Source organism: Lytechinus variegatus, chromosome 2 (assembly GCF_018143015.1).
Source record: "Lytechinus variegatus isolate NC3 chromosome 2, Lvar_3.0, whole genome shotgun sequence".
NCBI classification, from domain to species: domain Eukaryota; kingdom Metazoa; phylum Echinodermata; class Echinoidea; order Temnopleuroida; family Toxopneustidae; genus Lytechinus; species Lytechinus variegatus.
This window is the reverse complement of record NC_054741.1, coordinates 34,195,024-34,255,971: the sequence shown is the minus strand read 5'-3', so window position 1 is coordinate 34,255,971 and position 60,948 is coordinate 34,195,024. Positions and strand designations below refer to the sequence as shown.

The 60,948-nt window shown below is 36.4% G+C and overlaps 2 protein-coding genes across 5 annotated transcripts; one reads left to right on the top strand and one right to left on the bottom strand.

Annotated features, from left to right (window-relative positions):
- Nucleotides 1-3,276: 3,276 nt before the first annotated feature.
- Nucleotides 3,277-20,577, bottom strand: LOC121407926 (probable tRNA N6-adenosine threonylcarbamoyltransferase). Of its 3 annotated transcripts, none has more exons than XM_041599174.1 (14): nt 20,492-20,577; nt 17,004-17,137; nt 16,184-16,244; nt 15,757-15,815; nt 15,144-15,245; nt 13,991-14,064; nt 13,412-13,507; nt 12,243-12,292; nt 11,715-11,793; nt 10,678-10,743; nt 9,418-9,508; nt 6,624-6,699; nt 5,098-5,196; nt 3,277-4,005 (listed from the first exon to the last, which is right to left on the bottom strand). In XM_041599174.1, exons 2-14 carry the CDS (start codon nt 17,116-17,118, stop codon nt 3,966-3,968), a joined length of 1,008 nt encoding a protein of 335 aa, XP_041455108.1. In that variant the 5' UTR covers nt 17,119-17,137; nt 20,492-20,577; the 3' UTR covers nt 3,277-3,965. The 3 variants fall into 3 exon arrangements, with proteins under 3 accessions (XP_041455108.1, XP_041455106.1, XP_041455107.1); XM_041599172.1 differs by lacking the exon at nt 20,492-20,577 and adding an exon at nt 18,515-18,603; XM_041599173.1 differs by lacking the exon at nt 20,492-20,577 and adding an exon at nt 18,519-18,603.
- LOC121407925 (VPS9 domain-containing protein 1-like) lies at nt 20,516-47,806 on the top strand. 2 transcript variants are annotated; one of them, XM_041599170.1, is made up of 14 exons: nt 20,516-20,623; nt 26,892-26,964; nt 28,108-28,212; nt 29,044-29,323; nt 32,946-33,060; nt 36,805-36,867; nt 37,955-38,095; nt 39,531-39,762; nt 40,115-41,173; nt 42,224-42,353; nt 42,998-43,224; nt 43,788-43,872; nt 46,621-46,725; nt 47,632-47,806. In XM_041599170.1, the coding sequence occupies exons 1-14, from the start codon at nt 20,516-20,518 to the stop codon at nt 47,729-47,731; spliced, it is 2,823 nt and encodes a 940-aa protein (XP_041455104.1). In that variant the 3' UTR covers nt 47,732-47,806. The 2 variants fall into 2 exon arrangements, with proteins under 2 accessions (XP_041455104.1, XP_041455105.1); XM_041599171.1 differs by lacking the exons at nt 46,621-46,725; nt 47,632-47,806 and adding an exon at nt 46,148-46,271.
- Nucleotides 47,807-60,948: the final 13,142 nt, after the last annotated feature.

Below are 60,948 nucleotides of genomic sequence, written 5' to 3'. Positions count from 1 at the left end.
TGTCCCTACACCTGGTAACGAATTCATCGATCGTTTCATCTGGTTTCTGCCTGTACCGCATTAGCTCTAAGCGGTGTATGCGAAAATTGATATTGACCTTTAACTGTGCCTCTAATAGTCTCCATAGCTCTTGCGGTTTTTCTTTATCGGTCTCTGATAGCCCCGATGCATTGATTCGACGCAAGCCTTCATTGCCTACAGCTATCTTGATTTTTATAGCCACTTTTCTCTGATCAGTTATGTCTTGGTCTGCTAGAATCAGCTCCATTCTTTGTCTGAAAAGCTGGAACTCTTCTGGTAGGTCTGTTGCCTCCCAGTTCATTTCTGGATATTTTCCACTACTCATTGTGTATGTTCGCTGTACGTATTATTAGGTATTTAAATGAATGAGTGTAGATATTAATGTCTGATTATATCCACGTGTGAACGCTCCTTACAGTCACAGGTCGACTGGTGATGATACCTGTAACGCACTCACAGCCCTGTGTGAATGTCATTAGGTGTTTCATGCAGTGAAAATGCTGATCACTCCCACTCACTTCTCACACTCCAGATTTACAATTAATATTAGGAAAATATTAATTCATTGTTCACACTCTAGTCCAGAAAATTAAGTAATTTAGGTTTTATCAACTTTTAGTGTATGTTGATCTTATGATGCAGACCTCTGTGCCAGTGATTGAACACAGTTATAACTTATTTAGGCTAAATTTGATTGTTTACAGTTACCGTTAGCATCTCGCTCTTTCTCACAACACTGTGTGATTTGCTGTGACAGTGCATTGGGTATGCACAGTACGGTACGGTACAGTAGCGATGCGATAGCCGGGGCGAGCGGGCACCCGTTGGGTTAGTATTAGGGTTATGAAGCATGCGAATTTCGGTAAAAAAGACATGCAGTTTACTTCCCAACAATACAGTATCTGGTTACTTGATCCCTGTCATTTCAAAAGCGATCACTGGTTTCCGCTGCCACCATGATCCAATACAAAGGACTCTGGTGGAGACTTTGGTATGAACGTATACAGGTTTATTATACAGGCCAGCTAGGCAGGTCAATCAACAGGCATGGTATCCATGTTGCGGGAGGTGTATGGAGTGCTTAGATATCCATACTGATATCGTAACAAAAACCACAAGATAATCAAGTACACGGCCTATGGAAAAGTTGTCTCTACCGGTTCCACGACATTTGCTCAAGCAACAATTGCTCCGATGGAAAATCTGCGAAATATAAAACCTAACCTCTAAAACTAATATTATCCCGAATCCTTGTCTTCACATTCTGAACAAAAAAACTCTATTATAATCCTAGCTCTAATTAATTTTGAATTCAAATAGTCTTAGGGATGTTCATTATAAAACAGCCAAAACTTTCTCAATTTAGATTCTACAAATACATACCAGTATGTATACGTCTTTCTTTGTAGAGCGCATAGAGAGAGGTTACTAGTATGTCTATTTTGCACTAAATAACTTAATCATTATTATTATTATTGCTTGTGCGATTTCTGTAAAACTTTCACCATTCTGTTTGAGCTTATTTTCTCCTCTGTCACACATGACTTTATGACCATGAATGGATTTCCCTATAAAGATAAATACAGTCCGACCTCTCTTATCCGGCCTCCCCTTATCCGGATCTCTCTATTATCCGGACGCACACTTGCCGAGATTTTTTTTTTTTTTTTTTTTAATCTAGTACAGGTACGTGAGGAAATGAGATTTCAATCTAAAGTCAATCCTATACATAAACTCACTTTGATTACATATATTTCCCAACATAGTCACCCTACACCAAACATATTTTTCATGAAAATATCTCACCCAAATCACCAAAAGAACTTTAGGAATGATAATTTCCAGTAAATCAGGGTGCAGCGCAAACATTTCATCACGTTTCTCTTTTTGCTTCGCGGGAAAAACAACACATCTCTTGCTAGCTAACTTTAGGCCTCAATACGGACAGCGCCATCTATCATGTTTGAGCCTACAGTCAGTGGAACAATGGCTGACATTGCGAAGCTGCGATACCCGCCGCGATGATCTAATTTTAAAACTTAGTTTCATCGAGTCATTCACTTTCTTTCGAGGTATGCTCGATGTATACCTCAGTCATTTTAGCAGGTAAATTATCCAAGAGTTTTGGCCATCGATCGATTTCATTTCAATAAAAAACACTGCCTATAATTTGCACTGACTCTGCAGTGATTGTCTTTACCGTACGCCCACTACATTAGTGCAGTGTAGCTACTGCCGGTACTGGCCTGGGAGGCAGCCGGCAGCGCAGCTGCGTGTATTTAATATTGGGTCTCCCAGATCCGGATAAATCCCTTATCCGGATTGGTGCTGGTCCCAACGTGTCCGGATAAGAGAGGTCGGACTGTACAGGAAACCATTGGAACAAGATAGCTTGTGTGAAAACAGAAAAATCAAAGAAACAGATTAACGAAAGTTTGAGAAAAATCGGACAAATAATGAGAAAGTTATGAGCATTTGAATATTGCGATCACTAATGCTATGGAGATAGCAAATTGGCAATGCGACAAAGATGTGTGATGTCACTTGTGAACAACTATCCCCATTACTTTAGTATATATTTCACTGGAATTGCCTCTTTTATCACATCTGTCCATAAATCATGTGTTCTGTCTACATGAGGGCATGTAATACATATTTTTTAAGAATACATCATGGATAAAGAGTTTGTTTCATCATAAGAAAAAGCAAAAAAGAGACATTTTGAGGGTATTTTACAGTCCACCAAAGGGAAAGTAGTTCATCAGTGACATCACGCATCCTTGTCGCATTGCCAATGTGAGGATCTCCATAGCATTAGTGATTGCAATATTCAAATGCTCATAACTTTCTCACTATTTGTCCGATTTTTCTCAAACTTTCTTTATTCTTATTCTTTGATTTTTCTGTTTCTACACAAGCCTATTTGTTCCAAAGGTTTTATTCCCCTTTAACAATCTTAAAATGAGTTCGAACAGAATCCAATGAAATTAACGCCAATGTGTTTGTTTGTATAAATAAAAAAATATGTGCCTCTTAACTCTGGGAGAAAATGTGTAAATTCCTGAGAAATTAGCAAAATAATCACGGGATTCCATTATTAAAGATGTCAGGTATTTTTCCAAGCAATATTAATACACTGTCCCACATATGCTTTTCTGTGTTAGTGATTACCAGAATTTTCCATTTTGAACTAAGATTTCTTGATTTTACAAAGATAAGTTTACATTATTGTACCAGATGTAGATGTTAGATAATAATTTAATAATAAACCTTCATTGATTTAAAAGACTTTCTCATGAAATAATTATTTGCTTCAACTACCATCTTTTACCTTATTTTAACAGGTGCTTGAGGTCCCTGCTGATAGCTACCCTGTGAATATAGAATAGATAAACATATACCCTGAGGATACCTTCTGGGGATGAGCACTATTCTCTACTAAAGTTTGTAAACCCAGCATTACACTGAAGACTCTGAAAAAATATCCTTGTAACAAAATGATTTGAGCAAGGTACAAGTTTTCATGTTGATATCTGCACCATCAAGCTATGACATGCATGTGGTTTCCACTCACTGCACATGTGCTGCAGATGGACATTTTTTTCACTTCCGGAATCACCCATGTTGTCAACTGTATTCCCGCAAGCTAGATGGAACTTAGCCATAATATTTTACAGTCAAAATAAGCGATGGATGATTGACTCACAATGGCTTATGGCAGTGGGTCAGCCATGTGGTCTTCATCGATCAACCAATCATAAACTCCCTTCACGGCCAGAATAGGTCTCCATCATCAGCCAATCAATCAAAAGACTGGTACCATTTTGGTGATATCAACCAAACATCAGTTCAATGAGAAGACTGGTGCCATTTCTCTGCTTCATGTAAGATATTTAGCCAGGTCCTCCCATTGACGGTGAACTTATTCTCTGTGAGTTGGGTTATCAGTCTCTCCAAGCAACCTCTACCTCATCTGTTCGATACCTACCAATAAAAAAAAGACAATGATGATAATGATCAGAGATGCCAACCTTCCTGATTCCATCATTAATTTCTTTCTTAAAAAATGACCACCACCTTAATCCTAATTTTTTTTAACCATATGAAAATGCATAATTAAAATATTCATGTTATAACAGTGCAAACTATTGTTGCTCAAACATGCCATTTAATACAAAATAAGGCTCAGATTGCCATCTGGCAACTCAAAGCTTCCAGGGCCCCATGGCAGAACCTGGGCTGTGGCGACAATGGTTAAGATGTATGTAGTGAGCACATAATATAATGTCAACTCTAAATCCTCCGTAATTCTATTATCCAAATTTAGCAACTCTGAATGATAATATTAATTATTTAGGTCACTGGCATAAATCTGTGACATCAAACTATTCACAATAAGTGGGAGGGGGGGGGATGAAACAATATATCACCAATCCCCCCCTGAACAATAGGTTCACCGCTGGGATTTTAGTACAAAAGTGCTTTAAAAGTAATGATAAACTTGTCTACAAAATTTTGTGTTTTTGAATTTCAGAAATTCCATGTTCTTCCTGATTTTTTAAAATTTCCCATACAGCAAAAAAACTGAGAATGTATGTACTTATGTAAAAGATTTCATCATGCCCTATGCAATCTAAAAAAATAAATCAACTGAATTAATGGAATGGCTTATTCTATATTATGCTGCATATACTGTAGAGCGCTTAGAGACTTCTGACACAGTAAGTATTAAGCGCTATATAAGCAAGCAAGTATAATTATTATTATTCTAAAACTAAGACTTGGGTCCCGTAAAACAGAGGTTCGCGATAAATCATACACTTTATTTTCATGATTAATTATACATAGCAGTCAATGCAATCAATCATAAAACAGTGTTGTACGATAATTGCTAGTAAGCTTTGTGTTCTGAGGTCCGTTGCAGAGAGAGTTGCGTTTAAATGCAAGTCAAACAATCAACCGTAAGTCCCAAATGCGCGGTGTTGATTGGTTGAAAATCAAATTGTGCATAATTTATAGAGTTGCGATTAAGTGCAACTCTTTCTACAACAGGCCCCTTGGCCCTTAATATCTTACCTCTGGGTACACCATGTTTCTTCTAAAGGAGTGATTATACCAGAATTAAACATCTCTAAACCAGCCTGGGCTATCATGGCTCCATTGTCGATACAGTATCTAATAAACAAAAGTGAAATCATATTTATAAACTTCCTAAATTTTGTGTATGTGTATTCTGACTTTAATACACACTTGAACTCATGCTCGGTCTCGATCTCTACTCAATAACTAGGCATGAAATCAAGTTACATGTTTTTTTTTTAATCTTTACTTGCCTCTTTCCTCATATTTTAATGATGAACAGAACTATTTCAGTAATTATTCCCAATGAGGTATTACTGATTTAAGTGTAAAAAATGAGCAAACAAATCGAACATGTCCTGTTAGAGATACCTGTCAAAATTGGCTTTCCAAAGTTAAACAACTTTAGACCAAAGTTCAAATTAAACCTGAATTTGGAATACAGGCAGCGTTCTCGCCAGTGTATAATACGCATGGTTCAAACACCATGCGTGCGGAAATGGAGACCAAGTGGAACCATGCGTAAGATTTCAGCGACATGCGTGGAAAAGTTAAATGGAAATAATACACTCCATGAACTTATCTTAGTGATATCAACTTCATTGATCGGGTTGCGCCGAAGTCCCATCAACTTAAGACCACTTGCAAATGAAAATCAGTGCAGGGCCCTAGCTAGCGCCGACGCTCGTTGGATGCGCATTTTGTATACTGGATCAACTAGGTGCATGCACGATACGCGCGCGCTAGCTATATAGACGATCGACGGAGCGGCGGACATGTTTTGCAGATCCAGCCTAAATCTAGCTCTAGAAACACGACAAAGCCCTTTGACTTCACATGTCTGGTCCGACCAGGGCCCGACTCTTTTTTTTTCTCGAAAATATTTACAATTCATAAGCTGGAAAGCTGCACTTCTCTGTCTTTGGACTGAACGGCAAGTATCTGTGCATTTATGTGGGCTTAAAAATACGCCACAATGGGGCTTTCTTAGCGTCTCTATATGATGAAAAGGCCGTCGCTTCCGCGCTCCACCCCCCAGGAGTGGCAGCACAAGTCCCCGACATGGGTGAATTTTTTTCTGGCGAGAACGCTGAATACAGGTCTATATGTTTAATAAGACGGTGATGTGAATCCTTGTTATTTGATAAACCATGCTCCTCTCTCACCATTATGCTTACCCGCAGCCACATATCAACTGTCAATCCATTTGTTAGGCCAAATTAAAGACTGATGACGTGCGCACACAACCAGTGACATCAGTAGCACAACTAGCCATGTATTTTGAGGGGGCCTGACATGGCGCAGGGCAAACTTTGTAAAATGCTGCAAGCGAGAATTTGAACTGTATAATACAAAAAAAATCTACTTTTTTGACAAATTTTATATGATATTTGTAAAAATAACATATTTCCTTTTTTTCCTAGGTCATTTTTTTTTTTTGGGGGGGGGTTCCATGCCCCCCATCTGTATGCCAGTGAGACATCATTAGGATCCACATTGTTATATTTCATCAAATGATTTACCTATCATCGGTAGCACACAGTGTTGCCCCTCTCTCTTCAGCCATCAATCCCATCATCTCCTGTAGTCTCATATTACCTGACAAAGGAAAATAAAACCATAAAGGAGAGTCAAACCTTGATACAATGCACTTGATGAAACACAGTCTGACTATAGAGCCAATACTCATTCAGTCAGTCAGTAGTCTATGTTTTAAATTGCAGCCATTGACGGACCGTGATCCGGAGACAATGATTGAAGGGGCACTGAATTGTTCGTGAACAATGCTGTGCCCCTCCGAGTCACGGTACGCCACTGCTTGCAGCAAACAAATCTTTCAAGAGAAAGTCTTCAAAATAAAGGTTAAAGGCCACCACAATTGTCATAGATCTAGCTCTGGTACATTGAAATAAACTTTGTAAAATCATGAAACCTTAGCTGAAAACCAAAAAGGCATATGTGGGACAGTGTATTTATATTGTTGGAAAAATACCCAACATTTTATGGAATGCTTAGTTTGCTCATTTCTCAGCCATTACACATTCTTTTCTGAGCCATTTGGCACATATTCTTTATTTATACAAACAAACACTTGGGTGGTCACTTAATGGATTCTGTTCCAACTCATTTTGAGATGGTTACCACAACTGGGGGGGTGTTTCACAAAGATTTAAGTATGACTTAGAGTCGCACTTAAATGTCTGGTTGCGCGCAGTATAAAAGGCATGACAGCATTGGTCAGATCATGCCAAGAGGACGCGTACTACTGCGTATTGATCAATAAGATTGCGCGTTGCATATCATGTACGCGTCGACATTTAAGTGCGACCTAAGTCATACTTAAATCTTTGTGAAACACCCGGTTGTGCCACTGGTATTCATCTTTAAAGAGGAATCCAGCCTCGGCCATAGAATGTTGTGTTGGGAAGGAGAAAAATGAATTAAACAGAATGGTGAAAGTTTGAAAGAAATCGAACAAGCAATAAGAAAGTTATAGCTGCTTTAAAATTGAGATCGCAAATACCATGTAGATTTCAAATTGGCAACTGTGTAAGTAAATTATGACAAGGGGCAAGGACAACTTTCTCATAGGCCATGTACTTTATTATCAGGGATTTGTGGTTTTCTCCTATAGATACCCATTCCCCCGGTGCAGTAATATAATTATAATCCAGGTAGTAGTTGCTTAATGTCCTTATGAAAGAAAAAATATAATTTGAAATGAAACTTTTGGGGAAAATGATATTTTAGCCAGAATATGTATTGGAGTACATGGAAGAGTAGTCCTTGCCTTACATCACTATGACATCACATAAGTGGCCAATTTGAAGTCTCCATGGGTATAGTGATTACCAATATGTACAACTTTTAAAAATTCATAACTGTCTTGTTATTTGTCCAATATTGTTCACACTTTCACCTATCAACTTGTCTGATTTTAGCTTTTTCTTATAAAAACAAGTTTTTATTTGGGTTGGATTCCCCTTTAACCTCACACTCACAGCACAGCAATCACCCTTACCCACTCTCTCTCTACTTTGCATGATTCAGTGCAACCTCCATCCTTCACCCAGCTATCCTTCAAGTTTTCTAATCAATTTTTTTTCTTAGATGTCTTCTTTGGCCATCCTCTCCACCTTAAACTATCTCCCGGGGGGGGGGGGGGGGCCACTTACATTGACGAGTGGATACCATGCGCGACCAAAAAAACACGTAAAAAGGATGTCTTTTTCACGATAGGGCACGTTACGTACGTAACGTGATAAGGGTGTCAAAAACACAAAAATAATGAAAAAAGGGTATCTATTTCGCTAGGAAAATTACGTGTTTAGGGTCGAATTTGCGGGGATGATAAAACAAAATTAAAATGTTTTATAAAGGATGTCCTTTTTGCCCCAACACTTCGTGTTTAGAGTCCGATTTGTGCGAGGTGTAGAAGCTGGGGTCTTACTAAACCAAATAAGGTAAAGCCCGCGATCCGAAGGACCCGTAACAATAAAACATCCTGTACTTGTTTAGGGGTTCATTTCAGGAATATTTGCCAAGAGTATCGTTTTGTTTCCAATACTTGTTAAGGGTAGGGTTTCACACGCCAATACTTGTTAAGGGGTGCATTTTCAGAACATGAAAATTACGTGTTTAGGGTGCTTTTCGAGACCCCATGGTCGCGCATGGTATCCACTCGTGAATGGAAGTGGCCCCCCCGGGAACTATCTACCTCAAACTAAAAAACTTCACTAAATTCCACACACTAATCGAATGACAAACTTCCACACTAGATTTAATACTATACCCTCCCCCAAACCTAAGAAAAAACCCTATTGCAACCCTAACCCTAAATCTTAGACAAAATAAAGCCCAGAGCAACTGGTGCGAGAGCAAATGTCATATCATCTGCCAATATGCAAAAAGTGGTTTTCCACAAGGCCATGAATAATCACAAACACATTCCCACCTCCCCCTTTTCTTATACTTTCTATTCATACATGTACAATGTGCCCTAATGTAGTGGTTATAATTTGCATATTTAATATTCATAATGTTCAATACAATGTATGACTTTTATTTACAACAATTTATTTCCTTGTATTATGTAAAAAGTAATTGTATCCCATTTGTATGATTTCATGTTTGTACTTTGGGTATCATTTTGTTATTGTAAATTGCACACATGTTTTCATTCAGTCTTTGGCTGGGAGGCATGTTTTAATAAACCATTTTGGAATTTGAATTTGAAATACAGAGCTGGCTAGAACATAAAATTCTTTTTGCTCACTTTTCAGCAAATTACAAATGTTTTGACAACTTTCAACTTACATCCGACACCACCTACAATGAGTACTTCAGATGAGCCGCAGTGTGCCATAGCTCTCTCTGTGATTTCAACCAGCATAGCAAAGATGGTTTCCTATAAATGTAAAATCAATGAGAAGACGGGAATGTCAATGGTAAGGTTCCCAGCTTTTCAAGAATAAAAAATTCCCTGATTTTTCCCATAGCTCTCTCTGTGATTTCAACCAGCATAGCAAAGATGGTTTCCTATAAATGTAAAATCAATGAGAAGACGGAAATGTCAATGGTAAGGTTCCCAGCTTTTCAAGAATAAAAAATTCCCTGATTTTTCCCATAGCTCTCTCTGTGATTTCAACCAGCATAGCAAAGATGGTTTCCTATAAATGTAAAATCAATGAGAAGATGGAAATGTCAATGGTAGGTTTCCCAGCTTTTCAAGAAAAAAAAATTCCCTGATTTTTCCCATAGCTCTCTCTGTGATTTCAACCAGCATAGCAAAGATGGTTTCCTATAAATGTAAAATCAATGAGAAGACGGAAATGTCAATGGTAGGTTTCCCAGCTTTTCAAGAATAAAAAATTCCCTGATTTTTCCCTGATAAAGTATAAACATTTCATAATAATAAATCAAACCCATTCCCAGTTTTGTATGTTTTCTAAGTTGTTGCAGTGAATTACATGTATTTTCAGTATAAAAACAATAATGTAAAACTAATTAGTATCACCATAACCAGTCATTCAGTAGATGTTTTGATATGTAAAAAAATATAACAGATTCTTGACTTTTGGGCCAGTTAAAAATTCCCTGATTTTTCCCACATTTGAGGCATTTTCACTGATTTGAGTTTTTTTTTAAATCGAATTCCCTGATTATTTCCCGACTGGAAAAAAGTAAAATAATTTTCCCTGATGGGCTGGTAACCCTGACTTGGTACTGAAATGAACTTTGGCATGAAAACACTTTATATTGACTTAAAATTAAAGGTTTCTAACATTGGTGCCAATTTTTTTAGCAAGATTGGTTTTAAAACATGGCTAACATACCTAAGACATAAACAATGAGATTTATGCGTGCAAGTGTGTAGAACAAGCGAGCAGTATAATGCACACATTAACAAACTTTCGTAACACTTGCAATTCTTTTAACATACACATGAATATTTCTCCAATTTTTCTGCTTTTATTGAAACCAACTGAAAGTCATGGTGAACTACCCCTTTAGTAATTAAAAGATATTCAATAGAAATACCGAGAGCAAAGAAAATCATGTTAACATGTCACATACCTGTAATGAGAAACACAGATCTTCTGGGGTACATTCTTTTGTTTTTAATTTCTTATGAGCCACATCCTACAAATGGAAAATAATAACATAAAATTCATTTATCAATTGTTTTCTATTCATTCCAATTCTTTATTCATGGAAGACCATGGAGTACAAAAAAAACTGAGGTTAAATCAGATCAGATTAATCTAATAGCTTCTGAATAAGAGAAAATTGAATGACCGGAACAAAATAAAGATGGGATCTTGGTGAAAATATTGGGCCTGGGTAAAGTGCTGGTTAAAGTAAGCCTGACTGTAATTGATCCCATTGCCTTGATAGTCAATGGAGTTCATGCTTATCACTCATGGGTAGTGTTTCATAAAGCTATTTGTAAGTTATGACTGACTTTATGAATGACTAGTGATTCTTTTCTTGTGGTAAACGATACACACCAGATTTCGATTGCTGTTGATTCAGTACCCATTAAAAACTCCTATTGAATTCTACCAACAGATTTCATTGAAACAGATGCCAAGTGCAGTGGGCATTATTTTTATTCAAACAAGGCCAAACTGAACTCTAGTAAGGTCATCAAAATCTTTGCGAACAGAATTTCTCCTCGTACGCCATAGCATATTGTCATTCTTAATGCGAAAAGCAAGAGCTCGTATTCTGGGAATGTCTTTTTCCCACAATGCGTCACATAAATTATAACACCTTTGATCAATAGAGAGCATAGTAAGGCCACAGGGTGGACAGCATAATGGCCGGGCTGATAAACCTTTGTATCTAAAAGTTAAAAAATATTTGATGACAGCTCAGAATAAGCTAGATTTTAGAGTTATAACATTGTTAGCAACCTTCTTTTGCCTGGAAAGAGTTCTCACAAGTTTCAGGAGACTGTTTTCCAACAAGACAAGACTGCCACCATTGCTATATTTTTATAAATACAGCCTTTTCTAAGCTGCCCTCCTAATTTTTCAGTTTTGAGATACAAGGTTTTATCAGCCCAGCTATGATATTATATGCATTGTCTGGATTGTTGGTAAACTTACCTCAATGAATGAGAGTAAACCAGAGAAAGAAACATCCATGCCCTTCACTACATAAGGAAGCTCTATGTACTGCTTTCCCCTGGGATTAACAAACAACAAATAACAGAAAAATCAAATATATAATAAGAGTTACCATATTGATAAATTTTTACAAAATCACTTTTTCTACTAAATTTGCATCTTTCATAACACTCATCACAAAAGTAATTGAATAATTCAAGTAATCCCCAAATACTTATCAAAAAACAACAAACAGACTGAACAGAAAATAATAGCACTGAGATGAAAACTATGTAATCCTTAGAACAAGCTGTAGTAGCATTAACATTGGAAAATAAAAAAAAAGAAAATGAATATGAATTCTGAATAATGAATTAAATTAAATACTGAATCTTATCCCATGGTGATACTGGCTTCGGTTTGATGAAAATTTCTCATTAACAGCATTGAAATGCATTCCATGGAGATACATAATGAGCTTTTTTTTTTTTATAAATGTTCATAATGCATCTGGCAATAAACACTCACTTCTTGGCCATCTGTTCAATATTATACCCAGGGCTTGGATCATTAGAAAGCTGTCAAAAAAGAAGAAAAAAAAAAACACAAACATAATGTAGGTTTAAAAACTAGCACATCAATGATGTGGAGCTCATCTGGCATCTCGCAACAAAATTTAACACAATTTGAATTTCAGCCCAGTTGACACTGTAGTGAATTATATTGGTGACATAAATTGAGGATATAGAATTGAAATTGATGAGGAAATGACATAGAAGCATTTTTTGTGATCTATGAATAAATTTCAAATGAATTAAGTATTAATAATCATCTAGTCAAAGTTTCTTAACTCTGTGTAGAACCTAATGTAGCTCTCAGATGGAATAAAAATAACCAAAATCAATCAACAAATAAATAAGTAATTTTTGTGAGTTTTGAAAATATATGAATAAATTAGCATATTTATTGAGTTTCAAGATTCTATGTTGAAATTTTGTATCACCACCTCGAGCTATCATATAGAGCAAACAAAATTGAAATTGATCAACAAATGAAGAAGAAAAAACTTTTTTTGTGATTTATGAATAAAAATTTTGCATAAATTAGAATAAATAATTTTCCAGACAAAATTACAAAATTTTGTGTACAAGTTTGGTGAACCTCATGCAGCTCTACCAGATAAGCTCATCTTGCCCTTCGGGCCGGATGAGCTAATAAACTTTGTAACACTGGAGTGGAATAACAACAACAAATTGCTAACAAATTTAGAATTGCAAAAAAAAGAAAAAAAAGTTTTTACTTTCACAATCAAAACATTGAAAATATGAATATGTTAATAAAATTTGTTTACATTAAAAGGGATTTCTGATCTTGATCAGGTCTAATAAATGCCTGATGAATTCACAATGGATGGTTCATCATTGTAAATAGGAATAGTGACATATATCTGAAGGGCTGACATGAATGTGCCAACAATTTACGTGGATACACAAATAGATTAAAATAGAAATAATAGAAAGTACACATTCACAAAATATATAGACCTGTACAAAACAAGGCAGCACGATAAGTGGTCTGGTCAAAATAGATGAGAATAACTAAAGTGTATGTCAGCTTCAAAATTTGATGATGCAATGAAAAGCATAAGGAAGTTTTATGAAGACAAAATGAGAATGACTATATTGCAAGAATCGTACCTTTAATATTCTTGCAAATCTATCAAGACAATTTCCAACAGCTATGTCGATAGTTTCACCAAATATTCTGTAGCGATGTTGTGAGTAGGCTATTACCTGAAAATAAATAAAAAGAAAAACACTCAGTAGCGATTTAATTTTCAACAGCAATATCACTTCATTATTTTAGAAGTAACAGATAATTTCAAAGTAATTGAAAATGTTCTAGTGTGATAGCATTTCTTATAATTCTAATTAAAATATGCAAAAAATGCTTTGCTGCTCCAACAAAAGAATGGTTAATAAACAATAACATTATCATAATTTAAGTTTATCCAACATGTACAAACAATTGAACGAGACTCAAATTCATGTCCAATCACTACAGGAGCCTGTTTTATAAGACTTGTATAAGAGACTAACAAATTTGCAATAACAGTTAAAAGCTACTGAAATCGTCCCTTTTGAATAGATGATAGTAAACTTGTTACAGAAATTGTGCATTTGTTATCATAATAATTCTATATGAAATTGGAACTAGATTGATGAAACCTACAAGCTCATTACAGATGCAGGGTGCAAAGAGAGTGGACTACTTACTTGTGTGTTACCACCACTGACATATAGCACTGTTGGATTCTGAGCACCTGTTACCAGTCTCCCCATCTCAATGTCTGTTTTATGGACACATCAAGGAAATTCTAAAGCCAGTTAATACCTGAGAAAGATTGAAAATCAAGCTTATTGATTCAGCTGGTAATGCAATCATAATTGAAACCCTTTTAACCCATTGCCTTTGAGATTCTGGAAGTCCCATTAATTTAACACAGTGTATGCCTTGTTCCCATAAGCAATGGGTTTATAGGTCAGACAGGAATGATCAGAGATTTATAAGCCAAGTGAATTTGTAAGAAATAGTATATACTACTCAATATTCCAGTAGAAGCAATTTTTTTTGCTTTCAAAAATTTGATTAACAGATCGCTTACAAAAAAGAAGAGGTTATTTCTATAAAATGATAGAGATTGGGATTGCATCCAGATTTTAAAATGTGTAATTATCAATCACTATTGAATAAATATGATGCTGGCTTTGTCAACTCAAGCAAATGTCAGAATCCATCGAAAATATTCCTACAGCGGTCCTTCTGTTTGCTATGATGATGGCACGAGAAAACAATTTTTTTCATAATCACAGAATTTAGAATTTTAGCTGTTTTTGTAAGCTGACAAGGCATGATGACAGCTACATGTATCCACAATCGCGTGGAACGGAACCTCCCCATGAATCAAGACTAAGGTCAATATTTCTCTCTCCAGGAGCCATGGCTGTACGCAGAAAATATTTCCCGGGGAAGGGGGGCAAAATGTAAAAAAAAAAAAATTGAAAGCGAGGGAGTGAAACGACCGAGCTTCTCATGGGGCCGCTTTTGCATTTTCTGAAGTGAAATTAAAGAATTTTGTGTAGACTGTTGTTTTTTGGGGGGAGGGGGGCAACTGTTCTCCCACCCCCCCTGTGCGTACGACCATGCCTTGAGATCCCAAATACACCAACAACCAAAAAATCTAGTGAAGTTTACAGCCTTGCAAGAGAAAGTTTAACCAAAAGTGAAGTAGCTTTTGTGACTGTGAAAAACAAAACTTTGTCCAACATTGAAAACATTAATTCTATTTTTTTTCTTGCCTAAATTCAATCTGAAGGATAGAATTAAAGGATTCTATCAGTCAAATCAGAAAGAAACTCAAAAGGATACGGCCTATACAATGATTGACTCCGATAATAGGTACATTCCAGAGTTGGGCCACCGTCCTCGCTACTACAGCAACAGACACCAGAGGAGCACCCATTCCTGGACCTGAGAGGGCAGCAGACAACAAACAAAACAAAGCAAGCTCAATAGGATAATACCTTTAAAACTGCTGTAAAACTAATGTTCAGATTACTTATTTAGCAGTTCAGGATTAACAGACTACATCTGCATCCTACTACTTTGATCTGTTTGAATTTAATAATATCATGCTTCCTAAAAATTATATGACAAACCTACCTTTTTATGTTCTTTTTGTTTATAGGTCTTTTAGCATTATTGTATTTTCTTACATTTGGATACTGATTTTAATTCAAAGCATCATTCTATCAAATTGAGATTAATATCACACATGTAGTTTCAACAGTTAAAAGATCAATGTATCAGATTATCAGGGGATTTTAAATTTCCACCTTTTACTACCATATGACATTTCAAAGAACTTGAACTCACTTTGCTGACTTTGAAATTACCAATAATAGCTGATGATTGTAATATTGTCTTTTTGTGAACAGATGACAAATCAATACACTTAATATACGAGAAAATAGATGTTTACCTTTTGTATAGCAGACACAATCAATATCCTTTGGGGTTAGTTTAGCTTCATCTAAAGCCCTGAAAAAAAGTAGCAGAAAATATAATGGCAATTCAACAATCAAAATTTTCTTCTCAGAATGAAAATTTTTGCTCTCTTTTAATTCTCAGTGATAATCACAAACTTACCATTACTAATGTACATGTAGATTTTATAATTATGTTCCTAAGAAAAACAACAAACAAATGGGGGACATACAGGTGTGCAAAATGCTTTTACTCTTCCATCTTGAAAGGAATTTGAACATTTACTCATGGAGTTTGATAATATGAACAAGACAAAATTGATAATGATGAATACAGAGGCAATTTTTAGAGGCAATCAAGTTTGTCTGCCACTAATCTTTTTATTCCTTTTTTTTTTAAATACCCCAGTAAGTGATAATTACCTTCTCAAAATAGACATGATATGCTGTTGATGGTGCCTGGCAGTATCTCGAGGTTGGAAACCTCAAAAGAAAATGGTAATGAAAATAAGAGTGTAAATTCATAAGTAATTATGGACATAATTTCATGTTACAAAATACAGTATATCTTCCTTTTTTACTGGTTCATAAATTAGAATGCCTTTTAATATTTTTCTTTTACCAGCTAAATAAGGAGAGATTTTACATTTTACAGAAACTCAACTTCTTTTTGTAATATCCACAGGCATTCATTTCTTTGTGTACTTTCTTTCTGTTATTGTAAATTGTTAGCCAATAACTTTTTGGTCAGCAGAAATCTGCTGAAATTTTGATCATACATGTATGAAATGTAATGATATCACCAAGGACATCTTATATCATTGCAAAAATCAAGGGCTTTAAGAAAAAGGGTTTGTGATTTGGGACCTGTAACATTGGTCAGTGAACTGAGGACATCCTTGGTTTGATTTGTGCACTTGTTTTAAAATGTGAAATTTGTGTGTGCATCCTTGGTTGCCAGTGTGGCTGAGCGCAACTACACACACACACACATACACATACATTGTAAGCAATCATCCATAAGAAATGGTCTTAGGGGGATGTTGCAATTGCGAATATTCTTATACAACTAATAGATAAATTTTAACTGTAGCAAATTAGATTACACTCCTTGTTTCAAGGAAAGCAGATTAGCAATCAATTGCAAATTAATTTCAAGACCTATGACTGACTTAGGGAATGAAAATAGATTGGCAATTGATCGTAAGTTAAAGCATATCACTTAATAAAGAGGTTTGTTTACCTTCACCAGGTGGAGTGATATAGGTGTGTCTAGGGTTAGATAAGACTTCTCCATCTTTGACGATTCCTATACCAAGCTTGTTAGCACTGCCTTCAAAACCTATCACAGTAGGCATCGTGGGATATTATACTACTCTGAAGTAGATTGAAAAAAAAGATAAGACTTGGCGATATGTAATTGAAAGGAAAACGTCAAAATTTGATGGTCAAGCGCACATAGCAAATTATGTCAACTGCGATACATGCATCCAACGACAATGAATACTCATTAGTGCAAGTGGATGAGTGGATTATGTTTTGAGACTGTATAAACAAAACAAATTATCAAATAGCCCTGTATTTTTAAGCATCGTGATTGGCCAATACGCGTCACATGACATCAAACTTTTTTGGTGCGCTGCACGGCAGTGCAGAAGGTGCACAACGAAAATTGATATTGCACGCTCAAGCAAACCAGTGCGGTCCCGGGAGAAGTCCAACAAAACTGTACTGTAACTTTTTATAAAATTGTTTCTGTGTTGCTATTTTATAAAACAAATAATGCACTCGCTCTGTCGTGCCTAAAAGTAAATGTAGAAAGCTCAGTTTCTTCAGATGATGCACACTGGGCACTCGCCGCAAGCGGCTCGTGCACAGTGCGACATCTATCTAAAGAAACCTCGCGTGCTCTGCATTTTCACTGACGCACTCTGCTGCATGCTTATTTGTCTATTAATTCACTGACGGGAAATACAATTTAGATATTTTCAAACCGAAAGATTGTGTATTAATCTGTGCAGTGATGACTTTTACTCCTTTCTGATTTTAGGAATGACGGAAAGATAAATGAATTATATTCCTTGTCTTTCCATTGATGCCGAAATGCCAACAATCATCTATTATCTTGTGGCAACTGAATTTGAAATTAACTGATCATGCTCATTCCGAAGATCAGGCAGTAAAGTTGTGATTTTGATGTCCACTCCAACATTTTTCCTTTTCCAACTTCAAAGGAGAGATAATCAGATATATGGATTTTTTCCAGGAAGAATTCATTCTGTCAGGTACATTTACATTAGACTTACAATAATCTTTGCACCTAGCCCTCAATATCAAAACAAAATCGATCGTGCATTCATCACGACTGTTATTGAGTTTTGTAATGTAACTTTTTTTAGTTTTGTTCACAACTTTTCCCCCATTTTATTTCCCTTTCCCTTTAATCAAGCTTTGCTAGCAGCACCTCAAAGCAATCCTAAAAACACCTTCTAAATGATTCGATTCGACGTATCCTTTTCTTCTTGGCTTTGACTTACTTTTTCTAAGCCTCAAATTTTAACTTTAGTGTGTCTAACTAAATCTCTCTCACTGACATCATCTGAATCATGTGGGACCGAGGTAAAAACTGCTACAAATATTCAAATTGTAGTCGGCATAAAAGGCTGACAAAATTTGATGAAAATGAATCAAATTTCAATAATTTTAATGATTGGCTTCAAATCATGCATTCGGATGTTTTTATTGCCTACTCACTCACTATATGTCACGGAAAATAATCAAAATTTTCGGTAGAAGATGCATCAGCATGCAGGGAAATGTAGAAAATTCACTCACAGTGTCGCTAAAGTGTCCATAACAAAAAGAAAAGAATTGGTGGAAAATCTGAAGATATGAACGGATCATGAACGTTTGTCAGTAATTCTTATGGAACATTTTCCCCTTAGGCTTAGCCAATCATATGCAATGTTAATTAAATGTTTTGTTCTGATAATATGGAATCATATAAAGTGCAAGAAATATGCGAAAGTATTACAGTGTATTCTATTATGATTAGAAAGTGGCCTTTCTGTTCCTAGAGCATGATAAATCTTAGAAACATTATTTTTTACTAGGCCTATATCCTTTTGGCGAAAGGCAAGCCTCTACTTGCTTTAGCTTCATTTTATAAAGAAAAAAAAATTAACGGACCCCCACCCCCTCAAATTTGCTCCTTAATTTTGACAACAAATGGGCACATCTGGCGTTCATGGGAAGTGACCATCCTAAAGCTTCTCGAACTTTTTTTTCCGAATTTTAAATTGGCACAGCAACTCCAAAATCCAATACTTTTATCCCCATTTCTAATTTGTATAATTTAGTCCATGGAATCCTAGAATAATGCAACTTTTAAAAGTAGCCCTCGATCTGTCATAAAATGAGGGACAAACTATATACTAATAAAACAAACAATCTGTTTTCATTGCAAGATCGTGGATAAAATTAAATATGCGACAATAATACCTTCCTAGCAGATAATGGCTTTCTAACTTTTTTTTTCACTTTAGGGAAAAACATAGTACAGTTCCTACGTTCTGATATTTCATGCTATTGACAAAATCATCTCACATATGGTTTGTGTATATCAGTATTTTTTGTTTCCCAATTATTTGACAATGTGGTAAAAGTTTAGGTAGGCCTATACCTCTCAAAAAGAAACAATTTGTTTTCCTCAACAAACGTTCATCTTATACTTGATCATCACGTCACGATTGTACTACAGGCCCGGGGGGGGGGGGACTACACTGGTAGCACCTACTTTGGGACCCCTCATGCAGGCTTGATTGTACTGTAATACATTCAATATTTCCTTTGGCAATATTTTAAATTATTTTTTCTGCAATTTTGACAATAAATTTATCAGGGTGAACTTTCCCTTAAAATGGCTGCTCCAGGTTGTTTTATATCTGAATAAATAGAGTTAATTTCACAGAGTAAAATGCTGAAAATTTTATCTAAATCGGATAACAAATAACAAAGTTATTGAATTTTAACTACAGTTAAGCAATAATAATTATGTAAAAACTTTTTTTTTTCACTTCGTCATGAATATTCGTCAGGTAGGCTTATGAGTCCCCACTTTCCTTTTTCGTATGATTTTGTGTCATTGTTTTGGGTGTTGTTTTGATTCAAATGATAATATGTTGGTTTGTACTTTTAATGCAGGTTGGTAGTATAAAGAAAGAAAATAATCCGATGGTGTAGTACTGATTATTGGTAAAGACCCCGGAAGGACCCCGGGGAAAGACAAAACAATTCATACGTATAACCGAACCTACAACCCATCCGTCCATCCCTTCATCCATCAGCTGGGGAATTCCCCTCTTGTTCAGAAATAAGGGCGTGGCATATATGACATGTGCCCATTTTTCTCTTTCAAGTTTTGTGAACGCGGTGTCAAATAAAAATGTTGAAAAATAAATAAACGTACACAATACCTATTATACATCAAATTCTTGCACGAGATTACGTCAATTTTTAGTATATACTATATATATCTATGCTTATATAAATTTCGTGTAAATCGGGTGACCTTTGACATGTGAGAAAAAGAAACAGCTGCGCCGTATTTCACTATGTAAGTTCAAAAGGAATTCATCACGTATTAATCTTCGTTATGCTGATTATTTGTGGATGAAAACATTTGTGAGAGCTTAGGTACAACTAAAAGGTGATCATTCAAATGACTCTAACTTTATATCTGATGGCAATTTTGTAATGATGGAATCAAGGAGCGAAAACCCAGATGAACAGAAGCAGCAGCTGCAAACAGCGATGAAAGCTGTCGGGCTTGCGATTCAACTTGATACCAGCGGGAGCGTTCCGGTGAGTAACATAGTGCGTTTCCGTAGACTTCTCGCTTCGGCTCGGCCATGACTCGGCAGATGGATATGGGCAGATGCAAAGTTGTGTGGGTTTGACTTAGAAATTGAATTGATTGTCACAGATAAACTTACAGTTTGAGAAATAATTATTAGATTACTTTCTGACCATGCCTGTCAAGCTCCCATCAGTGGCGTATATATTATAAGGTATAAATCATTAAATGAGCAAATTTTTTTCCCCATATTGTCCAACTAAAACAATTGGATTGACAACTGATTGAGTGCATTAGTTATGTATTGCCGCAAATTATTTTGTCATAATGGAACACATCATTTACACATGTATGAAAAAATGAAACATTTGTGATTTCATGTAATAACATATATTAAAAGAAAAGGGAAAGTGGGGATGTGACATCATCAGCTCATCTAATGGATATTCATGACGGTGTGCATATACTGTGTTCACAAAATATTGATAATCTTCAAAATTCAATAACTTCGTTATTTGTTATCCAATTTTGAAGAAATTTTCAGCATTTTGCTCTGTAAATTTAGTTTTACTCCATTTATTTAGATATATTAATATTTTCAGCCCGGACTGTCCCTTTAAGTGAAACTGAATGTCTGAAACACATTTTAACTTTCTTATTTTACATCTGATTTTGATGATATTTTTGTGATATGCTTGTTGTATTTTTTTCTTTATTTTAATCAACTTTTTGTTGGGGTGGACTTGTCCTTTAAGTATAAAGAAAACACATTTCATGCACTTTGAACGCTACAATAGCCATGCAATTAACTCTGTCACGATAAACGTTGACAACCTATCCCTACTACAAAAACAACATTCAAAATTTTAGGAGTTACTATTAGTATTGATGAAAATTTATCCTGGAATAATCATTTACACAAGGTCACAACTTCTGTTATGAAAGTTGTTTTGATAATTTCCAAATTGAAATACTTACTACCTGAAAAAAAACTCCTTTTATACTTTATAATGTTTTGGTGCTTCCTCATCCTATCGCAATATAGTTTGGGTTAATTGCAAAACTTAATCCAATGTTGTTATTATGAGAAGAGCATTGGTGACTCTAAAGTCATTAAAGGACAAGTCCACCCCAACAAAAACTTGATTTGAATAAAAAGAGCAAAATTCAACAAGCATAACACTGAAAATTTCATCAAAATCGGATGTAAAATAAGAAAGTTATGACATTTTAAAGTTTCGCTTCATTTCACAAAACAGTTATATGCACATCACGGTCAGTATGCAAATGAGGGAACTGATGACATCACTCACTCATTATTTCTTTTGTATTTTATTATATGAAATATTTTGATTTTCTCATCATTGTCATGTGAAATGAAGTTTCATTCCTCCCTGAACACGTGGAATTCCATTATTTTAACATTTTGTGCTTCAGGCACGGAGGTCCCACAGGTAATCATCAAATTCATAAAATTGAAATATTGTATAATTCAAACAATAAAAAACAAAAGAAATAGTGAGTGAGTGACATCATCGACTCTCATTTGGATGTAACAGGCTCGTTCATATACATGTAACTATTTTGTTAAAAATGAGCGAAACTTTGAAATGTCATAACTTTCTTATTTTACATCCGATTTTGATGAAATTTTCAGCATTGTGCTTGTCCGATTTTTCTCTATTGATTCAAATCAACATTTTCCTGAGGTGGACTTGACCTTTAATCTTGGCATAAAAATAGTATCAAAACAAAGAAATAGCCACCCCAAAAGCTCCCTATCTCCATCTGTATGCCACTGTCTCCCATACAATATAGCCTACATGTACATGTAGTCCAATAATCATTTCTGAAGACCCAGGCTGTGGAGGTTAGAATTCCAAGGGGGTGATGCAAGAAATATTTGCAATCAATTGCAGACATTCTGTTGTCATGTGTTTTTGTGATTATGATTTCAATCCATTCTAGTACGACTATACTGTACGAAGAGGACTGTACTCAGTGGAAGGAGAAAAGAAGAATCTCAAAATGTTCTGGGGAGCGTTTCATGAAAGGACTTGTCGGACATTTTATCCGACAAGTTCCCTTTTATCCGACAGTTACCATAGAAACAGTGACTCTCAGTCAATCAAACTTAAGGAAAGATGTCAGATCTGTCAACTTGTCAGACAAAAATGTTGATGAAACGCTCCCCTACTCTATTAAAGTATAGTAATGCTTCATTTGGTATTACCGGGTATTCTAAAATCAAAATGGTATTCATATTCTCAATGCTCTCACCTTGAGACCATATAATATCGCATGCAATCGATTCCATAAGTTAAAAAAAAGACATTAAAAAGTGATTTTTTCACAATTATATATGCTGTTGTGAGCTCTTAAAAAGAAACCCAAATAGACATTTATGTAGATTGTACATAGAATATGTTTATTTGTTTTCATATTAAATGCACAAAACTTTGAATTTGAATGTGAAGTGTAAGTCACACGCTATCAACCCATGAGAAAAAATGGTAAAGTGTTCCTTCAGTTAAAAGAAGTGACGGGACTGAAAGACCATTTGATCTGAACAGATGTTGTACATCATGCACAATAATGTAGAACATAATGTATACAATACTGTCAATTAAATTAAGTTTAATTTCTGTTTTATATATGATTTTATAAAATACAAACAATACAATGCTGTAGTCCAAAGACTAATTGTGCAGTGTATTAAAATATGATTTACATATACACATTCTAAGATTGTATACACTTAAAATCATTACATTTGAAAGAGAAAACAGTTGATTGATTGAGACATGATGTACACATGTAAGTGAGGTTGTATGCGATAATACCAGCCTGGGATTGGAATAATTATGTCTTGGAAAAAAAATATTTTGAACTTAAAGTATATAACAAAAAGGTCATAAATATAATTCTTGTTTGATATGCATGATGAAATTATGAAATAGAGATTAGTAATCAAGTTATTGCAATGGAATTAATCATAGCTATATATGTATATATGTATAATATAAAAACACAACCTTTGACATACTGTAAATTGCTTTGAGATGTGAGATTGAGGCTGGTAGAATAATTCATAATAATTCTTTAAGAGCATCAAATTTTAAACAAAAAATGTTTGTGTATACTAGATGAATTTAGCAACATGAAAATAATGAGAAAAATATGTAAAAAAATCTACACATAGTGATAACGTCTGCAACTGAGCATTGACCAGTTTGACAAACTTGTGTCCAACTACATGTACAAAAAAGAGCATTCCCTAGTTTTTATTGTGTATACAGAAAATCACCTGACAGGAAGGAGGCAGTCTCTGTTGGCTAGATTTCAGAAATTGTGAAGAAAAAACTAAAAAAGGTCTGGATTTTTAATGGTATAATTTTGTGATGTCACATGTTTCTCGTTATCCGAAAATTGAAAATGATCTTTGCACTCAACATATATACAGTGTATCATAGTCTGAGTTATCACAATTTTTTAAGAAAAAAAAAATGTCTAACCCTACGTTATAAAAACATTGCCAGTTCCATTTTTAAAATGTTTTGAAAAAGGGAGAAAACTTGAAAAAGGATCACCAAACCCTCCCTTAAAGGGGAAGTTCACCCTGAAGAAAACTTTGTTGTAAAAATAGCAGAAAAATTAATAAAAAATATTGGTGAAGGTTTTAGGAAAATCCGTTAAAAAGTAAGAAAGTTATTAGAGTTCAAAGTTTTGGATTTGTGACGTCATAGACGAGCAGCTGCCCCATGTGTTATGTAATATAAAATGCATGAATTTCAAATTTTGTATGGTTCCTGATGACTTAATTTTGTTTTCTATTCATGATCGGGTGTGAAATGATTTGTCTATTGATATAAGGTACAGTGAAAACCATCTTCAATTTTCTGAGAAAATGAAATTTCTTTGATTTTTTACCATTTGTTAAGTATGAATGCTGCTCGCATATGACGTCACAAATCAAATAATTGAAATTCTGATAACTTTTTAATTATTTGATGAATTTTTCTCAAACATTCGGCAATATTTTTAATTATTTTTTCTGCTATTTTTACAATAAACTTTTTGTCAGGGTGAACTTCCCCTTTAAAACTGCCAAAATATCCCCCTAATTCGTTTCAAACAGCTTGAAAATCTAGACTCCGTATACAAGTTAAATCAATATAGATTTGAATTTAAAATAAAGATGATCTTTCTTAGATATGACTTTGTGTGCATGTGCATCAGTGCATGTAACATTGTAAATAGTTTGCCAATTTTTAAGATGTTTATGTCATCTCTTCCCACATGCTTAATTGCTTCAAATGTTTTTCAAAATTGTAAACTGTTTTTTCTTGTGGTCATAGTTTTAACATCAGTAAATGTCTTGACTCTGGGCCTTAATACATCGTATTAAATGCTTTATTGTATCACCCCAATAGAGTTTGGAGGATATGGATTTGGCCTCGTCGCGCCGCCGCCGCGTCCGCCGCAGAGATTTCCTTGTGAGCGCTCTATCAGCTGCATTTCTTCTCCGATCGTCTTCAAATTTGGCATGAAGGTTGAGTATGGTATAGCGAAGAAGCCTATTGATTTTGGTGTGGGCGGAGGTCACATGGTAAGGTCAAAGGTCATTTTCAGGTCAACATTAAAGTTTACATGCAAGACTCTCTTATGACACCTAACTCCGCAACCGTAAGTCACTTTTCAACCAAACTTGGATAATAGATGGACTTGAGGAACCTGCATGTTATGCTGCAGTCAGAGGTCACATGGTAAGGTCAAAGGTCATTTTCAGGTCAAGTTTACATGCAAGACTCTCTTATGACACCTAACTCTGCAACCGTAAGTCACTTTTCAACCAAACTTGGATGATAGATGGACTTGGGGAACCTGCATGTTATGCTGCAGTCAGAGATCACATGGTAAGGTGAAAGGTAATTTTCAGGTCAACGTTCAAGTTTACATGCAAGACTCTCTTTCTCCGCAACCATAAGTCACTTTTCAACCACACTTTGATGTTAGATGGACTTAGGGGACCTGCATGCTAAGGTCATTGTCGCCATGATAATTGTATTTTTGGTCAAATTTCTGTGCGAGCTCTATATATCGCAATGACGGATGATGCGGTGGGTTCGGGGGATAAATGTGCTCGGCTGCGCGACCCGCTGAGCATCTCTAGTTTCATATGCTCTTTTCTCACTTAATTTGCTTGACGGATTTTTTGTTTGTCTGTATTCCAATAGTTTGATTTCTCATTGCTACACTTATGGGGTGTTGCAAGAAACTTGTGATCAATTGGAAGTCAATTTTTGGTCCCTAAATCAATCATACATGTATGTCTTGCAGTTAATTGCAAATTAGTGATTGATTGCTAATTTGCTCCTTGAAACAAGAAATTTAATTTGATTTGCTACAGCTTACATTGATCTATCAGTTGTGAAATTGCAACTGAATATTTGCAATTGATCGCAAATATTTTCTTGCAATACCCCCTATGCCAGCATTTACTAGACGTGCCTCATAGATGACATATTTCATTACAAAATGCACACTTAACGAGTTACAAAACTAAAAAAGAGGGCAAAATTATGAGCCACATGCAAGCCATAAATAAATTACAAAGAAAGTTTTGATGTAAAATTTTGTTTATTTTCTTCTTCCTTCATTTGATTTTCAATTTTTTAATTAAATATATCTTTTTTTTTTTAATTGAATCATACATTTATGCAAATACAGTAACAAGTAACTGAATTCTGTCTCTGTTTTGTTAGTTTTGATCTCACTCCTAACCTCTCGGATCGCAAACAGCCAAGACATCGGGTGAGATACTTTTAACTTATAAAGTATCTCACCCGATGTCTTGGCTGTTTGCGATCCGAGAGTTGGTGTTCAAACAAAGCCCATCTTGTATTAATGCATGTGCTGACTTTTGTCATCAGGTTAGGAGTGAGATCAAAACTAACAAAACAGAGACAGAATTCACCATAGTATAGTCTATATATTTTACTATTAAAAAGGACCTGTATGTTTATTTTCATTCTTGATCTTGAGGTTGGGGGTTCAAACCCTGGCCATGTCAGACCAAAAGACGTTAAAAGATGGGAGTTGCTGCTATCCTGTTTGGCATTCAACGATTAAAGGGATAGAGCCTTGTCCATCTGGTGCTGCACAGCAGCTGCCTGGCCCACGATCAATTGGGCAAAGCAAATTTTCAGAGTATTTCATTTCTTGTCTATTTCGAACAATATGGATTTTCATCATTTTCTTTTCATCTTAATCTAGGATGCATATCTCCACTATCTGAGCTGTATGCAGTACATTTCACAAGCTCTACTACAGGATGCTAGATTGAAAGGTAAGTCAGGGGACTGTTTCATGAGGCAATCTTGTCAGTGATTGTCATTGACTAATTTGATTTCAGCCAATCAGATACAAGGATTTCAGTAGCTTATGACACTTGTAAGAAATCATTCAGACACATGTGGCACAATAAATGTGTACTGTAGTAATAAATCGTCGCAACATTTATGTTTAATTTCAAAGCTTAGACAGTCTACATGTGTTGTATTTGAAGAAATCAAATCATTAATAAGTTTTGCACAATTTTTCCCCAAAGTTTTCAAGCCAAACATCACAACTTCATATCAACAGCATCCCATGGTATTAATATATTAGGGTGATAATGATTATCAGTTAATACTTGGTAAAATAGGCAGTTTGTTCGAACAAGTATGAACACCAAATTACACTCCAGATAACGTTGCTTCTCTGTTTGTCAATGTGATTTTCAGTCCAGGGCCCCGTTGCATAAAAAATACCATTATGGTAACTTTGCTATCCAATGGTATCTGTAAGTTTCATGAAATCCTTGATTTTGATTGGCCGTTGATCATTGTTACCATGGTAGCTGGATGGCAAAGTTACCATAACAGTAACTTTTATGGAACAAGGCCCTGTATTACTTTACATTACATAGAGGGAGAACACAGCTTATTCATACTTCAAGTTATGAATAAAAAAAAACAACTTGAGTACCAAATTGATTTTTGACCATTATTTAGATGAAAGTAATGCTGATTCTCTCATTAAAACCTGTACTTGCCCCCTTTTATCACTGTGCCCAGGGGACTCGAGATTTTATTTACTGTACCAATGCTGTCATTCTACTAGTTTTGATTGTAACTTGATTGTATTGGGGCATCGTGGTCTAGTGGTAACGACTCTCATCGTTAAAATAGAGGGACGTAGGTTCGAATCCCAGCCATGGCGTGTTTCCTTCAGCAAGAAATTTACCCACATTGTGCCGCACTTATTGGTGAATGGGTACCCAGCAGGATTAATTCCTTGAATGCCGAAAGGCAGCTCGAGCTAAAGCGGGGGTAATAGTGATAATAAGAATGTGCCTTGAAATAGATTATTTCTAGATAGATGGCGCTATTTGAATTCCTCTTATTATCATTTATTATTAACTTGTATTCTGATTCTATATTCTTTGCAGTTTCTCAAGCAGCAACGGTAAACCTGAAGACAACAGCATCAATGAAGATGGTGAAGCTTGCCCAGCGATGCAGTGAGCGTGTGGTTGATATCCTTAATAACATGGGTAGGTATTGAGTGTATCTCAGCAATGTTGTGAGCCTGTGGTTGATATACATGTAAACAACAACAACAAGAGTTTATGTTATCAACTCAGGCATTTAGGCTCTCTCGGCAGTGCAGTGAAAGTAGTCTAAATAAAATGCACCATAATTACCCTGGATTTAGTCAGGCTGCTTTTACATGCTCAAGGCAGCGCTTTCATGATTGAATTCCTGCCCGTTAGCCATTTACCTCACCTTGGTCGAGTGCTGCACAATGTGGATCAATTGGCTGGGAATTGAACCCACAACCCTCTTCCAAAGTCCAGAGAATAATCCACTGGACCACAACACCCCCCAACATCAACATCTCACATATCATTCTCCTGTCAGTATACAGCCAGGATTATTAATGGGACAGTTACACCAGCAAACACTTCCCCAAACCGACCAATACGATGCCATCCACTCTAACGTAATAGCTTTGATTGGTCAGGAGTTGGTTTCGTTGGTGTTCCTGTGGCATAATGGTTTCTTTCAAAGTAGGCCTACAGTTTCTCCTAAGATCTGGATTACCAATCTTTGGTCCTCAAATTGGCAACAATCAATGATTTTCCAAAATAGTTTGAAATTTTGTTAATAATTCGTATTGATTTAAGTTTTCTAACAACGAATATTGAGGCAATAGATACACGTAACATACAGTAAAACAATACACCACAGGTGGTATAGGAATAGGAAGAAGAAGAGGTATAATGATCATACAAATGAAAGTAATTTGTGAGGGGACAATCAATTACTCTGTGAATGTGTGAACTTTGACCCGTTATCTTATTCTTGTATTTTTTTATGAACAGATGATGCAATCCAACAAACTCCAACCAATATGCCTGTTCTACCCACCCAACAGACAACAACCTATTCTCCCTCTCCACCACCTTCACTGTTATCATCATCGTTATCGTCATCGCTGTCGTCGTCAGTTCCAGCAGGTCGCATCTCTCCGTCTATGTTTCCAGCTGTCCCCTCCACCTTGTCGCATGCTGCACCCACCCACGTTGCAGTGGTACGACCCACTGTTCAGCATCCTACTCAACAAAGGACGGCTGTTCCAAATGCATCCCCAAGCCAACAGAGGTAAGCTTTCTTTTGGAGCTGTAATGTTTGTGCACAGTGATTGAAGGCTGAAAGAAAAATGTTCACTTACATGTGTATGTAGTTTTACATGATTATATGATTGATATTTAAATATATGATTTTAAAGATAGTTTAGGTTTATATTTCAGAGACTGTATTTTAATGACATTCCTCTCTTCTAATTGTGAATTCATGAAATTTTATCATAATTATCAATTCTAAGTCAATATTGTGATTATTTGTGTTTGTTGTGTGTGGACAGATTCACCAAGTCTTTGAATTGATGAAATATAGACCAATGTATTGCATTCACATGTGTGCATGACATTTCTCTTGCCATCACTTTAATACAGTGTTCAGGGTCATATGTGCAATGTGATGAAATGAATCTAAATCAAACAATTACATGAAACATATAGACACAATCAATTGTTCAATTTAGTAAAACTACATGTACAGTGTATATCAAATTGTGTAATAATAATAATATGTACATGTAGCATTTATGAGGCACCGATTATCTGGTTTCCTATTCAATGGCTGTATCTCCAGCTGCTAAAGGCACTTGGTGCATTCAAGGAATTAATCCTGCCGGGTACCCATTCACCTCACCCGGATTGAGTGCGGCACAATTTGGATAAATTTCTTGCTGTAGGAAAACGTGCCATGGCTGAGAGTATAAAATTTTTTTCTTAAGTGTAAATACTTTTATACATGTACATGTATCTCTTTAGGTTAAAAACACCCAGTGCCATACATGTAATAACATTATTCAACACTACCTAATTCCTATGAACTCTCTACAATATTTATTGATCTTGTGACATTTTATTATGGAGTATAAAGTAGTGTGCTTTCAAAATAAAGTTCATTTGTGGTACATATGCTATGTTTATCTTTTAAAATGTCAATAAAAAGTGTGCGATTCAGCCTCTGACTGCAATATACGGTTTGAATGAACCATGTAAATGTACCTCTCAGTATGTCTGCTATACATGCCAAAGTGTTTGGGTTTATTTCTAATTCATCTTATGCCAATTCAGTTGCCACCTCGTCTACTATCAGTTGGTCTACTTTTAGTTCGTCCACTATCCACGTGGTCTAATTGCCAATTTGTTCAATCACCATTTCATCTAATAACCAGTTGGTCCAATAGCCATTTAGTCCAAATTTGGTCTAATTGGACTATGTTAATTGTGCAAAATGAATGAAAATGAAAAGGATATAAGACCATCTGGTTATGAGACGAAATGGTCATATACGAAATTGTGATTAGACGAAGTGATGATTGGACCAAATGATTATTGGACGAAATGGTTGTAAGATGGAATGTTGATGGACAGAATGGCAGACTAAATAAAAGTAGACCATGTGGTGAGTGGATGAGTTGTCAGTAGACGAATTGGCAATTTACCAGTGTTTGGCCAGTCGGACCTCCCAGCCTCCTATTACCTCATGCCACGAGACTTGTCTGCAGTGCAGTCATCAATGTCCTCTCTCTTTCTAGGTCTTGCTTTTATTATTTTTTTTATCTTGAATCTCTGAGGGTTTCAAACAGGGGGTTTCCCCTTCATCTTCCTTAATTGGTCAGCTGATCGAATAGGTTACCATTGGTTTGTTGATGGAAGGTTTGATTGGAGTCACCTGTTTCCTCTGTGCTTGTGTTATATGACCAATATGGCCGCTCCAACAGTTCAATGGGGTCAAGATGCTATTTTGCCAAAATAGCAAGCCCATGATGCATGTGACTATTTAGGAAGCTGGTAATTAATCATAATTTTTTTGTTCCCTAATTTTGCAACAATTTAATGCTAATTAACAAAGAAAGGATAAAATGTGCATTGCATTAAGAGCCTATATGAAGAGAGAAATAGAGAGACAGACCTACATGTATAGACATTAAAGCAATATTGACTGGCCTCGGGGCGATACGACATATATCGCCCAAACTAGATTTATATCGCCCGAGTCGTAGACGAGGGTGATATCAATTTAGTGAGGGCGATATATGTCCTTTCGCCCCCAGGCCAGTCAATATTGCTATTATTAACCAAATCAGACATCTAGAGCCAAATCGTTAAAATTTAGATATTTTAAATTTTTAGAATGAGAATCTAGTTTCTCATGTTGAGCAGACTGGGCTTCTGAACTTTACCATTGTGACGTAATTGAAATGACGCGTCCCTGGCCTAGGGACGCAGTATCCAGCGTTGTCTCAACTTCATTACCATTATGACGTATAGCACTGCGCGGTTCAAGGACGCGTACAAAACGCGTAGAATACCCGGATGTTAGAGCTGCCTTTTATTGCCCGCCACATTTCCACGCATTTTCTCATTGACTTTCTTGAGCGGGCAATAAATTGGGCCCGTGGATAAACAATTGGAATTTTATTGACCGGCCATTCGATCCCAGTGTTAAGCAGGCAACAATGTTTCAAAGTTGCCCTGCTCAGATGTCTGATACGGTTAATAATGGCCATTATTCACAAATTTTGTTTTGATGATCAGTGGTCTGAACCTAGGTATTATTATTCAAATCATGGTTTAGACAGATTTAATGCACTTACAGGTAATTACACTATTACACAAACTTCAGCAGGCATATTTAGTAAACATCCAATAATGAACATACACTTTTGCCACAGCACGCTTAATTTATTTAATTAATGTCTGTTGCTATCAAGTTTACTGTATTGTTGGGCTCCTTAATCCTGTACAATGGATTGGAAAATGAAGGTATCCTCTGACAAACTGTTTAACCATGTCCCGAGTGAAATGGGATGAAATGTGTTGTTTTTAGAGCCTTGCTAGGAAGTGTACATAGTTAAGCACTTTCTGGCACTTAAAGTGCGTTGTTGTATTGCTTGAAGCAGAAAGGGTTCCAATGTTTGTATTCGGCATGTGATTGCTGTCCTTTCCTGTGAAGAATACAGGGTCTCCCCCCCCTTCCGAAATGATTCACTAAGTCCTGTCTGTGATCTTGTGACTATCATTGTCTCTCTCTGGCTAGTTGGCTGGCTGGCTGGCCATCACAGCTGATGACTCGCTTAAGTCCGTCTAGCAGTGTCCGTCTGGCAGAGTATCGTCATTCAGTGTTGTCATGGATCAGTCTTTGTCTTTGTTATTGGCAGTGGCAGACCTGACACGTGGCCAAACTTGGGGTTTTCATGGCTTTCACGAAATGAGTTGCATTGGACATTGTGATTTGAGTTGATGAAGCCATCTGCATGAAAAAAACTGTTCTGCCATTGTTTTGGACTCTCAGATGTCATACTGATTTATTGCTGGCTCATTCTATCAAAAGTGTGATTTGTTCCAGACAGGGTGATAGATCTTGTATCTTGAGTGGACGGATACTGTCAGTGAGTACCCCTCTTCCCAATTTGGTTTTCTGTCGGAAAGATGTGGCATGTGTCTTAGTAAGTTCAAAGTCGTAACTTGTGGTCTGTTTGAACTTGAGCCAAATGAACTATAAACTTCTTTGCTCTATTAGTAACCTGTCGGGCACTGAATGATTTTGCTTTTACAAACGTTACCAACAGACTCCCGCTTTCATATATGCAGGCTCAGTCTCTAACAGGTGAATTATGATGTATGATTTATTTTCTTGTTTCTAATAGCAATGAGGCTCTTGGACCATTAGAGAAGGCCTACAGAGAGAACAGGAAACTGATGGCTGCCTATAGGAGCAGATTGAACAAGATGCATACTACTAGCAAGAATAAGAGCCTCGTGGTAAATATCTTTGCATCACTTTTTATTTCTTGTATGTACCCAACTTCAATTTTCTCCTGGATCATCTGTCTCCTGTTTCTGACCCTGCTTGATCATCATGCATGCATGGCTTCTTCTCTCTTCTCCCCTCTCTCTCTCTCGTTCTCTCACCCTTTTCTTGGGTCTCTGTCTGTCTTTCTCTTTCTTTTTTATTATCTCCTTTTTTCCCTCCCTCTCTCCTTCTCTTGCCCTTCTAAAGCCACCTTCAATCTGACAGACGAAGTGGAGTTACTCCTGAGTCGAGGAGTTACCCCACTTTTGGAGGGCAGTATGAAAATTCTAGGATTATTTTGATCCGGATTCAAAGCAGAGTAGAGGGTTACAAATGGATTTAATCAGCACTGGAAGTGTGGTATCGCCTATCTCATTCATATCCGCGTGCTACACATATGGCGTGAACTCGTTAGGAAACTACAGAAACTACTGCAGATACACCGCTGCGGAGCTTGCCAGTTTGAAAGAGGTGTAATGTCGGTCTGCAGTACAAGCGTATCAACTCAATCTGGGGGGCGTTTCATGAAAGGATTTGTCGGAAGTTTCATCCGACAAGTCCCATTTTATCCAACAGTTACCATAGGAACAGTGCCTCTCACCCAATCAAAATCATGGAAAGATGTCAGATCTGACAATGTGTCGGATAAAAATATTGATGAAACGCTCACCAGGTGTTAACTCCACTTCGCCTTCAGTGTGAAAACGGTATTATGGTCTCTGAACCTATCTGTCTGCCTCTTTCTTTATCTCTCTCTCTCTCCCCACTCTCTCTTTCTCCTGCCCTTCTATTCTCTGTCCCTGTCTGTCCACCTCTTTCTTTTCAAACTCTATTTCTTCCCCACTCTCTCTTGCTCTCTCAATTGGACTTTCCATTCATCCTGTATCCTTGTACAAGTACTTTTATGTCATTCTTATCCTCTCATTCTAAACTTCTCTGTTTCTTGGTTCATGCATTCAAAGGCAGTCTGTTGCATATTGCAATACAATGCCTAGATCTTACAGAGTAGTTCACAGGCTGATATTTCCCCTCTTATTTCTTTATATATTCTTACCAGGCTATATCCCCTCATTTCTCAATTTCTCTTCTGTCATTTACCCTTTTCTCCCTAGCTCCCCCATCTTTGTTCTCTCTTTTTCCTCTCTAGCTATCCTTCTTTCTTCTATCCTCCTTCAAATCCATTTCCCCATTTCACTACCCATGTATTCCCTTCCCAATATCATTTTTATCTGGGCCCCATCTTACAAAGAGCTGCGATTGATCCAATCATTCACAACTATGGAAATCCTTCCATGCCATTATTTGTTCTCCAGGAAATTTGCACAATCTCCTTCGTAAACAAAGAGAAACACACTGAATCTTCAAGAGAATGATGAAAGTATGAATATACATCATAGTTAGAAAATATTTTGAACAAACGTGCATAATAGATGTTGATGTTGCTGGCCGTCCATAGTTGTGATTGATTAGATCAATTTCAACTCTTTGTAAGACGGGGCCCTGATATCCTGTGTAATGACACAGTCACATCGGTCAAACCAACTCCAGACAGATCAAATCTATTTTATCATTTCCAATGACATTCCATCTGTCTATTTGGATTGTGTTTTGTTGGTGCGACTGTGGTTTAGTTTGACCTCTCTCTGCCCCTATTAAGAACAAATCTCTTAATCCCCTATGACTCTTTCTTCCTCATTCAATGTGGTTTTGACACATTGGGAGCTCCATTGGTTAAAAATCTGCTTCTGTTTAATGAGAAGAGGCAAGTTTAGAAATTATCCACTTCCTCTGTATCTATGAGATATTCACCTGTATGAGCAGTGCATCCTAGAAAAAAGGACGACATAGAGAGTTTGTTTTATTCTTTCCAGTATAGGCAAGTGGAATATAATTTTTTATCTCCAGTTCATTTATGTCTCGCCTGCATAGCAGAGCGAGAATAATAAAGGCGCCGGTTTTCCGACGGCAGTGCCGGCGATGTTGTCAACATTGAAATCTTAACCAAAGTTAAGTTTTGAAATGTTGTCATAACCTAGGAAGTATATGGACCCAGTTTATGAAATGTGGACATAAGGGTAATCAAGGATTACTGAACAAGGCCAGCCTGTGTTATAGGTCACATGTCCAATGTCAAAGGTCAATTAGGGTCGATGAACTTATACCATGTTGGGGGAATCAACATCGAAATCTAAATTTTAGTGTTGAAATTGAGTTGTACAGGAAAATTTGTCAGGTTTGTTTAGGGATACAATGAACTTGTGCAAAAGTTGATTGGCTCATTAGCAGGAGGCTTTGAAAGCTACCAGTAGAAATAAAAACATAACAAACCCTCAGATAGGTCTAATGTTTAGTGTGGCTAGTTTGCAAATTGATTTGTACCAGCAAAGTGTTTGTATAATTCCTCTCCTAAAAAGTGTCATTACAATGATGAAGTGCCCATTATAATGCATTGGAAAGAGTTCAATCATGTACATGTACCAATGCTTAGAGTATTGCAAGACAACTCTGTGAGTATAATTGTAGTATAATAAGGTTGCCGTGAGTTATAAAACAGCCATCTATTCAGAGAGTTGTGAGTGTTTTTATGGTTTTTGTGTTAACCCATGGACTTCTGAATTATGATATTCCCATATACTTTGTACAAACACTCTGGTTCCTGTAGGCAATGGGTTAAACTAAACTACCTCTTGCATATGCTTCCAAAGAAGATTGGGTGGCTATATATGTAGTTGAATAATTCTTGAAAAGTCGATAAACTGTTCAGTCGTGGCTATAATATCATGAGTTTGTAAAATTATTACTCAGTTTGTATACAGTGTTCGGAAAATATGTATTTATTTCATCTATCATTTCAATTTCATTGAATCAAAGAGATTTTGATACAGTAGAGTCTACATACAATGATCTCTAAGTCAAGTAAGCTCCCAAGCCAAGGCAAATTTTTCAGACAAGATTATGCAAAGCATGCATTATATGCCTCTTCTAAACTACAATTTTGCCTCTGGTCCCCAGAGAATAGCCAGATTCACCTGTCTAATACCCCATTCATAGTGAGAGCCGAAGTGGAGTTAGTCCGGAGTCCAGGAGGAGTTACTCCACTTTGGAGGGCAATATGAAAATTCTGAGATTAGTTCGATCCGGATTCAAAGCGGAGTACTGAACCCAATTCGAGAAGAGGATTACAAACGGAGTTACTCCGCACTGGAAATGCGGTATGCGCTTATCGCTGTGATCTCGCGCGTAACTTCCTGTCGATCGACCCCGACCTTTCAATAACAAGTGCACGTGCAACATTTTGAGTGTATGAATGCCAGCGCATTTTGATTTGTACTTCGTGTTCGTTTGTTGATTGTAGTTAGATTCTCTGATGTAAGTATCTGAAACCTTTACCGTAATTACAGAACTTATCTATTTCCAACCACAACTCCGTAAACTTATAATATTTCAGTCGTTTTCCTTGCCACACGTATGGCGCGAACTCCCTTGGAAACCATGGCAACGACTGCGGATACACCGCTGCGGTGCTTGCCAATATGAAAGGGAGTTTAAAGTGGGTCCGCAGTACAAGCGGATCAACTCAACCCGGAGTTACTCCGGAGTAACTCCACTTCGCCTTCACTATGAAAGGGGTATAACATGTGCAAAGTGATATGTAAATCATAATTTTGATAATTTTCTTCAAAATTGTAATTTTTTCTTCCAAACTTCCTTAGAACCTGACATTCCAGAGAAGGTTGATGGAGAATATGGCCATTGCCAAAGCCCGGGAAGCAAGTGTATCCTTTTCGACTTCCTGCAAAAATTTATGCATTTAAACTTGATTATGAACAGCTTTATGAAACAACACCAGGATGCTTATATTATATAGGAATTTGTATATATTTATGTATTTTTCATAGCCATTGAAATTGGCCATTGACCTCATACACATAAACATGACTCGTTACATCTTCTTATAACCTAACCATGGGGATGAATCAACTTGATATTATCAAATTAATTCATCCCTGTGGTTTGGTTAAGATTGTCAACTATGTCATTGTTGGTAAAGGCCTGGTCACACCGCCCGAGCGTCGTTGGAGCGGTCGTGAAGCGGTAGGGAAAGAGGGTCTAATTTCGCTTTCAAAATTGGGGAAAAAAATCAAAAACATAAAAAAAACAATCGAAATCGAAAATGGTGAACGGTAGCGAGCGGGGATGATTTTTTTCTCTCCACTCCACGACCGCTCCAACAATGCTCGGGCTGTGTGACCATGCCTTAAGGTGATTGCAACACCATGAAAATAATTTTGTTTTTGATATGTAGAATCTGTGGTGGTGGATCATATGGATCCACTACATAAGTAAGGCCTGGTGATTTTCTTTCATTTTTTTTGGGGGGGTTAACCTGAAGTCAACTTAATGAATATAAAGCATCCTATATTATATGTAGAGCTTTACTTTGATGAGGAAGCATTTGCTAACCTAGAGTACATACTAGGATATATTTTGAGAACTTTTTGCAATGTCTGCTTGTATTTTACTGTGGTAAAATTTCAGAATGTCAGGTTATTGCATGAATTTCAGGAATCTCTGATTTCTACATTTTTCCAATTATCGATCACCTGTTTCTTTCATTTCTGGATTGGATAGATATTTGGAAATTACAGAACGTTATACAGAATAAGTTTGCATGAAATGCCTATTTAGATGGCAATTGATATATTTATTAGTTATTAATACACTTAGCTATGAATGAATGGATCATGAATTCAGATCTCGCTATTGCCTTTTTTATGCATTTGGGCAAGGCACATCCTTTGAATAGGCACAGATTGTAAAAAAGAAATAAAAGAATTATCACCTTAACCGATCCACTCTCAGCTTGCTAAGAAGATCAAAGAACGTCAACAGCGTCTTCAGGAACAGGCAGCCCAGAGATTCTCCTCTAGCGGCCAGCCAACCAAGGAAGAGATGGAACTCAGAACAGTCTATGCCAACATACTGGAATACGAGAATGTGAAGGTATGAGACTACACTCCCTGAAACATGGTATGATGGTGGTCCCCAAGTCTGCGAACCTAACGATTTGAGTTTAACAGTTTTTTTTATTTTAAAAAGGCTTTCAGTTAATAATGCTTCTTATGTTATTATGAGTAAGTGTTCCAAATATCTCATAAAAATTTGAAAGAAATATAGGATTTTCTTGGGAAACTCAGGCAGTCATTTTCAGATTGAAAAAAATGGTACCCCATGTCTGCGCACCCATTCACTTTGCACACGATTTGGGTATTTGAATGAGAAAGGCTGAATTTTGAGGCCGTCACATGATATGCCCAAATTTCCTTATTTTTATCCACAACTTCCGCTTCTTACACAACGTGACGTCACGGTCTCGAGGCAGGTGAAAAGCACAATAAAGCCTATTTTCTAAACGGGGTTCGAAGCCCGATAATTGAAATAATCTTAAGCAAAATACTCAGCTGGGAAGCGGTGAAAATGCATAAAACATACCTTGCTGTATTTAGTAGCTTATAAGCTTTCGATTTGTATATAATTTGTCAGTTTCATTTTTGGGTCCGGTCTGGATCTTTAAATGAATATCTGTCTATGTGTTGCATGTGTAAAGTTTGTGTTCGTTGCGTATCTTCTTTTATTAGAATCGCACAGATAAGCGTGTGCGCAGACAAGGGGACTGCGCAGACTTGGTAGAACTGGTTATCATTGGTGTAAGCATGTGCCACCACAAAGAAACGTTGTTAGCATACAACAGATAATGTCACAACCAGGCGTTATTTACATCTTGGATCAACGTTTGACATCACAATCTGATAGATGTGACTTGGACTGATATTAGCGCTCTGTTTATAGTGTAACAGCAATCCTGTTCGGCCGCCCCTGGTCTATGAGTCAATGTCAAGAAATGGGATTACACTCACTGAAACAAGTTGGTTTAAGGGGTTGTCTATGCCAACATACGGAAGTATGGGAATGTTAAGGTATGGGACTATACTCCATGAAACATGGCCAAGTTGGTTACGGGGATGGTTTAAGGGGTTCAAGGGGTTACCAGGTCTGGTCTGTACTAACCTAAAGGAGTACGAGATTGTCAAGGTATGGGACAACACTCGCTGAAACATAGTAAGTTGGTTAAGGGGTTTCAGGGGTTGTCTGTGTGAAAATACTAGAATACAAGAATGTAAAGATTTGGGACAAGACTTGCTGAAACATGGCCAGGTTGGCTTAATGACTATCTTTTAGTGGCTCTGGAATTGCACTGTTTAGCATTCTAATGTTAAAGATGAATCTTTATGATCTTAAATATGCAATCTAACTTAGAGAGGTTCAGTTCGAGGAATGAAGAAAATAGGTTCGTTGTTAGCTTATAGGCAGGCAAACATAAATTCTTGATAAATCAAACTACCACCAATTTCTTTCAATATTTACCCTTCTCTTGAAGACATGGCTTCAGGAATGGCGCAAACGGCTGCAGGAATCGCCCGGTGACCTTGGACTGATCCGTGACCTACTCACTGACATCCTGTCCTGTGACCAACACCCTCTAAGCCAGCTTCTTAAGCGTTATCAGATCGCCATCTATCACAAGATAATGCCCCTCATACAGAAGGAATTGCCCTCTATAGAAGAGATTGTGGTTCCATACAGGGATGTCCAACCCCTGAAACTGCAAGGTAATGTATCTACAACCGATTCAGTACTATGTGGATAGTGTCCTTATCTACAGTTTGTTCTGTGCACATGTGGACATTGTTCACCGAGGTTTGGTCTAGCCTTTATGCTAAATAACCCTCTTAGATTTTATGAATGTCATTTTGGTTAGTACTGTAGAATTTTGATCTCCAATGTGGTTAATGTTTTCGATACAACATGGTGATTTCAACAGTTCAGTCATTTATATTCCTCTATCGCAGTGAGTTTGTTTATTTAATACTTTAATTTTACTGGAATGATTGAGTCAAGATAGTTGAAAGAAGTAGACTGACTGATTCCCCTCTTTTTTTCCCTTATTTTGTTGTTCTGAAGAACCCAGAGCTGTACCAGAGGATGGTTTCACCACACCAGATGCTCTTGATCAGAGCATGGAAGACACATTAGCCCAACGCCTTCATGCCCTTCGTGAAAACAGCACCTCGAGTGTGGAGAGTGACTCCACTGAGCCTCGACCATCAAGCCAGGCCAGTAGCATGCTCTTTGCTCCCAGTGATGTGAGTGATGACATCATGGAGGAACTGATGTCTGATGATGAGGAGGTGGATGCTCAAGAGAAAGTGAGCATCCAGGAGAAGAACATCCATCGGCAGCAGGGAGGATGTCCCCAGAGAACAGCGGGTGATAAGGATGTTGGTGATGATGATGAGGAGGGATGTGAAGAGAATGGTCACCTGGATGACAGTGGCATTCAGAATGGTGAGGAGTCCTCCAGCACAGATGAAGCTGCTCCATCAACAGACATCCAGGATGAGGATCTGGCGAGTGCTTCCGATGGAGCCAATGTTGCAGGAGATGCTGCTCCAGAGGTAGACCAGATGAGAGAGATCAGGGATGAAATCAGGAACGATATCGAACAAGCATTGGAAGATGGTGAAAGGCTATGCAAGGAATTAGAGGGAGAAACTGTGGGCAAAGTTGAGGATGATGAGGATGGTATCAGCAATGCACTTGCTACAACTGGTGATTCCATGAGTGATGGAGACAGAGAAAATACAGGTGATGGTAGGACTTCTGCAGCTGCTACAGGTGAGCAGCACTCTAAATATGATAATAGAGAAGCGATCAATGGTCACTCTTGCCCTGATACTGATGAAAGGACTAATGTTGAATCGGGAGATGAGAGAACAAATAACTCTGAAGGAAATCGGCCAGACATGCAACCATCTAACAACCCCCCAACACAACTAGACAGCTCAAGCGGGGGTGTGGCAAGTGATGGTGAATCAACAGATGCAGGAAGAATGGACAGTGAAAGAGAGAGTGATGAAGGAAAGAAGAAAGAAGATGGAGAAGAAAGAATAGCAGAGATGAGGTCTCAAGCTTTGAGTAGACATCTCAAATGCATCACCAAGGATGTTCTAATGTTTACAGGTAAGACGTTGATTTTGCACAAATCTTGCAATGACCGCAAGTCAATTTTAAGTACAAAATCAATTTTTAGTGTTGCATTTAATTTAACATTTGCTATTGATTCCTTTTTTCTTGTATCAACAGGTATTGCTTTAATTGAAATTGACCTATTATTTGAAATTTTTTAATTGAAATTTACATTTGATTGCAGCTATTTTCTTGGAACACTGAAATCCATTGATTATTTCTCTACATCTTTGTTCATCAGTCTGGGGTTTCATAAAGCATAGAAATTTACTTCAACTTATTCTTGATGCCAATGAACTTGTGTCCATGAAAACTTGACCAGCTGGTGGTTGAGCAACAATCTTTTCATTCCGGCTGATTCTGTTAGTTTTGAATAAGTACGATGGGGCCTTAACTTTCTTTGGAGATTACGATACAAGCGCATTTGCCTTTTCCATTCATGTATAACAAAGTGATTTTAAAATCTTGATTTTATAGTAAATACTGAAACAGTTGTCGCTGAAGGACATTCTGGGGTAAAAGTGCAAATTTTTACAACACCCCTGTTGAAAATCGTCTGGTCCTAGTAAGTCTTTATAATAAATTATCAAAAACCATCATACCAAAAATTGATATACAAATGAAATTTAGTAATGTCCCTCAACATAAGATATGAGTGTCACTACTGCTGGTCGATATTTTATTTCAATGTTGATGGATTGTTATTAGCAGAATATCGCTGATAATACAATAAATCGCCGAGTCTAAAAATTAATAATATCATACATTCATTGTGAGCTGCAGAGAAGGGGAAAATGAAAGTCAACTTTTCATTGGTGCCCATCCATGAGAAGCGGGCATTTGGGTACCAACTTACAATGTTTTGGTCTTATTCTGTTTCTGCGGTATATTAACATGTACATGTAATCTTAAAAGAATTATCGAATATCCAAATTTTTTTTCCTTATCTCATGATTTCGATAATATTGATATATCGCCAAGCAAAATGCAGACTCATTCCTGATCAGGCTTGTTACTATTGTCTTTGTGTTGTGATGTCGACAGAGCGCCTTCAGTCCTTACTGGTAGCTGTGTATGAACAACTCAACAGTACAGCAGCTAAGGAGCAATGTATCTCTGTCATTGAGGATTTCTTTTTCAAGGACATCTGGCAACCTCTCCTCATGCTCTTCAGGTAAAGTTTGTCATAAAAAAATTCTTGATTTTTCTATGTTGGGACATAACACTTAGTTCTTGGGCTATCTATATATTGTCAACTGTAAGTCCAAATATTGGCATTTGATTATATTGGTTGGTTGTATTCTTTTTATAGAGAAACAGTAGTTGGAGAATCCAAATTGAATTTGAATAGATGAGTAGTTAGGAATGGGAAGAAGAAATGGAATGCTTAACGCAACAATGGCAACAGGCAACAGATGGAAAGGAATATAGGGAAGACCCAAAATAACCTGTAGATAAATAAAGAAAGGAGGCTGCATTGAGGTCATGGGCAGTGTCACAGTTGCTGAAAGGTTAGAGCGGAGAGCCCCTATGTGTCACATTATATCAGAAGCATAGGGAAATGCGTCAAGGTCAGAACATAAGTGCTCATTTAAGTTGAAGTCCTACCCAATGACCACCCAATTATTGCTGAAAAATTAGCTGAATCAGCCTGGCATTCTTCCTCCCGGGTGAAGGTCGTCTTTCAATCATTAAAATAATCTTTGTCTCATTTGGGTTTTAGTCCCTTCAAATCAAATGCAACAGGCCCCGAATGTAAAGTTTTGATGCAGGTGAACTAGTTTTCAAACCACTGATCCTCCACCCCATCTACTACAGACGATACAACTACAAGAAAGAGGAATGCGCCGCCATTGCCATGACGATGTACCAGCATGCATTGCCTCAACACATTGGAGTCGTAGAAAAATTCTGTCTGCTGAACGAGGGCGCTGTTCAGGAAGGCAGCCAAGCATCGAGCAGTGACTACCCTTACCAGGCCGCCGTAGAAGAGCTTCAAAAGCTACAGGGATATACATGTCCACTTCAGAAAATCGAATGTATAGGTAAGATGCTACATGTATTTTTGATGGTTTGTATCCACATGGTACATTTTGAAGAAAAAAAAAATACTGTGCCATCTACACTGAAAGTCTTGCAGCCTCACAAGTGAAAGCTTACCCCCCAAACCAGCTAAAATTTTGGTGACACAACGTATGCTCCGGCGACAATTGCTCCATGATATTGTCTAAGATATAGGGTTAGGGTTGCAATAGGGTTTAATGTTAGGTTTTGGATAGGGTAAGCCTATAGTGTGAAATCAAGGGATACATGTACAGTAAGGCAATTCGGTTAATGTGTCGCTGGAGCAAATATGGAGCCAAAATTTCATGATTGTGGAAAAAAAATGTTCTCATATTGTCAGTGGATGATTTATGACGCATCATCTTGATGTGTCATAATGTTATATATATGTGGATAAATAAAGACAAACTTGAACTTGAATTTTAGAATGTGTCCAATTTTTTTTGAGTATAGTAAGAGTACTTTCAAAGGTGTTCCTATATATGTATGCAAGATCTTATTGTCTCTATGAAATAAAGTATGCATTTCTTTTTGTCTATTTTAGTGCGAGTATCCAGGATTGTGATTGAATGTGTTGGAGATTACTATGAGAGTCAAGGCAAGCCAAGACAGAGCCCAGAGACTACGGTGTAAGTTACATAATGTTTTCTATTTAATCAAACAGTCCCTTCCAAGATAAGTAATCTAATTTGCTTGATAAAGTTAAGAAATAGCCTCTCATCTCATGAAATATTCTGCCCTATTTTGTATGTGTGGAGCGTTGTGGCCCAGTGGATTAGTCTTCTGACTTTGAAACAGAGGGTCATGGGTTTGAATCCCAACCATGGCGTAATTTCCTTCAGCAAGAAATTTATTCACATTTTGCTGCACTCAACCCAGGTGAGGTGAATGGGTACCTGACAGGATTAATTCCTTGATTGCACTGAGCGCTGAAAGGCAGCTTGAGCTAAAACCGGGGTAATAATAATGTTAAACACTGCGCCTCGGAATAGATTATTTCTAGATAGAGGGCGCTATATAAATGCCTATTATTATCATCCAAATAATGGGTGCAACATGATATGTTGCTGTGAATGGTGGATTATGTTAAAAATTCTACTATACCAGGGGGGTGTTTCACAAAGATTTGAGTGGGACTTGGAGTCGCACTTAAATTCCTAGTTGCATGTGGTATAAAAGGCATCACCGCATCGGTCAGATCATGCTAAGAGGATATGCACTACTGCGTATTAATCAATAAAATTGATCATTACATATCACATGTGCTTCAGCATTTTAATAAGCATAACTCTTTATGAAAACCACCAAGAACCCCGGGGGGTGGGGCACTTCCATTGACAAGTGGATACCAGGCACGACCAAAGAAACGCGTTAAAAAAATAGGGCATGTTACGGGTGTCAAATACACTAAAATTCTAGGAAAGCTAAGTGCTTACGGTCAAATTTAAGAGGGCATAAAAACTAAAATGCTTTATAAAGGAATTAATTTTTGTCCCGAGTCCGATTTGAGCAAGGTGTGGGCGGTGGGACGGTACTAAATCCAATATGAGTAAAGGTAAAGATGAAGTCTATGATCACGTCCATGAAATAACAATTGAAATATTGCTGTACTTGTTTAGCGTGTCAATTCAGGGAATACTTGTCAAGGGTACTGTTTTGTTGCCATTACTTGTTGAGGGGTGCATTTTCAGAATATGGAAAATACTTGTTTAGGGTGCTTTTCGAAAACCCCATGGTTGCGCCTGGTATACACTCGTCAATAGAAGTCCCCCCCCCCGACCCAGAATAAAAAACCTTTTTACAAGTTAATGGACCTTAATGGTGTTTTATATAGCTTTGTATTTTTGATGACTTTACTCGCAACTGGTGACGTGCAAGATCTGATTTTCAATTACTTGAAATCCAGTCTGTTCAGACTACATGTATGGATAGCCAATTGTTACATAAATCACTAACAGTAGAGATATAATTTCAATTTCAATTTATTTCATTCAAAATTAAAACAATTACAAGGTAAAAAAAATATATATACAATAAAATAGAATGTGCAGACAGCTTGGAAGAACATTGAAGTCTTATGAAATGCTGCCACCAATAATACGAACAATTAAAACCAAGTAATATACAAAAACAAATGAAAAGAGAGCATATTTCAAATGTATAACAAGATGATACATATAAAATAAATTAAGCAGTTAAACAAAACCTTACAAACCCTAAACAGACATAACAAAAGACACAAAGATAATATTTCATCTCATTTGGCTCTCAAATCATTTATAATTGTCTAGGAAGTATGAATAGATGATTGTCTTCACCATTGAAGAATCCGGAAAGCGCACAGCAAATATAAGAAACATACAACTTAATAAAAATTTTGACACGTTTGGCTTCCCATAGTTTTACCACAGAGTTAGACCATGGTCTAAGTTAAACCAGACTTCAGAATATGGGTCAATGAATCAATCTTTATTTTGTCTTTGTAGTCGATGTGATTTGCTATCTATAAAGCTATATCATCATTTTATCATCCATCCCTCAGATTACATCTAAAGACTATGGCCCGTATTCTGAAGTCGGGTTTAACTTAAACTCAGGTTTAAAGTTGTGGTTTAAATAGGTATGGAAAGCGAAAAGTATCAAAATTTTTATTAAGTTGTATGTTTCTAATGTTTACTGTGCTCTTTCCTGATTCATCGATGGTGAAGACAATCATTTATTTATACTTCCTACACAATGATAAATTATTTGAGAGCCGAATTAGCTGAAGTTTGATGTCTCTACTGTTAGTGATAATGTAACAATTGGCTGTCCATACTTATACCACAAATTTAAACCTGAGTTTAAGTTAAACCCGACTTCAGAATACGGGCCTATAAATCTATCTTTAGTTTGTTTTTGTAGTGGTTGTGATGATTTGCCGCCTATCCTAAGCCATTTCATCATGCGATCATCCCTTCCTCAGATAAATACCATAAATCGATCTTTATTTTGTCTCTAAAAAAAATGAATCAATCTTTTTTTGTATTTGTAGTGGATGTGATGATTTGCTACCTATCCTAAGTTATGTCATCATGCGATCATCTTTTCCTTAGATTACATCTAAATGCAATAAATCAATCTTTATTTTGTATTTGTAGTGGTTGTGATGATTTGCCGCCTATCCTAAGCCATTTCATCATGCGATCATCCCTTCCTCAGATAAATACCATAAATCGATCTTTATTTTGTCTCTAAAAAAAATGAATCAATCTTTTTTTGTATTTGTAGTGGATGTGATGATTTGCTACCTATCCTAAGTTATGTCATCATGCGATCATCTTTTCCTTAGATTACATCTAAATGCAATAAATCTATCTTTTATTTTGTCTTTGTAGTGGTTGTGATGATTTGCTGCCTATCCTAAGTTATGTCATCATGCGATCATCCCTTCCTCAGATTGTCTCTGAGTGTAATGCCATGGAAGAATTCATCCACGAAGGGTGAGTCATGGTCTACTTACTTTGGAAAATATATTGAGTGATATCAGAGAAGGGCAATTCAATTCAATAATTAACCTTTTTTGTTCGTTAGACCCCCATTTTTCTCTGTTCTTACTGCACTTTATGAACAACTCAATGCATGATGATATTGTCCTTTGAGAGCCAGAAGGGCATTATTGCAGCTGAAAGATGTTCATTTGAGAACCAGAAGGGCGCTATTGCTGTACAATTGTGTTTATATCTTTAATTATCTTAATTTTATAGAATTTTGCTGATTATTTTACTCTATTTGTATCATATTACCCTTGTATAAAGTTTTGATAGGGGGTCTACATTTTACAAGCTCTGCTTTTTAGTAGGCCCCTCCACTTTTTTTCATTTCATTGCTACGTTTTAATCCTGCATATGTTATGCATTTTTTTCATTGTAAACATGATTTATTACGAAATGTACTTTGATGATTGTGGAATATGAATATATCAATAAATAAATGAGTACAAAGTCAATAGTAATAGGCTAAAAGCGCCCTTTTTTTCTCTAAGGAACATCTTTGATCTGCAATAGCACCCTTCTGGTTCTCATTTGATGATATGTGAGGATTATACATTTTCAGATGAACTGGAGAAAAAGAGGAAAATCATGTCAGGAAGTTCTTTCACGTTAGGGTTGGATGTATATACTTTAAAAGAAATTACTGAGAAGTGGATTGGTTTAGTGTTCAAGTAAAATTTTATAGACTTATGAATATACTGGTTTGTTCATATGCATGCTGTGTATGAGTACAACAGGTCACCTATGAATTACTTTTAACAAAATAAAAGAAATATATATGAATATACTGCAAGTAGTAAGATGTGATGCTATTTGTGTTTTAATCTTATAAATCCATCTCTTGTTAATTTTCAGATATTTATTTGGTGAAGAAGGTTACTGCTTAACGACCTGCCAAACAGCACTCAGCTATGTCCTGAAACTTGGCAGTGCCGAGGAGCTGTCAAAATCATAATACACATATTAAACATGGCATTAGATATTAGATCATATCAACATCTTTCACTGTCAATCAGCCCCTATTTTATAAAGTATTCAAGATACAAGATATTTATTTCGTCTTCGCAAACATGATTACAAAGAAATTTGACATAAAGGTAAACAAGTCTGAATTTCTGGTGAAAAAAATCCAGCTCAAGTATCATGTCAGGACTTAAAACTCAAATAAGATTACAGAGCATCAGCAGTTATACATCAACATCTATTCCAGCCACAATTTGATAAAACTTAGACATAAAGGTAAACAAGTCTCATTGATAATCCGTAATGAATTTCTGTTCACAAAACCAGGCTCTTGTGTCATGTCAGGTCATCAAACTTTGACAAAGTGGCAACCCCAGCATCAGAAATTTTACATCAGCATCTTTTACTGCCATACAGCCACTTGTTGATGAAACTTGGATGTAAAGTTAATCAAGTATCACTGATCATACCTAATTAATTTCTGGCCAAAAATTCAAACTCAATTGTGTCATGTTGGGCCATTGAATCTTAAAAAAGTTTGCAGCATCAGCATCAGAAACTTTTCATCAACATCTATTACTGCCAACCAGCCACTATTTTGATAAATTGTTACATAAAGGCAATCAAGTATCGTTGATCATATGACATGAATTTCTGGCCACAAATTCAAACTCAAGTGTCATGTTGGGTCATTGAATCTTGAAAAAGATTGCAGCATCAGCATCGAAAAATTTTCATCAACATCTTTTACTGCGTAACAGTCGTTTTTTGTGTAAAATTTTGACATAAAGGTAAACAAGTTTCATTGAAAATCCGTAATGAATTTCTGTTTACAAAATCAGGCTCAAGTGTCATGTCAGGACCTCAAACTTAAACAAGATTGCAGCATCAGAAATTTTACATCAACATCTTTTACTGCCAACCAGCTACTATTTGATAAAACTTGGACATGAAGGTAAACAAGTTTCATTGATAATCTGTAATGAATTTCTGTTCACAAAATCAGGCTCTAGTGTCATGTCAGTTCATTGAAACAAGGTCACAACACCAGCATCAGAAATTTTACTGCAACATATTTTACTGCCAACCAGCCTCTGTTTTATAAAACTTGGACATGAAGGTAAACAAATATCATTGATCATCCATAATGAATTTCTTGTCACAAAATAAAGCTTAAGTGTCATGTCAGGTCGTCAAATTCAAACAAGGTTTGTGACATCGGCATCAGAAATTTTACATCAAAGGTTTAGATGAAGTGTGACCAATCATGAGCTTAGAATTTAAGGTGGCATGTAACAATGGAACTGGGTAGTTTCTGTACAAAGTCTGTAGGAAATCCATAATTCTGTAGTCAAATCGGTTTACCTTATGTCCTGCTATGTTTAGATAACACATGTTGTTTCAGAATAAAAAGGAATTTCAGAAAGGAATCCCAGACAGGTAAAAAATTGATTTTTAACGTTTTTGGGGCTACTTTTTACAACAGACTGCCTAAATCTGCAACATTGGATGAGCTTTAACATTGCAGTGAAAGGGGAATTTTCAGGTCCCTTTTTTAATTTTCCAGGACTCTTTTGTGTATTCAGTGGCGAAAATCGCCTCGAGCCCCCGTGTAACTTTTCCCCCGATCCTAGAGCAGGTTAATCTACTGACTTTAGATTAATGGATAAATCAGCTTTGACTGTCTTTGCAAATCATCAAGACTTGCAAAAGGTAGGGCCTAACGAAAGTGCTAATTTACATGAAGACTGAGATCTAGAACCTCGGTCTAACTCAGTTAGGCCAGTTCTAATCCCAGGCTCACTTATAGCCTAGATCTGATGTTATTATTTAGATCTAACATTTACAGTTCAATTAAATGCTAGATTTAGCTTACGTAATTAAGACTTAGAAATTTAGAATCGGTACTTTATATCAAATTGTTCATGCAATGTACATGGACCGCTTTGATATTTAAGACATGGTTATTTCTTTTGGCTCACTGATACCGCAGAAGCTGACTGTGCGGCCTGCTTGAGCCTCTAGTCTAGAAACAGCCATGCCTATCATAGCAGTCCTTTTATCTACAGGTATACTATGATATGCTCTATTAATGGGGGGGTTTGCTTGACATCTGGAAATCTTTTGATATTAACATTAACTTTTAATGAAATTCAGGTTCATGCTGGGTTATCTGTTGAAATCTTGGTACATGTACGTTAGGCACAGAGATATATTCATTATCAAGAATTATAATAGATGTTATTTTCAAGTTTTTTCAACGTTCAAAAATACTTTCTCTGGAAATTTTAGTTTGAGATATTTGTATCCATCTTTTAAGACTATAGATTATTTGTTTGTACCGTTTTCAAGTAGCACAGTCAGAAATTTTCCTTGGAAAGTATAACTGCCAATTCAAAGACTTGCCAGTGAATGAAAATTTTTTATATTTTCCTCTATTTCAGAATCATTTTCAAGTAGAAGATTTCAATAGAATTTCTAAACAATTACAAACCTCAAAATGTAACATTTCTATTCACCTGTGACCTTATTACCAGACTAGTTGTTATCATCATTTGGGTAATGAGAGATTATGAGATTTTAATTCATTGGTTGGTATGCAAATGAAGAGACTGATGACATCATCCACTCACTTTTTTGTATTTTATTATATGAAATAAAAAAATATTCTATTTTCCTCATTGTCAAGTGAGACAATGATCATTTCCTCCCTGAACGTGTGGAATTAGCATTGCTTGATACCATATGGTTCAGTCAAGTTGGTCCTTATTGTCAAATCTATAAAAACTGAAATATTGTATAATTAAAAAACAAACAAACAAAAGAAATAGTGAGTGAGGGGTATCATTTTCTGTATGATTTGCATGTCACTGAGTTGTGCATATCACTGTTATGTGAAAAATAAGTGAAACATCAAAATGCCATAACTTTCTTATTTTACATCTGGATTTTTTATGGAATTTTCAGTGTTATGTTAGTTTGATTTTTCTCTATTTATTCAAATCAACATTTTTCTGGGTTGGACTATGTTGTGAAATAAATGGAAATAGAGAACAATGGTAGGCATAGCTTAAAACAATGATGATTCTCAGAAACCTTGATTAAATCTATGCCTTCCATTCTCTCTCATTATCTATGTGTACTGTATGTTATTTTCATGTTTGAATGTTTTCACTACGATGAAGGATATATATTTTTACATTTTCCAAGTTATTTTGTTCCGTAGTACATTAATAAAGATTTTATATCATTTGATATCATTAAAATTTCAGGATTTATTATCAATCATCTTTCCACATTCGTTGAAAATTTTGTAATAATTTAACTACATGTAGTATACAATTTGTATTCATTAGTTTAAGCATGTATTATAACTCTGTTTTGCAGCATACAGCATAAATTGATCATTATTTGTGAAACATTGTGCAACCTAAAAACCCCAACTTATTCTCCATCTAATTACAATCAATTATTGACTGATATGATTAAGTTTAATTTACTTATTGTTCTACTCATGGTTAGTGCCTGTTTGGGGGGCATATGTTTTTTTCAGCCATTGATGTAATATTAAGGCATGGTGTCACTGATGGAGATGCCATTGTGACTCATGACACTTGCAAATAACTTTTAGCTTTGAATTTGACTTGAAGGACTCCAAAAGTATCTTGGTGATTAGCAGGGTCCCTGTGAGTTCAGAGAAATCAGGCATATTCAATTTTTAAAAAGACTGTTTTCCAGTCTGGAGGAATTCTTTCAGACATCCCAATCGGTAGCATAGGCGTCTGTTACACATCTGAACCAGAGAGAAATCTGTCAGACATCTGAATTTGAACAGAGATGTCTGAATGAGAGATGTCTGTCAGACATTGCAATCAGCAAAGATCATCTGAATGAGAGATGTCTGTCAGACATTTGAATCATTAGCACAGATGTCTGAATCAGAAATACCCATCAGACATCTCAAATAGTAGCCTGACAGACATCTGAATCAGAGATGTCTTTCAGACATTTGATTCATAGCACAGATGTCTAAATCAGAGAAGCCTGTCAGACATCAGAACCAGAGACATCTTCCAGACATACAGTATCAATCAGAGATGTCTGTCAGACATCTGAGTCTGTAGTATAGACGTCTATTCGACATCTCATACAGTAGTGTAATTTAATAATACATTTTGTTTACTATTTAAATGACGTATATCTTCTGAAAAGTAATATTGGCCAGTGTCGGGTATTGTTTAAAATACAGGCACAGGATGGATTGTATGTATGTATGTATTGCTTAATTTATTTTGTTTTTTATCATTTCTTTTTGGTACTCCCCTATGTTGTGTAATCTCTGAATAATTAATTAACAGTTCATGCTGAGGAAAATTAAAAATCAAATCAAATCATGACCTAATATTACTACATGTAACTATAACTATCAACTGTATTCTGTTAGATACTTTCATTGATTTATATCATACTAATTATGATAAAACTGTGTATTTGTAATGTTATTTATAAAAAAAAGCCTTTATAAATCCCAACTCGATTAATTTAATTATATTACTATGTATGATAACATAACTGGCTGTATATTTATGCCTATTTTATGAATTAACACTTTCATTTGTGACTGTCATTTGTGTAAAGCAGCTACAGTATATTATTATATGTGCAATGATAAGCAACTTAAGATGCTCTAATAAATATGCCATGTTTTAACATATTGATATCCTGTTACAGATTCTATTTTGTTTGTGTTGTCCCTATTGAAAAAAAATCATACACATATTTTACTGAGAGGTTTATGGAGAGGGATTAATCTAGAGTGAATGATTGGAATCGGGATCTAAGTGAAATATTAGATGATCATAGAGGGAATAGGTTTATGATTGTTGAGAATATCGTAGACAGATAGAAACCATCGATATAATTTTAGGAATTGTTTATTTGCTTGCAGTAGTAGTATAAGAACAGATTATAAAAATTCGGTTGAACAGTGCAGTGAGTTATAAAGCAACATCTTCCAGCGAAGTCGTGGAAGCGAAAACACAAAACGAAAACCGCTTTGCCGCCATCAACGTTTGATAATGTCGCATTTAAAACTAGTCGCTTGATAAAATTCCAATGCCTGCTCTGCCGTATGAAACCCGACTCGTTTGGTGTTTTATACATTTAATCTATGTAATCATAGCCCCCTACTATTTCAATTTTTATATAAATTATCTATATCACTGATGAAATATGTGATAATATTATTTCTAAAGAAAACAAAGATAGCGAGAATAAGCCATGAACATTGCTAATTCCCTTGTACTCCAAATAACTGAAAGACGTTACAAAGATAAAGAATGACGATGATGATGATGAAATTGGATGATAAGACGTCAGATGATTATCAAGAAATGAAATCATATTGGAGAAGGAAAAACGGGAAGTTGTAAAGATTTTCACAGTACTGCGGGTAATGCAATTTTGCTGCAGTAATACACCAAACATGTACAGTTGCTCCATGTACTGCAATAATACCGCAGTAGGCTTTTGTTTGACATGGGATATTAATGATATTACCGGAAAAACGAATGAGATAGAAAATGAAACAGACAGATTCACTTACTACTAAAAATAACTTATAATTTGAAGTATGAATTGCGAAAAGATTTAGGATTCAAATGACACAGCAGTTCATTTCGTTTCTCAAATTTCATTTCTTATTCTCAAATATTGCGATGATGCCTATATATATTATTTTTTGAATGAATTCCATTTAAAAGATAATTGCCTAAACTTCATGCTAAATACATGTATATAATTATATCTATATTGCAGCTATAGGTTGCTGTGTCTTCACTCTACGATTTTGAATTGAATTCTCCTTTATTCCTACATTAAAGATCTCAATAGACGTGCATTTTATAATAACATTTACACCACTTTTCGGAAATTTTGATCGTTTAGGTTTTACAATTAGTAATTTTCAAATCAAATGCTCCAACATATTTTTTGGTTTTCTAAAATCGGATCGCAAACGTGCCATGTTTAATGCTGGCCGATTCGAGCTTATAAGACCGAATGTCGCACATCTTTTCATATGCAGCCAAATCTTCATTTGCATACATGAATTTCTTCACTTCTGAAGACGGACAGTCAACCTGTCCGAAACGTCGAGTCTCTCTACTACTCATCATCTCTACTCGCCTACTCAAGCCAGCATCTCCTCATCAGCTCTACTACTCAAGCTGTTCTCACTCAACATTCCTTCTGGTTTACAGTCCTTTTCAGGACTATTTTCAAGAAAGAATACTCTACTCTCAAATCTCCACTTTCTCGCCTATCCAATTCTTCTCTTCTATCCACTGTTTCTATAACACTCCACATGGTGTACCGTAAACCACATCAGCAGTTGTACATGCCACCATGCAAACCTTCACACAACATATGAATTTCTTCGTCTTGTAAGGTGTCAAAATAGGTCCATACCGTCACATATTTTATTCATAAATGGAAATTATATAATTCCATTACGATCTAATCCTTTGTAGCATACTTTGTAACAGACGATGTGCATTTAAAAAGATGTACAATATGTTCAAATTCTTGACATATGTCGCATTGTCGTGGTTTGTGGTATATCCACGACATGTCGCGTATGTTGGTCGGCGGATTCTTCATCTTGCAACATCACCTTTTCTGAGGTTCCCCGTCGATGCTACATTAATATTTGACGGTTATTGCATTTTCACGCCAATCTTCAACAGGTTTAGGGGGGATTTTATCACGTGAGATCCACAAGTACAGTTGACCGCCGTCCACAAAGCCGGCAAAATACGCAATAACCTCGCCATAAATCCCCCCGCCAGATTCGCCCCCAAATCCTGTTATGAAAGCAGTTACATACTCCGTATATCCCAGCCGATATCATATTGCACCTTGCGCCTATCTTCTGCCTTAAAACACCGCGCCATCATTTTCTCTCCCGCTATTTATCTCGCTCCAATCTTGTTATTTCACATCGCTTTCATCATTATACGAATGCCCGAAATTGCCCGGCGAATTTCATTTTCCGCGCGAAAAACAAGGAATCTCGTTATGGGAATAAGAAATGATGCGTGACTCGACGTGTAAAGAGATCCTATTCGGGGGGAAATAAATACAAGTCGTGTCGTAATAGACCAGAGAATGTTCTTTTGGAATTTTGTATAACGGAGAAGGTAAAAGTACTTTCACAGGGCTATATAAACGATAACATGTATAATATTCGAATTGACAAATGAAACCACTGGAGACAGCTAGGAGCGGAGCGGATGCAGATTACCAAGGGAGGGACACTTTCCCAAGAAATATTGACAAGCAAAAATATGATTATCACCACTCGCAGAAAGTATTTAAACGTTTATAAAGCTAAAAATAATAATAAATAAAGCAGGTTGTCTCGGAGGCAACGCAACCTCAACCCTCTCCGCGCCTGACGATGCAGATTCTGCAACGATTGCAACCGCAACTAAATGTCAAAATTATCAAACCTGTATGAAGTGACTTGTCCTTCTTCCTAATTGAGAAGCTCATAGTACATTTCTACAATCTTCATATTAAAGTTTAGTGCGCAATTAATTTTGTATTAAAAAAGGGAAAGTGAACAGCCAATAGGCCTATAATTATCTTTGACTTGCCCATCTCACTCATTATAATATTTCTTGCTTTGTTTTGTTTTAAAAGAAGTGTTTCATATCTTACGCTGATTTAAATTCTAAGGCTGTTGAGTATTTTTTTTTCTGCTGTTATGGCCGTGTTTTTCTGTTTTTACCTTTTATCTTTTTTTTAATAAAAAGTCGAATCTCATCCAATGATCGTCATTGTCATTAGTATACCCCAGTATTGTTGTCGTCAGGAGTCATTTAAATCATTTTAGATATCATCATCATCATCATCATCATCATTATCATCATCATTATCATCATCATCATCATCATCATCATCATTATCATCATCATTATCATCATCATCATCATTATCATCATCATTATCATTATCATCATCATCATCATCATCATCATCATCATCATCATCATCATCATCATCATCATTATCATCATCATCATCATCATCACCATCACCATCGTCGCTATAATCAACATCATCGCCATGAATGATATTACAACAGCAGCAACAACAACAACAATAATTATAATAAATAAATAATAATAATAACAATAATATTAATAATAATGATGATGATGATGATAAAAATAATAACAATACTAATCATCATCATCATCATTATCATCATCACCATCACCATCGTCGCTATAATCAACATCATCGCCATGAATGATATTACAACAGCAGCAACAACAACAACAATAATTATGATAAATAAATAATAATAATAACAATAATATTAATAATAATGATGATGATGATGATAAAAATAATAACAATACTAATCATCATCATCATCATTATCATCATCACCATCACCATCGTCGCTATAATCAACATCATCGCCATGAATGATATTACAACAGCAGCAGCAACAGCAACAACAATAATTATAATAAATAAATAATAATAATAATAATAACAATAATGATGATGATAATAATAACAATACTAATCATCATCGTCATCATTATCGTCATCATTAGTTGTTATTGATGATGATGATCATCAGTTGTTAATGATGATGATGATGGTGATGATGATAAAAGTGATGAACTTAAAACAAATCATCTTCATCACCATCTTCCCACTCATCATTTTTCTTTCCATGACCAGCATTACTAACGTCCATGTCATCGTCATCATCATCGTGATGGTCGCGGTAATGATGCATCTTTCATCTTCTTCGTACCCATTTCACAATGTATGATCAGTGACACATAACCGGACCATCTGTTTTCATTGTGCACGCATGATGATCGGGTATCTTCCAGGAGCTGGATCGCATCACTATTCTTTATTTCGCGCGCTTTTAAATCGTAACCCATTCAATGGGGGGGGGGGAGTCTTCCACTGGGTGACAAGCTTCTACCTTATTGAAGAGTCGTGACCGAGTTCTATACCAAGAAGAGTTATTGACGACTCAGTTGAGTAAGCAAAAACAATGGATTTTTAACAAGAATTCAATGAATAGCCATGAGGACAGTGTACAATAGATGGTGTAGGGTAATATCTGAAGTCGAATGTAAATTTCCTGTTGTTCATGCCTTATTTTGCTTTTTTTTTTTTACTGCAAAGAGAGAGATATATATATATACATTGTATGTTTATCCCTCACGATTTATGTTTATGAAGGCAATTTTATATCTTGAATAAGGTCATTGGCACAATGAGACAACAAAATTGAGAGGGCCAGACATTGAGTATTGGGCATTTTTTTAACTTGAAAAGCTACAAGCTACAAGCGAGTGAATCGATTGAGCAACTTTTAAAAACTTATTAATAGAAAATACTGATTTTGTGACAGATGTTGACAAATTAAGAAAATAATATCATATCTCATCATATATCCTTTCTATTTTTGTCCTTTTTTAAATCTTGGCAGTGATGTTATTTCACTTTTTCCGGGGGAGGGTGCCACTTAATATCGAATTAATTAATTGAATTGAATTGGATTGAATGAATCAAAGTGAATGGATTGAATTGAATTGATTACAACCGAGTAGAATTGGTTTGATTTGCTTTGAAATTAATGAAATTGAAAATAAATAGAATGGAATAGAATAGATTGAATTGAATTTAATTGCAATTTTTTAAATATTCATCACCTATACTTTCAGATGCAAGAAACAGACATCTATTGCGAATCTGCAATTAACTAAACTTGGGGTTCTATTTTATCACCGACACTAACGCCTTGTGAGGATGAAGGTTACGACCGGACATGGTGGCTCAGTGGTAGAGCGTCCGCCTCATGAACGGGAGGTCGTGGGTTCGATCCTCGACCGAGTCATACCAACAGACTTTAAAAATGGGACCTTCTGCCTTCTTATCAGGCGCTCGACGTATGAAATAAAAGCGTTTTATTACGTTTATTATATTATGTCTGCAGGGCCCGCTGGAAGAACAGCTGAGAGTGGCTACCATGGGTAAATAAGAGTTTTTTGTACATTGAAAAGTTGTCTTTTAAGTCCATTGATTGGCTAAATTAATTTGAACATGGGAGATGATTGCTAGGCGGTATTCCATGTTGTGCTTAGAATTATATTCCACCAAAAAGTGACCGACGTGAATCAAGTACTGTCCAAAATCCTCTTTAGAATAACATTAAAATCGTTTAATTTTCTTGATTTACTCGAAATGAAGTATCATGGACTTTGGCAATTCTTATAATTTGTAATATTCGGAAAGTCAACAGTAGTTCCTTGCCTAAATTGGATAGCTTGGTCATGTTGGTAACAGGCTGTCGGGTCGATAAAATCCTATCAAACACTACGTGGTATAAAATTGCCCCCTTTTAACCCCACCCCACTCCTAATCATATCACAGGTGTTAAGTTGCCCCCTTTACCCCATCCCATTCTCAATCATATAAAACAGGTATGAAGTTGTCCCCCATTAACCCCATCCCACTCCCAATCATATTAGACAGGTATAAAGTTGCCCCCTTTCACTCCACCCCACTCCAAATCATATCACAGGTATTAATTTGCCTCCTTTAACACCATCCCATGCACTCCCAATCATATAAAACAGAAATTAAGTTGCCCCTTTCACCCAACCCCGCTCCAAATCATTTCAAACAGGTATAAAGTTGCCCCACTTTCACCGACCCATTCCCAATCATATCAGACAGGTATAACGTTGCCCCCTTTAACCCAACCCCACTCCAAATCATTTCAAACAGGTATAAAGTTGCCCCCACTTTCACCCACCCACTCCAAATCATATCAAACAGGTATAAAGTTGCCCCCTTTAACCCAACCTCACTCCAAATCATTTCAAACAGATATAAAGTTGCCCCACTTTCACCCACCCACTCCAATTCATGTCAAACAGGTATTAAGTTGCCCCCTTTCACCCAACCCCACTCCAAATCATTTCAAACATCTAAAAGTTGCCCCCCCTTTACCCCACCCCACTCCCAATCATATTAAACAGGTATAAAGTTGCCCCCTTTCAACCAATCCACTCCAAATCAGATCAAACAGGTATGAAGTTGTCCCCCTTTCACTCCACCATACTCCATCCAAATCATATCGGTATCAAGTTGCCCCCCTTTAACACCATCCCACTCCAAATCATATCAAGCACCTAAAAGTTGCCCCCTTTACCCCACCCCACTCCCAATCATATCAAACAGGTATGAAGTTGCCCCCTTTCACCCACCCACTCCCAGTCATAACAAACAGGTATGAAGTTGTCCCCCTTTCACTCCACCATACTCCATCCAAATCATATCGGTATCAAGTTGCCCCCTTTAACACCATCCCACTCCAAATCATATCAAGCACCTAAAAGTTGCCCCCTTTACCCCACCCCACTCCCAGTCATATCAAACAGGTATGAAGTTGCCCCTTTCACCCACCCACTCCCAGTCATAACAAACAGGTATGAAGTTGTCCCCCTTTAACCCCATGCATCCCACTCCCAATCATCTCTAATGTACCATCACCGATCTTCATGGGCCATCACGCCAGCCTTCGCACCTCTATCTACTCATCTAGCTCTTCTGGGGGGTAACCCAGGATACCTAGAAAACCCACTGACCAACAGCTCACAAACACGGTTAATGCACTTTCCTGTAATTAAATTCCACCCACCAAAATACAAGACATTGGCTTAAGAGAAAAGGAAAACACCCAAGAAGATGGGGATTCTTTCACCTAAATGCTCAACCTAGTTCGAATTTCATCGCCAGCGATTACGCGTTCATCAAGTAAAATAATTATCCACACATTAAGCCTCTTAGCAGGGGCATTATCCCGGCCCCCTGACGCAACGTCTAAACCCAAGACGGAGAATTAATATCTATTTCTGCTTCCAGTGCCCATATGCTCGCTTTTAAAGACGTGAAATTAATTTGATAAGCTGTAATCGGTGTGCAGTGAAGGATATTGGTGGAGTTGCCAATTTGTGATGGTTCTGCTAGCCTGCGACTAGCAATGATTCAGGGGTGTGTTGATCTTTGCTAGAAAGGAACAGGTGGCGCTGCAGGGCGGATCCTCTAAATTATTGGCGCTTTTTACCAAAATCTCTGAGTTACGTAAAAAAAACATGGTAATCTCATTCCTCCAATTACCTTACAGGATGGACGCCTTACTTTTGAACGAAGACTGAAATATAAAAAAGATTTCTTTAAAATCTAGAGATCAGATTAAAATTCACGGGTACTGCACGGGTAAACATAAATTGTTATTCTTGTGATGAAACTGTATGCAAGGCACGCCCGTGGGTAATAATTTCTCTTGCTACTTCTTCGGTTCAAATGATGCACAAAGTGTAATCAAGTAATCATGGGAAACTACGTGCAAGCACGCTTAGATCTGCACATCCGTATAGGGTCACGTGACTTTTCATGATTGCATGTCCTTTAATATGGTTACCCACTTTATATCCATAGTTATGTTATTCATCCTATTCATTATTATTTTTATTCGATACTTTACTTCAAAACACACAAAAGTAACTTAAGTTGTGTAATATATCATAATATAATTATAATATTGATGATAATAATGATGATAATAATAATAATAAAAGAAAAGAAACAATATATATATATATATAAATATAAAATGTGTGTGTGTGCGTGTGGGTGTATGTGAGGGTGTGAGTGAGGGTGTGTCTGTGTGTGTGTAGGCCTAAGAAATGAAAGTAATGGGGAGGAATAAATTGTTTTTATTGAGTTTTCGATATAAAAATATTAAGCAAAGTGTAAGACATGCACACACCAACATCAAAGACCACTACCACAGACACCTATCAAAACACACCCATCTCATCTGGTTTAAGATTGCAAACGGTAACATTGAATATTCTTTTGCAAGCGGGAAGTAAATACAATTTCTAATTTCTTTTGTAACTATTCATTGTTTGAATCTGTCTCATTGCTATATCATGCCATAATTATTTAGTTTACATCCAAACTGACAAAAGAGGTGATCAGAAGAAGATTCATTGAAGAAAGCTATTTATTACAATCAGTGGCGTATTGATCCAAAAATTTTGAGGGGGCCAGATATGGCGTAACGGGCGCAATTTATTAAAAAGATGCGAGCGA

Bases quoted from the DNA above. Each gene is read 5' to 3' on its own strand.
- LOC121407925 (XM_041599170.1), top strand. From the start codon at position 20,516: ATGATGGAATCAAGGAGCGAAAACCCAGATGAACAGAAGCAGCAGCTG. The intron at 43,873-46,620 runs GTAAGTTACATA...TTGTCTTTGTAG, and splicing joins CAGAGCCCAGAGACTACGGT to TGGTTGTGATGATTTGCTGC. The intron at 46,726-47,631 runs GTGAGTCATGGT...GTTAATTTTCAG, and splicing joins GAAGAATTCATCCACGAAGG to ATATTTATTTGGTGAAGAAG.
- LOC121407926 (XM_041599174.1), bottom strand. From the start codon at position 17,118: ATGCCTACTGTGATAGGTTTTGAAGGCAGTGCTAACAAGCTTGGTATA. The intron at 11,794-12,242 runs GTGAGTGTTTAT...TGTTAATCCCAG, and splicing joins ATTGAACAGATGGCCAAGAA to GGGAAAGCAGTACATAGAGC. The intron at 6,700-9,417 runs GTAAGTTGAAAG...TTCCTTTGTCAG, and splicing joins CATTGTAGGTGGTGTCGGAT to GTAATATGAGACTACAGGAG.